General features: G+C 34.9%; 1 protein-coding gene across 5 annotated transcripts; it reads right to left on the minus strand.

Annotated features, from left to right (window-relative positions):
• Nucleotides 1–23,556: 23,556 nt before the first annotated feature.
• Nucleotides 23,557–49,446, minus strand: LOC149822472 (putative chromo domain-containing protein LHP1). Of its 5 annotated transcripts, none has more exons than XM_089981560.1 (9): nucleotides 49,392–49,446; nucleotides 48,689–49,140; nucleotides 48,486–48,511; nucleotides 48,292–48,378; nucleotides 48,045–48,175; nucleotides 47,336–47,957; nucleotides 24,122–24,182; nucleotides 23,916–24,025; nucleotides 23,557–23,783 (listed from the first exon to the last, which is right to left on the minus strand). In XM_089981560.1, the coding sequence occupies exons 2-8, from the start codon at nucleotides 48,971–48,973 to the stop codon at nucleotides 23,981–23,983; spliced, it is 1,257 nt and encodes a 418-aa protein (XP_089837686.1). In that variant the 5' UTR covers nucleotides 48,974–49,140; nucleotides 49,392–49,446; the 3' UTR covers nucleotides 23,557–23,783; nucleotides 23,916–23,980. The 5 variants fall into 5 exon arrangements, with proteins under 5 accessions (XP_089837686.1, XP_089837683.1, XP_089837682.1 ...); XM_089981557.1 differs by having other exon boundaries at nucleotides 23,557–23,803; nucleotides 48,689–49,118; nucleotides 49,392–49,443; XM_089981556.1 differs by having other exon boundaries at nucleotides 48,689–49,118; nucleotides 49,392–49,442.
• Between the last annotated feature and the right edge of the window lie 22,643 nt (nucleotides 49,447–72,089).

Below are 72,089 nucleotides of genomic sequence, written 5' to 3' on the forward strand. Positions count from 1 at the left end.
TCGCATCGTCAAAAGATTCGCCTCACCTTTTCTCTGAAAGGATAACCTTTGTCGTATTTCGCATTGTTGAAGGATTTGCCCCACTTTTTTCTGAAAGGATAGCCTTTGTCGCCTTTCGCATTATTGAAAGATTCACCCCACTTTTCTTTGAAATCATAGCCTTTATCGTCTTTTGCATTATTGAAAGATTCATCCCACTTTCTCCAAAAGGATAGCCTTTATCATCTTTTGTGTTGTCAAAAGATTTGCCTCACCTTTTCTTTGAAAGAATAGCCTTTGTCATCTTTTGCGTTGTTGAAAGATTCGCCTCACTTTTCTCTGAAAGGATAGCCTTTGTCGTCTTTCACATTGTCGAAAGATTTGCCTCATTTTTTCTGTGAAAGGATAGCCTTTGTCATCTTTCGCGTTGTTGAAAGATTCGCCCCACTTTTCTCTGAAAGGATAGCCTTTGTCGTTTTTCACGTTTTTGAAAGATTCACTTCAATTTCTCCAAAAGGATAGCCTTTGTCGTCTTTCACATTGTTGAAAGATTCGCCTCACTTTTCTCTGATAGCCTTTGTTGTCTTTCACATTGTTCAAAGATTCACCCCACTTTTCTCTAAAAGGATAGCCTTTGTCGTCTTTCGCATTGTTGAAAGATTCGCCTCACTTTTCTCTAAAAGCCTTTGTTGACTTTCGCGTTGTCGAAAGATTTGCCTCACCTTTTCTCTGAAAGGATAGTCTTTGTCGTCTTTAGAAATGTCGAAAGATTTGCCTCACTCCTCTCTGAAAGGATAGCCTTAGTCGTCTTTCGCATTGTCAAAAGATTTGTCTCACTTCTCTCCTCTGGATTTCCTTATCCGTCATTCGCGTTGTCAAAAGATTGCCTTATTCATCTTTCGCGTTGTCGAAAGAATTGCCTTATTCATCTTTTGCATTGTCGAAAGAATTGCCTCACATCGTCTTATTCGTCTTTTGTATTTTCAAAATAATCACCCTTGCCCCTCTTTGAGAGAGTTACCTTATTCATCTTTTGCACTAACGAAAAGTTTGCCTTATACTTTTTTGAATAAATTGCCTTATTTGTCTTCCGAATGGCCTCCTGCAATTTCATTTCCTTCCTTTTGCAAACCCCTCCAGATTTATTGTGCAAAATCCGAAGGTTCCATCATGGTTTCTCCTTTCGAGGATTCTATCTTTTTCCGTTCAGGGTAAGGGTTAAACTTGAATTATTTTTGTGAAAGGTCATCTGTTTTAAAAGACATTCAGTCTCAGCAATGAGACGCCCAAGATCAATCTCTTTTCAAGCTATAGGGAACCCCATTTTCTTCCTTTTACAAAACCCTCTTTGATTTATTGTGCAAAATTTGAAGGTTTCATCATGGTTTCTCCTTTCGAGAATTTTGTGTCCCCTTCAGGTTAAGGATCAAACCTACGACTCGTTCTTTAACAAGGTATTTTTCATCTCATCCAGGTTAAGGGCTAAGCCTGAGCCTCATTCCGATGAGGTGAATTTTCTTCTTCATTCTTTATCCCATATCTTCGACTATCATCTAAGCTAATTCTTTCATACCCAGTCAGGTTCTCCAAACTGGGGCATTTTTATAGTCCAAATTTGGTGTGTTTTTTTGTGCCACTAAGCTCTACTTTCAACCGGCTTAATAGCAAAGAGCGGCATCTATAAACACCCCAAATTTTTGTCGTTCATTTCCAGACACCCCCTGCCATATATGTCAAACTTGTAGGTCAATGTAGGAGTCTAACCCTAGGTCTATCCCCTTCTAGGTATCATTTCACCCTTATTCTGTCAATAAATTTTTCATTTTACCCCTAGGTCACCTTAGATCCTTGACAGCCAGAGTTTACCAAGCTCATTTTTAAGTTCAGAACAGTTAGAATGTCAGTCATTTCTAGCTCACTAGAGTTCACGATAGGCAGATAAAATTCATTTCTAACAATTCCTACCAAAATGAGTTCATTTTTAACCTGAATCCCAATCAATTATTCCTGGGTCAGTCAAATCCATTCAACCTTATACCCTTGAGTCTAACCTGAGCTCACCAAGAGTTCAAGTAGCGTAGTTCTAGTTGAAATCCATTTCCCACAGTCTAGAAGTTCATTTTAGCCCATTCCAGCTCATTTCAGCTAAAATTGAACTAAGTCTGGTATGTTGAACTAGTGTTTGAGCTTCAGTTTTAGTGCATCTTGATCCCTTGAAATCGTTGTTGATAGATTCATTATGCTAAACACCCAAAAAAGATCGAGATTCGATTGTTCGATGGTCAAATCCCTCTTTTATTGGCTATATCAAATCTCAACCATGCTTTCCTTGATTTTTTTATTTTATTTCATCATATTAATGCTTATTTCATGTGTTCAAACATCAAATCCAAATTCATGATGTTATTTGCAAGTTTTTTTTATTATTTTCCATGATTAGATTAGGGTTTTCATGCTTTATCGATAAACTGTGTATCTCGATCTTGGGCATGCGGGAACCACATTATTTTATGTCTGTTTTTCTGTCATAAAATTCTGATTTTTTTAGGGTGAAACTGTGAATATATCAGTGATTTCTTATAAAACAATCGGATTATTTTGGGTTCTAAAACCTTGTCAAAAAAAATAGAAAACCAAACTATGCTTTTAAAACTGTGAAATTGCTATGTGGATTCAGGAACGACTTGTCAAGGTGATATCTCCCTCGTTGAAGATTCGATCGATGATCCATAAGTTTCAGTGTCTTTGCTATGATGTCTAGTATTTTATGTAAAAATTTTCAGTTTTTATAAATCTATTTGATATTTTTCCTGTCAAAAACCAGAATCAGTTTTTCAGAGATCATTATGCATTGTCTAAATCCTAGATCGATTTGTGTGGATTGTATCTCAATCACCAGAGATTTGATCGATGATCTTTAAAAAGGAGTATTTTAATCTGTGTATCTACTATCATCTGGGAAAAATTTATAATTTTTAAATATGATTTGCTATATGTAACTATACCTGAAACCGGATGTATTTATTTTAATTCGTTATTTATTTGTTGGAATCAAGCATATATTGTCGAAGCTATATCTTCCTAACCGAAGATGATTTATCCAATCTGTAAAAAAGAAAATCCTTGTTTTTTGTCTAGTTTCTCTTTGTTATTTTTTATAAATTTCTATATTAATTTAAAACCTGATTCTGGTCTGACACTGTGACAGATATGTGCCTGCGGGCAAAATCATGTATTTTAGGGTTTTATTCAATTTTTATATTAAAATAATATCAAAAATATATTTTTTTGAATGCAGTTTAATTTTAAGGTTTTCAAAACAATCCATATTGATTTTTATAGAATTTTGAATTCATTTGATATATTATTTGATTAAATCTTGAAAATAGGGTGCCCAAGGAGTCCCGATTTGAGTAAAACACTGGCGAAAATCACTATTTTTGTGATATTTCAAATTTTTTATAAAAAGTTTTATATTTTTAGGGTTTGATCATATTTATAATCATTTGTAGGCATCACACTCGATTTGGTGTTTATTTGAATCCATTTGAGCCCTAAATCCAAAGTTTAAGAAAAAACTTTTCTGAAAACCCTAATTTCAAGGCCATATTCTTGTTTTTAGGGGCATTTTTACCAAAATTCTAAATTTTAAAGTTGTTTATTTTTATTATTTCTTCATATTTACATCATCTTTTATTATTTTTATTTTAGGAAAATATGAAAAAAGCTTATATCTTATTAAATCCCTCAATTTCAGATATTGTTGGATAAATCCAAGAAAAGCTGACATACTTTCATTAACAAGTTTGCTAATTTTGAAGAGATATTCAAGATTGTATTTCATTCTATTTTTCTTTATTTCAATTCAATTAGTGATGTAAATAAAATATAAATTTGGAATAAGAATTTACTTTTTCTGCTTAGAATAGGACTGCATTGCATATAGTTTATTTCTTTCAATAATGTCAATGTGATGGATGATGATTCATATGCATATTCAAATTCACCATGGTCTACACGAATGGCATGTGCACTAGCTTCTAAGGAGTTGATAAACTTGATGGATTTCGTATTTATGGCCATAGTTAGAATACGAACAAAACCCATATTTATCATCCTTTTCTAAGCCACAAATGGCCTACACTCTTAGGCATCTTAAAAAATCATTGCATATTTTCAAAACTTTTCTAAATATTTTTCCTCTTTAGAATCAAATGAATTATATTCAATACATATTTGTGGCCATAGTCAGGGATATGTAGAGAATGTACTTCATCTAAGTTCTATTCTTTTTATCAATGTTTCTCCTCAAATTCTTCAGAAAAATATTTTTCTCAAATAGCATTCATGCATCACTTAGGTTTAGATTGCATCATGAAAATATTTCATAGGGCCACACGCCCCTTCTTCTAATTTACTTCACCAATTCATCTCAGAGAAATCGATTTTCTCAAAATTTGCCCAGGTTTCCTTCATAAATCAATTTTCACAACATATCAAGATTTCTTCAAAAATCGATTTTTTTTTCTTCAGAAATGTTCTCTCAACATGGTTTACGATTTTCAAGGTGTCCCCTTTTCTAAATATTTTAAAGTATTTCAAGAATACATCATGTTTTTCAAGTCAAAATCTTTCTAAGTCATAGCACATGCCTGATTCTTTGTGCATTTAGGAATAGAACATCAATTTAGACAAGTTGAGAAAAGCAAAGTACATGATTGATCCTTGGTTCGATTATCCCTGGTTATAGTGCCAAGAACGGTTGAACCTCGTACTGGCAGGCGAGTCTCATTCCTCAGAATTTTCTCGCAATTTTAAAACAAATGCGAGTTATTTTCAAAGTCTTTTTCAAAGGTCAGTTTGACTTGCAAAAGTAAAATTTTGCAATGATAACAAGTTTGACGACCGTGATGGAACCTTTCCTCGTTTGATCTGTCTTGTGCTTTGCTCTATTCAACTTATCAAAATCGTGTTTTACAATGTCAGCTTTATATCTTGTGAACCTAGTAGCCTAGAATCGAACTCTGTTGACATGGATTGCATGTAGACTTAGGCATGGTTTGGTAGAACCGATTGAGGAGGCATTATTCATGCTCATTTAGACTTAGGTCTCGTACAATCCTCCTTAATATAGGATCTGATTGAAAACAATGGTTGCTTCTTATAAGTTTTTCAAAACTCTACTTTTTTAGGTCGTTAGAGCCTTCTCTTTTCTTGCATGTTGATCATATTTCAAAAACAACCCCACCTACTTTTACTTGGCCACCACGTTGTTGGGCTTTCTTTCAGAACCATAGTTCGAGACAAAGCCTCACAATTGGGCCACCTATTTGGGTTGATCCCCCCTTACCACATACCGAGGGCCATAGTTTAAAGTATATCGGCAGACGCTCAAGGATGTTGGAAAATATGAGCTTAGAACTGGAGAAAATCTTTTTATGCTACGTACATCGAGCTTCGGCTCGAGTATATCGGCATAGCATGATTGAACACAGATGATCTGAGCCTTAGAGTTTAGGTTAGGATCCTACAGCTATTTCAAAACTTGTGCATCTAGAGTCAGCTTTTTAGGGAATGTTATATGGACATACTTGACTGTGCAGGATGTGATTGAATGCATTTTTAGTTATTTCTCTTTATTCTATTTATTTCCTTATATTTTTTCATAATCTTTCTGAAAATACTAATTTTAAATTACGCTATTTTCCATTTATTTTCATTACCTAACATTCCCTTTTATTTTCACAAAACCCTAAACGATTTTTCAGAAAAATCCTTTGTTTTCCTTCAAAACTCCAGGCAATTTTTCGTCCTTCCTTTCCTTTGCATCTTGAATTTTCAGCTTTATTTTGATCTTGCCTGCTATTTTTCTTACGAAAAATCATATGTTTTTCTCATGGATTTCAATCCTGCTTTTAAAATATCTTCACCTTATTATCTAGTGAATTCCATGATCATGGCAGTGAAAAATTATCCGCCCATCTTCCCTTATGGTTTACCTTAGTTGCGCACTTTCTTCATCGAAGTAACAATGCAATTGTCGTAATTTTAGCGACGACCCAATCCCTAGTAATAGGATATCCTTTCAGAAATGCCAATCTGATCTCCTCAGATTTTCCTCTTCTCATTTTCATTCAAATTATTGCCCTCAAAACTTTTTTCCCCATCCTGATCGAGCTTTTTCTCGATCATTCAAGAAACTGACATTGCCAATGCTTTCTTGTTTCTCATCTTGCTTTTGTCATTTTGAAGGGATGATGTAATCTCTTTTTTCTTTCCTTGATTTATCATTCTTCCTCCAATGCATCAATAAAGTTATCGATTTTCTTCATAACTTGGTGCCATCTTTTATATTTGTCCTTCTTTATAAAATGACTTTTTGTAAGGAGTAACCTCTTTTAGAGTGCCTCCCAAATCAATCAAGAAGTTTGTTACCTTGTTACCTTCAGAGAACATTTGTCAAGTACCAATTATTTATCCTTTTGTTCAATGTTTTACTCCCTAGTCACACTAAGGCATTTTTTGAAAATTTGTCTTTACTTCAAAACATCATGTATGCAGGCAAGACCAAACAAAATCTTTCATCATTCATTTGCATCTATTTACATTCATTTGCATCTATTTGCATTCTTTTGCATCTATTTGTGTTTATTCCAATTCATTTGCATTCATTTGCATCTATTTGCATTCATTTGCATTTTGTATTTATTTGCATTCATGTGCATCCATTTGCATCAAATTTATTACTCATTCAGGATAAAGGATAATCCTGAGACCCTGGCAGTTGTCCAAGTCGTCACAAGGGCGAAGATTGAAAATCTCCCATTACAATCAACAAGCATTTTTCAAAACACTAATCTTTTTCAAACTCGACCTTCGGGTCGAGTCTTTTATCAAAATCATTTCTGTTGGTCTTGCCAAAATCAACCTTTGAGTTAAACCTATTCTCTAAATCCAGTTTTACTGGTCGAATTCTCTAAATCCAATTTTATTGATCAACATTTCTGAACCCAGTCCACACTGGTCTAGTTTTCCTTCGAAGATTCGGGTTTCGACTCAAATTTTCCAATCGCCTCTATGATTCGAGTTCCGACTCAATTTTTTTTTCCTTTAATTGGTCTAGTTTTTCCTTCAGAGATTCGAGTTCTGACTTGAATTTTTTCCCCTTAAAACTTGAATTGGTTTAATTTTTCTTTGGGATTCGAGTTCTGACTCAAATCTTCTTTCCTTAAAACTTGAATTGGTTTAATTTTCCTTTAGGATTCGAGTTCTGACTTGAATTTTCTTTCTTTTAAATTCTAATTGGTATAGTTTTTACTCTAGGATTCGATTACTGACTCAAATTTTCTTTCCTTGAAAACCTAATTGGTTTAGTTATTCCTTCTGGATTCGAGTTCCAACTCAAATTTTCTTTCCTTAAAAATTGAATTGGTTTAATTTTTCCTTCAAAGATTTGAGTTCCGACTCAAACTTTCCAGTTCTTCTTTAGAGATCCAAGTTTTGACTCAAATTTTCTTCTCAAAATTCAACTTTTGAGTTAATCTTTTACCGAGTCTTTTCAGGATTCAATCTTTAGTCATGGACCTGTCAGTCAAACATCAAGTAATTTATTTCACCAAGGATTTCAAGAATATTTTGTCAATTTGTTATAAAAAAAGTTATTGATTTCAAAGCCTTTATAGTACAAAGAATTACCTCATATTGCATTCAATATTCCTTCTAAAAGGACAAAGTTTTTGCAAAGAAAGAAGGAAATTCAAACTCTTTTCTGTTGGTCAACCAAAAGAATGAAGAAAAATCCTTGATATGATCGGCAAAAAAAAAAAATCAACGATGTTGAAAATCCATAAATGAACTGATATTGATCATAGCCATAGCACATTTTTAAAGACTATTCTTCTGGTAATAAGGCAGTGGAAATATCCTGGGCGATAAAAAGAATTCACTCAATCTCAATATCTCTCCAAATTGTTCAAGCTGCAATTAACTATCTGCAAAAGGGATCTCTTAATCATCATCAAGTTGAATATTGGTGGATGAGTCAGACCCCTGGGGCCAAAGGAGACTCGGATCACATCCAAATTGAAGGAGTATGTGATGTGTCCTCCTAGGAAAACTTTAAATCATCGCCAAGTTGAAGGCTGATGCGATGAATCCCCCGCCAATCTCTAAAAGATATTTAATCACTATTATTATAAAGAGATTTTCAATCCAAGGAGACAATTCTATCAATATAATTCGTGGGACTAAAGAAGACATAGATCATCTCTAAGTTGAAGAAGTATGTGACGTGCCCTTTCAAGAAAAATCAAAACATCGCTAAGTTGAAGGTTGATGCGATGAAATTCTCGCCCAATCCCAAGAGAGCTTACTTTTCATGTCTCAAAGAGTTTAAAAGATTACCAAGAGATTTCAATTAAAGAGACAACATTATCAATATAATTCTTGGGACCAAAGAAGATTCAGATCATCTCCGAGTTGAAAGAGCATGTGATGTGTCCTTCCAAAGAAAATCAAAACATTATCGAGTTAAAGGTTGATATGATGAAATTCTTGCCAAATCTCAGGAAAACTCATTTTCTATGTCTCAAAAGAGTGCAAAAAGATCATCATGGGTAAACCCCGGATATCAAACAGCAAAAACTGCCAAGGATCTTCTTTATTTATGTAAAATTCTTTTATTAATATCCTTTTCACAAATTGCTTTTATGAAACTAAGAACAAGTTTCCTTTCTTTTCATATCAAGGAAATGGATAGCATCCATGAACAAACTCAACAAAAATAAATTTGATTTTGATTTTGGATTCTACAGAGTGAGCCCACTTGGAGGTCATACTCTAGGTAGAAGAGGGAATATATTTTAAACAAATGTGCCTACATTTCAATTATGTTGAATCAACTGCAATTTTTATCTTATTGACAATATTTTCATGCTATCTTGATATGAAGCAAAAGCTTGATGTCCATCTTGACACATTCTGGCATCATCTTTCACGTTGTTGAAAGATTCACGTCACTTTTCTCTGAAAGGATAGCCTTTGTCATCTTTCGCGTTGTTGAAAGATTCACCTCACTTTTCTTCAAAAGGATAGTCGTTATCATCTTTCGCGTTGTCGAAAGATTCACCTCATATTTTCTTTGAAAGGATAGCCTTTGTCATCTTTTATGTTGTTGAAAGATTCACCTCACTTTTCTCTGAAAGGATAGCCTTTATCGTCTTTCGCGTTGTCGAAAGATTTGCCTCACATTTTCTTCGAAAGGATAGCCTTTGTCATCTTTCACGTTGTTGAAAGATTTGCCCCACTTTTCTCTAAAAGGATAGCCTTTATTGTCTTTCGCATTGTCAAAAGATTTGCTTTGCCTTTTTCTTCGTAAGGATAACCTTTGTCGTCTTTCACATTGTTGAAAGATTTGTCTCACTTTTCTCTCAAAGGATAGCCTTTGTCGTCTTTCGCATTGTTGAAAGATTCACACTACTTTTCTTTGAAAGGATAGCCTTTATCGTCTTTCGCATTGTTGAAAGATTCACCCCACTTTTCTCCAAAAGGATAGCCTTTATCATCTTTCGTGTTGTTGAAAGATTCACCACAAACTTTTCTCCGAAAGGATAGCCATTGTCATCTTTTGCGTTGTTGAAAGATGCACCTCACTTTTCTCCAAAAGGATAGCCTTTGTAATCTTTCGTGTTGTTGAAAGATTCACCCCACTTTTCTCTGAAAGGATAGCATTTGTCGTCTTTCGCGTTGTTGAAAGATTTACCCGACTTTTCTCTAAAAACATAATCGTCTTTCGCATTGTTAAAAGATTTGCCTCACTTTTCTCTGATAGCTTTTGTCGTCTTTCGCATTGTTGAAAGATTCGCCTCACTTTTATCTGATAGCCTTTATCGTCTTTCACATTGTTGAAAGATTTGCCTCACCTTTTCTCCGAAAGGATAGTCTTTGTCGTCTTTAGCAATGTCGAAAGATTTGCCTCACTCCTCTCTGAAAGGATAGCCTTAGTCGTCTTTCGCATTGTCAAAAGATTTGCCTCACTTCTCTCCTCTGGATTTTCTTATCCGTCATTCGCGTTGTCGAATGAATTGCCTTATTCAACTTTCGCATTGTCGAAAGAATTGCCTTATTCGTCTTTTGCATTATCGAAAAAATTGCCTCACATCGTCTTATTTGTCTTTTGTATTGTAAAAATAATCACCCTTGCCCCTCTTTAAGAGAGTTACCTTATTCATCTTTTGCAGTAACGAAAAGTTTGCCTTATACTTTTTTGAATAAATTGCCTTATTTGTCTTCCGAATGGCCTCCTGCAATTTTATTTCCTTCCTTTTGCAAACCCCTCTCAGATTTATTGTGCAAAATTCGAAGGTTATATCATGGTTTCTCCTTTTGAGGATTCTATCTTTTTCCGTTCAGGGTAAGGGTTAAACTTGAATTATTTTTGTGAAAGGTCATCTCTTTTAAAAGTCATTCAGTCTCAGCAATGAGACGCCCAAGATCAATCTCTTTTCAAGCTTGAGGGAACCTCATTTTCTTCCTTTTGCAAAACCCTCTCAGATTTAATGTGCAAAATTCGAAGGTTTCATCATGGTTTCTCCTTTCGAGAATTTTGTGTTCCCTTCAGATTAACGGTCAAACCTGAGCCTCGTTCTTCCATGAGGTATTTTTCATCCCATTCAGGTTAAGGGCTAAGCCTGAGCCTCATGCTGATGAGGTGAATTTTATTCTTCATTCTTCATCCCATATCATCCACTATCATTCGAGCTAGTTCTTTCATACCCAGTCAGGTTCTCCAAACTGGGGCATTTTTATAGTCCAAATTTGGTGTGTTTTTCTTTGCCACTAAGTTTGAATTTCAACCGACTTAGTAACAAAGAGGGGTATCTGTAAACACCTCAAATTTTTCTCGTTTATTTCCAGACACCCCTGCCATAGATGCCAAACCTGTAGGTCAGTATAGGAGTCTAACCCTAGGTTTGTTCCCTTCTAGGTGTCATTTTACCCTCCATTTTATCAGTAAAATTCCCATTTTACCCCTAGGTCACCTTAGATCCTTGGCAATCAGAGTCGACCAAGCTCATTTTTAAGCTCAGAACAGTTAAAATGCTAGTCATTTCTAACTCACCAGAGCTCACGATGAGCAGATCATGTTCATTTCTGACCATTCCTGCCAAATGGGTTCATTTTTTGAGAAATGAGTTCATGTCTAACCTGAATCTCAGTCAATTATTCTCAAGGCATTCAAATCCAATTGACCCTATTCCTTTGAGTCTAATCTGAGCTCACCAAGAGTTCAAGTAGTGCGGTTCCAGTTCAAATCCATTTCTCACGTCTAGGAGTCCATTTTAACTCATTCCAGCTCATTTCAGCTGAAATTAAGCTAAGTCTCTCAGTTGAGCTAGTGTTTGAGCTTCAGTTTTAGTGCATCTCAGTATACTGATCTTTGTTCTAGCTCAAACTCAGTTCTTGTTTGTAACTCACTTCACTCCAGTGATCATTTCTCACCATTTCTTTAAGAAATGATATCATTTTTTGATTGTTCAGTCTAGGAGTTTAGTTGAGCCAGTGTCTTGTCAGTTCATTTGAGTTCTAAAACCCTAGAACTCAGTTCATTCCAATTCAAACCAGTTAAAACCCCAGTTTTTAGTGTCACTCTTGGCCCTACAGGAACAAAAACCATTTCCTGAATCATTTTGTTCATTTTTATCAATTTTATCACTTTTTAAACTGGTACAACTGTTGATCGGGGTCCAATACCTAAAATCCTTTATCCAGGGTTTGCATTTCACATGACATTCCATGTCATATCTCATCATTTCATATCATTTCATTGCATTTCATCTCAATTTCGAGATCCAACACTCTGGTTATTCTAAACATCTATTTCAGATTCGATTTTAAAACATTTTCTTCGAAAGCATTTTCAAAAATCTAGGTTTTTAAATTGACATTTGTCATTTGGCTAACCCCCAAAGCTTCATTTCAAAAGCATTTCTTCAGAAAAACAATCTGGATCTATTTCAAACCAATTTTCAATCTATTTTAAACCTCAGATGAGACCCATCCAGGTGGTGTCACTCCTGAATTAATGATTTCTTTCAAAATTTACATAATTCTAATTATTTTAGAATTCTAGTTGAACTAGGACTCTGTCATTTTACATTTTAAGCCCTTTCAATCTTTCATTTATTAATTCTGAGTTGGAAGTGGGTCCATACCTTGCTTACTCCCCTTATTTGGTCTTTTTCTCAGAGTTTCAGTCGAATTAGGACTCTGCCCCAGAATCCTAATCGAATCAGGACTCTATCCTAATTTCATTTTTTCACTTATTTTCAAAAGTTTTTTTTAAAATCTCGTCATTTGCTTCTCAGAAAATCAAAAATTCTTGGAGTTCTGGTCGAATTAGGACTCTTCCGTAGAGTTCTAGTCAGATCAGGACTTTGATCCTAACTTCAATTTCTATCTTATTTTCACCTGTTTTCTAAAACACTCATTTGTTTTCTAGAAAACCTTAAATTTTAAGAGTTTTAGTCGAATTAGGATTTTTTTCAAAGTCCCAGTTGGATCAGGACTCTAATTTTAATTTCAGTTTTCACCTTATTTTCATCTGTTTTGCAAAAAAGCTTCTAAAACCTCCTTGTTTGTTCAAAATTCCGAGAGTTTTAGTCGAATTAGGACTCTATTCCAGAGTCTCAGTTCGATCAGGACTCTATTTTTTATTTCAGTTTTCATCTTGTTTTTACCGGTTTTCGCCAAAAGCACTCAAAATCTTCTTGTCTGTTTTTAGAAAAATCAATTTTTTTAGAGCTTTAGTCGAATTAGGACTCTGTCTCAGAGTCCTGATCGAATCAAGACTCAGTTCTGATTTTTGTTTTAACTCCCATTTTTACTTGTTTTTAAAACCTTTTCAAAAAAAATCCAATTTTGTAGAGTTTTAGTCAACTTAGGACTTTATTTCAAGAGTTTCAGTTGGATTAGGACTCTAACCCTGACTTCATTCTTGAGAGAATCTTTCAAAAATTTCTTCATTTACCCTTCAAACAATCAAAATTTAAAATTTCAGGACTTCGTTGTAGAGTTTCAAAATTTTAAGACTCTACCCTAGAGTTTCAATCGGTCCATAACTCTACTATGATTTCCTCCTCTTACTTTTATCTCACTTATTTTTCGAAAACATATTTAGTTCTATGAGTTTTGAAATTTTGGGACTCTATCCTAGTGTCCCAGTTGATTAGGACTCTGACCCTAGTTTCGTATTTTGTTCATTTTAACCAAATTCTAAAAAGATCTTTCAAAACCTCTTTGTTTTCTTTCAAAAAACCTAAATTTCAAGAGTTTCAACATTTTAGGACTCTGTTTCAGAGTTTGAGTCAATCTAGGACTCTGTTTTCGAAACTTATGATTCTCATCCGATGATTTCAACTCTGTTTAAAAAACCCTTTCAGTCTTTATTTTAACTTTTTCAAAACCCTGGTGTGGGGCCCACACAGCTGGCGCCACATCTGGAAGAGTCTCAATCCATTTAGGACTCTGATTGATTTAGAAACTCGGTTTTATTTTCAAATTTTCTTTTAAAAACTCTCCTTCTTAAAACCCTTTATTTCAAAAACTTGATTTTCAAATCAATTTTCAACTTTTTCTTAAGCGGGGCCCACCTTGTAGGGGTGCAAAACCCTAATCTTCAATTTCATTTCATTTTATATCTTTCATATTTCAAAAATACAAAAATATATTAGTTATTTTAGGTGTCCTTTTAAGGTTTTTGAAAAAAATCATTTTAACCCCTTTGTTTTTAAAGTTTTAAAATCGTTTTCTGAAAAAAACAAGTGGGGCCTACTTAAGTGGCACCACATTTGAAGGAATTTTGGTTAGCTTAGGGTTAGCCAGTGTCCTAATTAGGTTAGAAGTTTGAAAGTCTAATTGATTTTAAAATTCCATTTGATTTTAAAACTTTAAATTTGTTTTAACTCTTTTTTTAGGGTTTTAAAAAAACCAAATGTGCGCCCACAGGGGGTGACGCCACATTTGAGATTTATTTTAAAAAACTAGGACTTAATTAGGATAGTAATTAGAGCTTTAATTATGTTAGGAGTCTTTAGAAAAAATCGTTCTCCCCGTGTAGCTTATCAAAAATAATTAAAAAGAGCCCAAAAAATCCAAACTCTTCCTAAACAAATCCAAAAAAATTCTATAAATAGGGGCACCTAAAGGGGGTCAACCCATGTTTTTCACCCTCTCTCCCTCTCCAAAATTCGTGATCCTCTCCTATAGCAGCCTTCCTCTATTGCAGCAGCCCCAAGGCAAGTTTTATTTATTTTATTTTTTTATTATTTTTATTATTTGTTTTTTAGTATTTTCACCATAGCTGCCCCTCTATGCATGATCTTTATCATTTTTTTTCATTCAAGAACCGTGTAAATGATCCAAGAAAGTGATCTACAGATCACCCATGATCATATAAACATTTTTTATCCCTTGAAATTGTTGTTGATAGATTCATTATGCTAAATGCCCAAAAAAGATCGAGATTCGACCGTTCGATGGTCGAATCCCTCTTTTATTGGCTATATCAAATCCCAACCATGCTTTCCCTGATTTTTTTTATTTTATTTCATCATATTAATGCTTATTTCATGTGTTCAAACATCAAATCAAAATTCATGATGTTATTTGCAAGTTTTTTATTATTATTTTCCATGATTAGATTAGGGTTTTCATGCTTTATCGATAAACTGTGTATCTCGATCATGGGCATGCGGGAACCACATTATTTTATGTCTGTTTTTCTGTCATAAAATTCTGATTTTTTTAGGGTGAAACTGTGAATATGTTAGTGATTTATTATAAAACAATCAAATTACTTTGGGTTCTGAAACTCTGTCAAAAAATTAGAAAACCGAACTATGCTTTTAAAACCGTGAAATCGCTATATGGATTCAGAAATGACTTGTCAAGGTGATATCTCCCTCGTCAAATATATGATCGGTGATCTGTAAGTTTTAGTGTCTTTGCTATGATGTCTAGTATTTCTTATAAAATTTTCAAGTTTTTATATATCTGTTTGGTATTTTTCCTCTGTCAGAAACCAAAATCAGTTTTTCAGAGATCATTATGCATTGTCTAAATCCTAGATCGATTTGTGTGGATCGTATCTCCCTCACCAAAGATCTGATCGATGATCTGTAAAAAGGAGTATTTTAATTTGTGTATCTAATATCATCTGAGAAAATTTTATAATTTTTAAATATGATTTTCTATATTTCTCTGTACCCAAAACCAGATGTATTTATTTTAACTTGTTATTTATTTGCCGAAATTAAGCGTATATTGTTGAAGCGATATCTCCCTAACTGGAGATAATTTATCCAATCTGTAAAAAAGAAATCTTTATTTTTTTATCTAGTTTCTCTTTATAAATTTTTATGAATTTCTATATTAATTTAATACCTGATTCTGGTCTGACACTGTGACAGGTATGTGCTTGCGGGCAAAATCATGTATTTTAGGGTTTTATTCAATTTGCATATTAAAATAATGTCAAAAATATTTTTTTAATACAGTTTAATTTTAAGGTTATCAAAACAATTCATGTTGAGTTTTATAGATTTTTGAATTGATTTGATATATTATTTGATTAAATCATGAAAACAGGGTGCCCAAGGAGTCCCGATTCGAGTAAAACACTGGCGAAAATCACTATTTTTGTGATGTTTTGATTTTTTTATAAAATTTTTTTATATTTTTAGGGTTTGATCATGTTTATAATCATTTTTAGGCTTCACACCAGATTTAGTATTTATTTGAATCCATTTGAGCCCTAAATCCAAAGTTTTACAAAAATCTTTTCTGAAAACCCTGATTTCAAGGCCATAGTCTTGTTTTTAGGGACATTTTTATCATTTTTACCAAAATTCTAAATTTCAAAGTTGTTTATTTTTATTATTTCTTCAATTTTACATCATCTTTTATTATTTTTATTTCAGGAAAACATGAAAAAATGCTTATATCTGGTTAAATCCCTCAATTTCAAATATTATTGGATAAATTCATAAAAGTCGACATACTTTCATTAACAAGTTTGCTAATTTTGTAGAGATATTCAAGATTGTATTTCGTTCTATTTTTTTTATTTCAATTCAATTAGTGATATAAATAAAATATAAATTTGGAATAAGAATTTACTTTTCCTGCTTAGAATAGGACTGCATTGCATATAGTTTATTTCTTTCAATAATGTCAATGTGTAATGGATGATGATTCATATGCATATTCAAATTCACCATGGTCTATACGAATGACACATGCACTAGCTTCTAAGGAGTTGATAAACTCGATGAGTTTCATATTTGTAGTCATAGTTAGAATATGAACAAAACCCAGATTTATCATCTTTTTCTAAGCCACAAATGACCTACACTCTTAGGTATCTTAAAAAATCATTGCATATTTTCAAAAGTTTTTTAAATATTTTTTCTTTTTAGAATCAAATGAATTATATTCAATACGTATTTGTGGTCATAGTCAAGGATATGTAGAGAATGTATTTCATCTAAGTTCTATAAGGCACAAAAAGTCTTTTAGCAATGTTTCTCCTAAAATTCTTCAGAAAATATTTTTCGCAAATAGCATTCATGCATCACTTAGGTTTAGATTGCATCATGAAAATATTTCATAGGACCACACGCCCCTTCTTCTGATTTACTTCACCAAATCATCTCAAAGAAATCGATTTTCTCAAAATTTACCCAAGTTTCCTTCATAAATCGATTTTCACAACACATCAATATTTCTTCAGAAATCAATTTTCTTTTCTTCAGAAATATTCTATCAACGTGGTTTACGATTTTCAAGGTGTCCCCTTTTCCAAATATTTCAAAGTATTTCAAGCATACGTCATGTTTTTCAAGTCAAAATCTTTCTAAGTCATAGCACATGCCTGATTCATTGTGCATTTAAGAAATAAAACATCGATTTAGACAAGTTGACCAAATCAAAGTACATGATTGATCTTTGGTTCGATTACCCCTGGTTATAGTGCCAGAAATGGTTGAACCTCGTACCGACAGATGAGTCTCATTCCTTGAAATTTTCTCACATTTTAAAATAGAGGTGAGTTATTTTCAAAATCTTTTTCAAATATCAGTTTAACTTGCAAAAGTAAAATTTTGCAATGATAACAGTAGCATTTAGAAAACAAGGTTTGAATTGGTTTGAACAAGGTTTTAAGGTTCCTGAACTCAAGTGAACTAAAAGAACACTATCTTAACTAGACTCTTAGACCAGATGATTGAAAACATACATAATTCTAAGTGAAATGGTGAGAAATTCACTATAGAGTGAAGTAAGTAACAAGAATGTACTGAGTGTAGTAAACAAAACACTGGGTTTAAACTAAAACTATAATCAACTGAACTAAGATGAACTAATCTAGAGCTTAAACACACTAAATCCTAGCTAGTTTAACTAGGGTTAGCTCAATTCTTGCTAAAATGAGCTTAATTGAGCTAAAATAAACTCCAACAATATGGGAAAACAAATTTGAACTGAAGTTGGACCAGTTGAACTTCTGATGAGCTCAAGTTAGATACAGAGGAATAGGATCTAGTAAAATTGACTAACTCTAGAACAATTGGATTGAATTTGAGCTAGAAATGAGCCCATTTCTCATGAAATGAACCAAATTTAATTGAAATGAACAGGGTCTACTCATTATGAGCTTAAGAGAGCTAAAAATGATTGATAGTCTAACTCTTCTAAGCTTAAAATGAGTTTGGTTGGGTCTAACTGACAAGGGTCTAGGGTTACCTAGGAGTAAAATGGTAAATTTTTTGGTAAAATGCAGTGAAATGACACCTAAATTAAAATGGACCTAGAGGTTAGACTCATACACTGTGCTACATGGGTTGACACCTGTGAAAGAGGGTGTTTAGAAGTGAACTTGGAAAATTTAGGGTGTTTACATGCCTCTGACTGCCGAAAAACATAAAGACAGGGGCATTGTCCGTGCCTGTCGAAAACACAGAGGCTAGGTCTTTGCCTCTGCCAGTCAAAAATAAAGGAGAAGGCAGGGGCCGACTTTGCCCCTACCTACCGAAAAAATAAAGAGGCAGGGGTGAGCTGTCAAGAATAAAAGAGACGGTAGGGGCATTCAACCTGCCTGTCGGGCAGGAAAACCTAGGAAGGCAGGGGCGTTTCCCCTGCCTGTCGATAAAAAAACAAAAGAAGAAGAAGAAGAAGAGAGAGAGAGAGAGAGAGAAAAAAAAGTTACCTGAGGTGACAAGGGGGGGGGGGACATCTCTGGCGTTGGGTGTCGAAACACGAATGGAGGGGAGGGAGAGGGACGCAGGGAGGCTCATCGGGGTTTTAGCGAGGGTTCCAGTGACTGAGGGAGGGAGAGGGTAACAGAGAGAGGGGGGGGGTCAGGCGACGGTCGAACTGGAGAAAGGGCGACAACGTCGAGGGAAGGCAGCGGGGTTACCAGTTGTGGGATCGGGTGAGGGGGGCATTGCCGGTGCACATTAGCTCATACGAGGGTGGGCTCCGACAAGTCAATAGAGGGGAGTGGATTGGGGTGAGGGTTTATCGGAGAGAGAGAGGGTGTCAGGCGAGGCTACTAGCGTCAGTTGAGGATGTCGGCATGGGGGAGGCTGAAACACGAGCGGGGGAGAGAGAAGAGGCATCAAGAGATGGTGTTTTGCTGGCATGGGGCTCTGACGAACAGAAGAGGATGAGGGAGGGAGATGAGCGGCAGTCAGGGGGGAGGTTCTGCTTTTATGAAAGAGGAAACCCTCCCTGCATGTCTATTTAAAGGCATGCAAGGGAGGGGTGACCCAGTTTCGGATCCAGGTTGGATCCGGATCCAACCTGGGTCTGGTAATTTTTTTTTTTGTAAAAACGTGGGTCTTACAATCAACTTTGAAATATTTGTTGTAGTAATCTTCTGATCACTTGCCTTATAAAAAATGCATGTTCATATGAAATCACATTAACCTGCCACTCATTATAAGATCATTTTTTCTTTATCAAAATCAACGTTATAACTATGACATCAATCGCAGACTTTATACCGACGTCGATGGCAATCTATGACAACTACACATAGTTCTTGTGTATTTTTTTAATGCTTTTACATTTTCTTTTATCTCAGACACCAATGTTTGACATTTTTTACTAGATATTCTTTTTTTTCTCAAATAGTGCCATCAACATGATATGAAGCCTTACAAAAAAGGCATTAAAGATTTGTCATATATGAGGAAAATCCATAAATTAAAGTTCTCTACTATATTAGATAAATACCCATATCTTTTTTTTTTTTGAAAAGTGAGATATAGCCCAAAACTTTGGTTGCATGCCAGTGACAATATAATCATATGTTGTTTGATTTTGCTCTCAATTTTTTTTAAGAAAATATGTACATTGTTGTAGCGTGGCTACTCGAACTATGCTCCACCAAAGTGCATTTAGTGATGCACTAAACTTTTTTATAAAGTTCTCTATCAAGTGTTTCATGCAATATTTAGTATGATAATTATATTATATGTAGTGAACAATATACAAGAGCTCTGAGTGCCTATATGAGATAATTGACAATTGTCTTTTCTATCTAAACTTGTTGTAGTGTTTGAGTTCTTGCTTCACATACATCAGAAACCATGCCCATGAGTTCTTGGACTTCTTATCTATAAGTACGAATGTTAAAAAAAATATTTCACTAGAAAAATCACCGACAACAATATACTTATGTATTTTTTCTTTGGAAATATATCATCAATCATAAGAACTGAAGAACACCATTTTAAAAAGCCATTGATGTATAGATGGAAGGATAAAAAGACATACTTAAATTTATCTTTTTTATCAATATTAATGCCCCCAGAGTTCTTGGGTTTGTTTTCATCAAATAATCTAAATAGGCAAGAAACATCTTGGACCCTTCATATGTATTATATAGCACTTCATTTGTGTCTTCTCATCCATGGCATGCTTGTTTGTAACTAATCTTCACACATTTATCTTGATTGATGTCATTAATGATTTCTCTTTGAGTCATCTTCACGTTATCATGTAGGTGTTTATGAATAATATCTATAATCTACGTAAAAGATATTTTTTTACTCGAAAGTTGCATATTGAACCAACATATATATGCTCTCTTTCGTATATTTTTACTTGATGCAACTTTGTTTTATGTACCTTTATGTAATGAATCTTTTAAGACAGTCAACCATAGTCTGTGAGTTCTTTCTCTTGTATATAATAATCATTATATTACTACAGCTTTTTAAGAATTTTGTTTTATAGTTATGCTTGATCACATAATCTTTCAAAAATTCACAAAAATCCTTTAAATCATTAAACCTTTAATCAACAACAATGTTTCTATCATTTGAGTTTATTGTTAGCCACTGAAAAGATTCTCGATCATTCATGTTTTTTGCAACTCATCAATCATTTAAAATGTCTCTACTTCAATGGTTTTCAATTGTTCTTAATTGTATGAGAACATATTCAACTATGTATCATTAGTATAAAAAATCAATTCTAATGCCTAATAAATGCTCATATAGCTTACATAACATATCAAGGTTTTGACTTTTCAATTATCATTTTTGCAACATTTGCATCTGTCATTAATTGTCTAATGTCATATGTGCCTTTGTCATCTCATATCGTTTGAGAGTATCCTTCATCTAACATGTTGTAGTCAACATTATCATTCGATTCTCCGCTATTTAAAAGATAGTTGCTACCACTAATTGGTTGTTCGAATGCACAAACATATTTATCTTTTTATTTGTTTGCATAGATATATCATTCATGCATTTTCAAATTTCATGATTAACCATAAAAATAATACTTACATCTCAAACATAGATTATGAATTTATCCATCTTGGAAGGCTGAATGTTATCTGCATAATTGCACTGAACATCAATAGCACGAGTTTTCTTACATACGTGCACATTCTCTGCACAAATCATCTGATAATGTATAACATTAATTGTTTGTGCAAGTTGATCATTGCTTGCATGTACGACATTTATATCGTTAATTGATTGGGACAACTGCATGCCCTCCACGTGCATTTACGAACATCCATATTGCTAATTGTTTGAAAGAGTTGGATGTTCAATGCATGATTGCCCTCATCAGATATAGCCGTAGATAAATGCATTTTTCACACATTTTCCATCATCGTTTGAAACAGTGCTTTAGTGACTATTTTCAGTGTTAACGGTTTGGTGAAAATGATTTTCAACTGCTTTTTGTTTAACCTTATCATGTAGTATGATGAAAACAATTAAGTAAACATCACTACTACATAATATAGAGTCTACATCGTCATAATCCAAAACGAGTATCAATCTTATGGCTTTCTATGTCTGCATAATAATTATATCAAAAGCTCAGATATTCTTCAACATTTTGATATAAATTTCTTAAAGCTATTATTTTTAGACACTATTATAAATCTCAATTGAGGGTCATGAATGAGATGGTAGTGTACTTTAACTCCTTTTGAAGTCATCATTAACTGCCTACACTAATCACACAACATATTATACATAAAAAAATAACATATAACAAAAGCCCATCCATATAGCCTCATATATTCAATCAATACAACTACCTACACCAACCATTGTTGTTGTGTCACACTGAAAACAAGTCAGTTCAACCCTAGCTCATTACCCCAATTAAATGCTTGTTCACAATCAACCTTAAAACAAAACAACTATAAACTTACAATCCAATGTTAGATATTAAATAAAACATAATCAAGCAAACATAAATCATTTACCGCAACAACCAAACACAAATAAGGCCAACAAATATATATCTGTAAAAAAAATCCTTACGAATGTAAGATAACATATACAACTCACTTTTCGTCCTAAGTTTTGGGGGCTAAAAGACAGAAAAAAATGACCAAAAAGTTGTCACAACCTCACTGAAATGCTACAAGATGAAATATCCATGAATCACCGCAATGAGAAAAAAAATAGTTAAGGTTTAAAGGAAATAGGGTTAGGGTTCTGGTGAAAAATAGAAAACAAAAAAGAACCGTTAATGACTTTCTATATGAATTATAAAGGATGCGAAAGTAGGGACATTTGCAAAATAATATTTGCATGTTAAAATAGATTCACATACAATATTTGTGAAAGTCGCACCATATATTTGCAGACATTCTGATTTTATGTGTTTTTAGTTAAAAGAGGTTTGCATGGTATCCGCGTGAAAGTCGGCCTCAAATAAAAAAAATATGTGAAGTTAAAGACATTCACATGTATTTGTGAAGGTCACGACATATATTTTCGAACGTATGTCCTGACTTTATGAGTTTTTAGTTAAAAAATGTTTGCATGACGTCTGCGCGAAAGTCAGGACTTTCATAAACATGCCAAGCTCAAACTTTTAAATTTTAAATGGTTCGCATTGAATTTGCAAATCTCAGAAGATCCACATATTTCATATGTGAATCTCTTGTGTTGGGATTCAAGTTAGTATGTTTGCAAATATTTTGTGAATTTGACCAGGTTCGCAAAATGTTCATGCAATCTCCTTGTTATTAAGATGTTACAACCTTCGAACGTCGCAGATATTTATTGTGCGGACATCAACAGGTTTGTTTGTTCAAAGGATAAAAATATTCTAAAAATAATCGAGAATCAAAAATTTTGGACATGAAGAGGATTTCAGCAAATTGTGAGGCATTTTCGAAATTACACCATTTTATAAGGACAATACAATTATTTTCGGTACTTTATTTGCATAAATCTAAGCTCCAAATGCAAGATCTAACCTTTGGATCATGTTTAACATGTTCTATTTATTATTTATATATATTAAAGTTGACTGAAATATGATATTTTATACCATTTCTAGACCAATTTTCACTGACTCAAAAATAAGATCTCATGATGTGTTAAACATGATGCTAAACACATTTTAGGGGTTGAATCTACCAACATTACAAACAAGAGTGTGTACCAATGTAAGGAATCATGGTACAAAATCACCTTTTATATATATATATATATATATATATATATATATATATATATATATATTGCATTTTTTGTCTCAATAAAATTTTTAACGTGACATTTTTTACGAATGCCCAAACCTACGGACTAGCCAGTAGACTGGTATTTGTAAAAAAGAGACGAACTATCAAGGTGCAGCTCCAGCATCAGTAACGAGTCATCTATACAATTTTGATAAGTGTACAGTTCACTTTTTGCCAAAATTCTGTAATGGAATGGCTTATCAACTGGCCAATTTGGCCTTGATGTACGAGGAGCGCCAGTGGAAGGATAAACCTCCTGACTGGCATCCTTACACTCACTGATGTTATTTTTGTATAGTGAATATACTGGTAGGGGTCCCCCTAACCCCAGCTTGACTAGCGAAAAGAACAAAAAAGGGGCGAAATATAGAAAGCATCAAATAAACCTTCAGAGGATGCATAAAAGGAACCAGAACCAATATTCACAGTCTACTGAATCCTTTTTTCTTTTTTATCTTTCCTTTTTTATTTCATTGAAATAATAGCCAAAATGAACAACGGAATGCAGAGAGACCAAAGTAGAATTGAAATGATCAAAATAGCCAAGGCCAAAGTAAACAAGGTCAAGCACTAGGTTCCATTCACAGTTTTTCTATCTGTAAGTTTTACACACATTTGAAGCCTCATTTTCCAATCCTACATACATCTGAAAAACAGAATTCTTAGCAAAGACACAGGGCAGCCTGACAGCAACATATCTTGTCCAAAAAGCTGAGATGATTCACCAGTATTCCTGCAACAATACAACAGGGACTACAAGAATATTCATGATGATTCAATGAGCTACAGAGCACTACCAAAGCATGACATAGGAATTGAATTAAACAAGCAACTTAACTACAATGTTTTAAATTAAATAGCCTACCGGTAGGAGCGGTGAACATTATCATCACTAAACTGCATTCACATATTTAGAAATTTCTTTGATGTTCATACAGGACTATAACGAAGATGCTGCTCATAAAAGCTAATCAACTGTCAAAACAAACACCGCAACAAGTTTCAGAAGAATGTTTTGTGCTAGCCCGAGCATAAGGAAGCAGACATAATAATACGAGATTTTGAGCTCACCAGCAGTGGATTGTTGGCCTTGAGAAACTCGTTATCCACCACCACTACTTTTCCATCGGATCTATCAATCAAGATCCATAACAATGACAGGACATAATAACACACTCAGAAACTTATCAAATGAGATAAGGTAGATATCCAAGGGGAAATTTTGAATTATTATAAAAGAAAATCATTTAGTTTGTCCAAAATGAAAATCAAAATGCAAGAATGTTTCTGAAAACATTTACAAGTCAATCGGTTAACCGATGACCCAACTGTCAATGGCAGCATGATACAAAGTTCAGTGCAATCCCTTGTAGAAAGTGCAACTAAAACATGAATAGATGAAAGATTTTAACTCTCAAATATTGCCACAATGCAATGAGTTTTGGTAATTAAGCTTCATTAAACAAGAAGCGGTTGTTTTGAGCATGACACCAGTACAATTCTTGATAGATAGATGGCATTGAAACAAGATACTAACGATCAGATATGAGATAAGCAAATGCTCGCCAATTGAAGATGCATTTCATAATATGATGGTAAGAACAACACTATCATATGGTGCTAATTGACAAGGAAAAACAAGAGATAAGGCAAGAGCAGGCATGTCAATGACAGTACATAATTACACAAGCAGATAACTTGTCAAATGAAACAAGACATATCCAAGAAGAAAAAATGAATTATTATAAAATAAAATAATTTAGTACATCTAAAGTCAAAATAAAAATGCATGAATGGTTCTAAAACATTTATAAAAATCAGACAACTAATAGCCACAACTGCCAATGCAGCATGATACAAAGTTCAGTGCAATCACTTGTAGAAAGCACAAAAGCAAGTACAGTACAACAACAACAACTACGCCTTCATCCCAAAACAATTGGGGTCGGCGATATGAACCAACAAAGAAAATCATTCTGGGTCTTCCACATGAATCCTTCTCCTCCAATCATTTTTATCCAATGCCATGTCTTCGGTGAGGTTCAAAGCATTCATATCCTTTCCTATCATCTCCATCCAAGTCTTCCTAGGCCTACCCCGACCTCTTTTAACTAATATATTTTCCCATTTCTCCATCCTACTAACTGGAGCATCATTAGGCCTTCGCCGAATATGTCCACACCACCGTAAGTGATTCTCTCTCATCTTATTTTCAATGGGTGCAACGCCTACCTTCTTACGTATCTCCTCGTTCCGAATCTTATCTTTTATTGTATTTCCACACATCCATCTAAACAAAAAGCAAGCAGAGTACAGATGAAAATTTTAAACTTTTAACATTTGCACCATTGAGATTAACAAAAGCAATTAATTATTCCTAGACCACATGGATACCCTTTCTGCAACTTGTGCTAGATAGAATGTGAAGCCAATCCGGCCTGGACACAGACATGAACTCGTATTTTTGAGCCAGATCTGGAACAAACTGAATTGGAAGCAGTACCAGGATATATTCATTAGGGTTGGGAATGGCATCAGCATGAGCCAGATCTAAATCTAGAGGATCCCTGAAAGCCAAACCCTGGTCCAGACTCTCACAAATGCAATTCATTTACATCTGACTCTGAGCGGGAGTAGTAGAAGAGAAAAGCATATGAAGAAAACAATAAAAAACAAGTAGATAATGAGTGGTATAAGATTCAAGAAACTAGAAATGGTCTGTGGAAAACATAGTGAATTGATTACTGTAAACCTTGTTCTTGAATTTAAATATTTTTCACTCACTCAAGTTCCCCACACCTATCATGAAACGTTAAAAACATGAAATTAGACTAGAATATAGCAAGGATGACACCAAAAGAAAATGTCAATTTTTTAGCTTTTAGCCTTTTTTACTTTTCAAGCCTGAAGTCCTGGTGTGCTCATCTTGATATCTGAATCACAGACCGATTTGGATTGAACAAAGTCCAACTAACACTGTACTAAGTAATACATTCTTAAGCTCTCATCTCCTTTCACAACTTCATTCCAGCTAGAACCTTATTTGGCAACACCAAGATTAATTACTTCTTGATCCGACTGAATTGTTCTAAGACAACTTATTATAGCAGAAAAAACTTCTCATAGATCGACCAACGATCAGTAACATGCTTGATATGTAGAAGTATGTTGCGATGATGATGTCAGCAAGTTCCGTTCCCAAAACTTTTTTTGTTGATATTAACAAAATTTACATTTTTAATAAACTTCCCCTTTGTAGAGGAACTAATTGTGCTTTTTGCAGTAGAAGGTGATAACATGATTAACATCTTCATGTTTGTGAATAGGCACCCTAGAACTGCACATGATTACAGTAGGGACATTGATCTGCTCTCTGTCCCTGTAGTTCAAATTCTAGCATGAAGAACGTCCTCCTGCAAAGATCAAAAAAGTAGTGCCAAAAAGCTTACTACCAACATCTTAGAACCAAGCTCACACTCACCACCAGTGAGCAGCGCTTGCGGGGGGTGTTAGACAAGGTCCAGATGGTTCAGATCCACATGAAGAGACAATAATGATAAAGATTCTTATGAAGTCTACTCCAAGGGCTCTACGAAGGATAATGACAAAGATTCGTGTGATAAAGATTCCAATAGGGCAAAGAGATATGAGTATTAGAGACTACTATAGCAATCTATCTCTTCTTGCTATCCTTAAACCCCAATGGAAAGGAAGTGCTATTGCTATGAAGCAAGAACAAATAAAGAGAGAGATTCTTTCAATTTATTCATGAGCTTAAGCCCGAATTTGAACAACTACGAGGATCCCTACCTCATAGGGCTTCAACTCCTCTTAGTGAAATTCTTGTCAACCTATGCCAAGAAAAAACACACTTGGCTCTAAAAAGGATATTAATGAAGTACATGCAGTATCTAAACCGAGTAATAATATGAGAACATATAAGCCTCCTCATTTTTAAAAAATAAAAATGGTAGTGGAAGAAAAAATGTGTGTCGTCGTTGTAATGAACCAGGGCATCTTAGACCCGATTGTCCTAAGAGAAAAGTGGCTTCCATTGGAGAGAACTCAAGCAACTCAAATGGAGATAAAAAAAGGGATGGAAATATCAAGGACTCCATTACACAACCTACAGAAGCATTTCAACAATTTGTGAGAAACAACTCTTCCACACCTTCTACTTCTGGTGTCGCGCTATCATTAACTCCCCGTATGTCTTCTTGGATTTTTTATTCGGGTGTTTCATTTCATATGACGCCAAATGCATCACTTTTAAACAAACCAAGTACTAATTATTTCAAATCTTTTGTTTCTACGGCCGATGGTACATCTTTGGATATTAAGGGAATAGGAACTCTTGAAACCACTTTAAGAAATAACAAAAAATTCTTTGTTCCAAAAATTAGAATTATTTCAAAACTTAATTTAAACTTTTTTTTCGGTTTCTCAAATATCCGATCTTTGTTGTAGTGTCTCTTTTTCATCGTAAAATTGTATGTGCAGGATATCCGGACTAAGAATCGGATTGGGCAAAGTCATAGAAGAGGAGACCTATACCATATGGATTTTTTGTCATTAGTATCTAAGTCTTTTTACAATCATGTTCAAACAAAAGATGTCACTTGGCACAAAAGACTTGGTCATCTTAGTCTCTCTAAGATGTATCTCTTTCCTCTTTTTGAGAAATTTTATAATGAAAAGGAGTTTATATGCAATGATTGCATCATTGAAAAAAAGCATTATCTCCCTTTTCAACATAGCAACTTCATTTCGAAAAGACCCTTTGAGTTAGTACATTCGGATGTACTGGGACCGGCACCCATCATATCTAAAGGAGGATATTCATATTATGTTGTCTTTATTGATGATTTCACTAGATATACTTGGGTTTACTTTCTCAAAAACAAATCTGACATTTTTTCTACTTTCAAAGAATTCCTTATTCTTATTCAAAATCAATTTCAACATAATATAGCTATCTTTAGATCCAACTCCGGAGAAAAATACATGTCAAAAGAATTTCAAAAATTTCTTAAATCAAATGGCATTATTTATCAAAGATCTTGTCCCAAAACTCCACAACAAAATGGCCTTGTCAAAAAAAACATAGACATCTTATTGAAACTACAATAACTCTTCTCATTTCTAAAAATGTTCCAAAAAAATTTTGGGCCGAAGTTGCTCTTTGCATAATATATCTTATAAATAAGATGCCATCCTCATCTTTAAAAAATGTTTCTCACTTTGAAAAATTATTTAAAATATCTTCGGATTTCAAAAGATTAAGAATCTTTGGTTGTAAATGTTTTGTTCTCTTTCATGGACAAGACAAACTCTCACCAAAGGCCCATGAATGTGCTTTTATTGGTTATGGTGAAAATAAAAAATATATAGGTGTTATGATGTTAAAAACAATAAACTTTATGTTTCAATAAATGTGACCTTTCTTAAAGATCAAAATGGATTTGAACATCAAAAACCCAAGGAAGATGTTGATTATTCGTTTTTATTTGACTTACTCCCTAGAGATGCCTCTAAAAAATCTAATGATACAATTTGGGATATTAAGATTTGTGATAATGAGAAAGTTTTTGATAACCATTCTCATCAAAGAGATGATTCTCCTAGTGAGAATCCTAATGATATTCATGTATATACTCGACGTGAGGGAAATGAGCATCAAAATGCTTTTGGCATATATTCACAAAAATCTCCCTTTAAATGATCAAGTTGAGGAATCCTTACCTCGACGATCCTCTAGAAGCATTAGACCTCCTCAAAAATTTGTATCATATGACTCCTTTTGCCCAAATTATAGATCTTGTCTAATAATGATCCATTCCGATCATGGGCCTTCCAACTTTAAAGAAGCCAAGCAATACTTTCATTAGATAGATGCCATGCACCTAAAATTAAAAACACTCCACATGGCCGACACTTGTAAAATTGTAACTATCCCTTTAAGAAAAAAAACTATTGGTTGTAGGTGGGTCTATAAAGTAAAGACTAAAAGTGATGGGTTATTAGAAAGGTATAAGGCTAGGTTAATTGCTAAGGGATATGCACAAGAATATGAAATTGATTACGAAGAAACATTTGCTCTAGTTGCAAGAATGACGAGTGTTAGAACTCTAATAGCCTTAGCATCAGTCAAATCATGGCCTATCTACCAACTAAATGTCAAGAATGTGTTTTTAAATGGAGATCTTTGTGAAAAAGTCTATATGGATCCTCCACCGGGTCTTGAAATTGAAAAAGGAAAAATACTTAAGCTTAATAAAGCTCTTTATGGTCTTAAACAAGACCTAAAAGCTAAGTATGACCGCTTCAGTAAAGTTGCTTTTGATAGTGAATTTACTTTACTGCACTTTTTGTTAAGATTGCAAGAGATCACATAGCTATCTTACTTTTGTATGTTGATGATATGACCATCACTGAGAATGATAAAAGCGACACTGAGTCCATTAAAACATTCTTAAAACAATTTTGATATGTCTAACCTTCGATTTTTAAAATATTTGTAGCTTAACACATAATTTGTATTTTATTACTGGGTTTCACACTTGTTCCTCGATCGATACTAGGAATCAACACCATCCATCGAAACATTAGAAATTAATATCTAATTTCGGGACATCAGAAAAATCAACATCCACTAACACCACTTTCTTGCTATATCAATAACTACAGTAGAATCAACACCACCACCCCAAGGCAAAGTGGTTGATTCTCCTTAAAACCGTGGCTGAGAGGTGAACCACCATATCAGGTTCAGGGGTACAATCGCACACGAAGTTTTAGTATCCTTATGGTCCCACATAATCGTCATGCAAGATTCTCATACTGTGAAAAAAACATCAAGGAAGAAATTAATTACATTGTTTGGTCTCTTTTACTTTTTAAATAATTTTAAGTTCCTTACACAAGAACCGTTTTGCAAATCAACATGCAAAACCAATTTCAGGCCCTGGCCCTTACAATTTAACAGTGCAATTAATTTTGGAAAACCATTAAATTTTCATAAATAAATTTTGTAATGCATAAATAAAATCAACAACAATTGAAGCAACACATGCCCCTGACCAAAACGGCCTGCAGTGGTTCATATCTGACCACCAACACATCTCAAAAGTGATTTATACATCTTTGCAAAATTTCATAACATGCAACAGACTCACGGATTCCAAACATGTTCACAATGCATGTTCAAAACATAAAATGAATGTACATTAAGCCAAGCACATATACATGCAAATAGATGCTTGCAGAACACATTATCATACAGTTATGCAAACATCAAATAAAATTTTACACAATTACAAGTTGATCAAATCAAAATTAGGTTTATGTATCATCTAAAAAAGAATGCATATATCAACCTTATTAACATAACCCATTTCATGTATTCAAACAACTATGCAAAAAATTTTACAAATCCAACAATTGGGGTTGATCCATGTACATGATCAAATCCATGTACATGATTAAATTCATGTACATGGGTCAACCAATGTTGTAAATACGCATTTTCAGCATGCTGGCTGATCCATGTAGATGATCATAATCATGTACATGGGTCGGTGAGACCATAAAAACCCCTGTACCAACTTGCTGGTTGATCCATGTACATGATGTACATGGGTCGGCCAAACCCAAAATTATGATCATCCTGTACCATGTGTCGGTTGATCCATGTACATGATTATGATCATCTACATGGGTCGGCCAGACCATCAAGCATGCACAACATGTTGGCTGCATATATACATCAATAAAACTAAAAACCTATAATAATATGCAGTGCATGAGCATGTAATTCAAAACATTGCATTCAGATGCATGAGCACATAATCGACTAAATCTGAATCAAGACCAAAAGAAATAGTTAGATGTATAGGCATATAGCTGGACAGGTCTGAACAAAAAACTGAAAAGACATGTACTCGGCAGATCTGGACCAGATCTGCCCGAGTATCCACTTGGAAGATCTGAACCAGATCTGCATGTTCAAATGCACAGCAGATCTAACCAGATATGCATGCATATACCCAACAGATCTGGACCAGATCTGCCAGAGTATCCACTCGGTAGATCCGAACAACATATCTGAACCAGATCTGCGCGAGCATATATACTTGGCAGATCTGAATAAAAACATATATTTCAAATGTCTAATTTCAGATATATGTGTATGCAGCTTATATAATCTGAAAATAGTAAAACCCATGATCGGATCTGAACATATATATATATATATGAGCAAAACAAATCTGAACCATATGATATTTTTATAAACATGATAAAAAAAATTCATCACATGGACTGAATGACAGGACTTTATATATATATATATATATATATATATATATATATATATATATATATATTCAGCATGTATGGCCCTAAAAAAATCGACAACATATATTCTGATATATGAATAGCAAGCTTGTCAAATCCAAAACTTTATGCATGCTTTTAGATGCAAATCTAATAAAATCAATACACCGAAATACATGTGCCTTTTTGCATGACCAAAAATCTGATGTACATATTCACAAATATATTCAATGGCATGAACAATAAAAATTACTAAATCTGATTATATGCATCATATGTATTTTTGCTATGCAAAAGACATGAAACAGAAAATCGATATGCCTATTTTGGGATGAAAACTCATCAAATCTGAATATGTATATGCATATACATATTTAGATGCATGAATCAATGAATCGATATTTATATTTTAAAATTTTTGATGCATAAAGGGAAATCATCATCCATAAAAAGGATAAATCTGCATATATATTTGACATTATGTATATATACACATAAAATCAGATTTCCTTCTTTATTTCCTCTAATACCTATACATAAATTGAGTTATACGTATTTCTTCCCGTAAGAACTTAGAGAGAAACCCGTACCTTGATCAAAGTTCGGAAAAAGATCGGAGAAATCAATGGATGTATGAAAAACTATTTTTTTTCTTCGTTTCTTCTCTCTCTCTCTCTCTCTCTCTCTCTCTCTCTCTCTCTCTCTCTCTCTAACACGAGTTCTAGAGAGAGGGAGAGACTAACCCTCTTTTATAATATTTTTATTATTTTATTTTATTTATTTAAGTAGTTTTAATCTAGAAGTTCTACTTCATGTAGAACTCAACGCTACCTTATAGATATTATCCCTTAAATTAATTATTTGATTTAATTATTTTATTTAATATTCTAAAGAATATTCCAAAGGGTGTCGCCTCCCTCTGGAAGACCTTTATGAGGTAGAGTTCTACCCCAGGTAGAACTCTGCTTCACTCAAATTAAATTTAAAGTTGATTTTAAAGTTTTAAATTGGCCATGGATAGATTTTGAATCCAGATCCACATAGATCCTACCTGGACCAGATCCTAGTCAATATGGATCTTGGATTGGGTCTAGATCCATATTAACTTGGATCAAACGGAGTAGATCCAATCCAGAAAAAGTCAAAAATAGAGGTGGGTCATTTTTGAAAAATGCAATTTTCAGGTCAACCGTAATCCGATTTCAAAAAAACAAGTCACCAACGTGATCATTATTCCGAGGCGGATCTAACGATGTTCATACCTGAATTTCGCTCAATTTTTGCTCGAATTTAAAAGTAAAAAGCCAAAAAAAAATTCTCAAATCATAATTAGCTCAACTAAGTCTTGTCAGTACTGATGTCTCCTATAAATTAACATAATCTTCCATTATTTTATCAATTTTAAATAAATATATAATTTAAAAATTATATCGATTTTAAAAATCATGAAAAAATACACGATATTACATTTATTGCTAAGTCTGGTTTGACTAACGAAAAGAAAGTGGAGACTCTAGAAGTAATCAATGCTAAAAGTCAATGATGGACCTCCTTTAGAAGATCTCACTCCTTATCGTCAATTAATCGGATCTCTAACATATTTGTCCATTACCAAGCCAGACATTGCTCATGCGGTACACAATGCAAGTCAGTTCTAGAATGTTCCTACTGCTATTCACATGATAGCTATCATGCAAATTATCATATATCTGAAGAACACTATAACAAAATGACTATTTTTGTCCTTTTCTTCATCTCCAAATTTAATTGCTTATATTGACACTGATTGGTGCAGAAACCCTAATGATCGTATTTCTACCACAGGTTATTATGTTTTTCTTGGAGAATCATTAATTTCTTAGAGACGTAAGAAGCAACAGAAGGTTTTTCTATTTTATACAGAAGCTAAGTGCAAGGCAATGGCCACTACTACAACTAAATTGGTTTGGTTAAGAAGTTTACTCAAAGATATAGGAGTTCTCATTTCTATTCCCTCGAAGCTATGTCGCGACAACAAAAGTGTCATCTACATTACTAGCAATCATACATTTCATGAACGAACAAAATACATTGAGATGGATTGTCATTATGTTCGAAATGAGTTTTTACAGGGCACTATTGAACTTCCATATGTCACTCCAGAATACCAGCTTCCGGATTTCTTTACCAAAGCTTTACCAATTCCTAGGTTTTTTTTTCTAAGCAAACTATCGATGGTCTCACCGTCAGTTTGAGGGAGGGTGTTAAAATATATGTATACCATATATATATTCACTATTTCTTTGTTACCTTTTGTAATGCCCACTAGGGGCAATTTAGTCTTTTTTATTATGTAAATATATTTTGCCTTTTTTATTTTTTATTTTTTTCTGTTTTTATTTTGTCATTTATGAAGGGGCAAGAGGGTCCAACCCATAGAGTCGTTGGGACCCTCCCTAGCGGTAGGCTCCCAACGACTCTATGGGAGCCCCCCTTGTCCCATAAAGTGTATAAAAAGGGGCCTTTTGTCCCCATCTCTTTAATGCTTTTTATATCATTTCAATACATTATTTTTTTATTTCAAGCTCTCTCTCACACATTGTGTGAGTTTGGTGCTTAGCTCTTTGTGGCTTATTGTATTTTTCCCATTAGAGGCTTACTGTTTTTGTGCTAGTGCATTCCTTGTAGTCACTTTGTGACATTGTTATTTGCACTAGTACTTCATTACACATGTAGCATAGTCTATATCATTATATAAGTAGGGCATAGCTAGCCTCTCATCATTGTACAGACATCTTCAAAAATATATTGCACTCCTGGCAAAACTCTGAAAAGAACAATTCTCTAACTATATCCCAATTCTTTTTTTTAAATATATCTGATGCAAACATCTACTTCAATGCATTTTGATGCAACACCATGCTCTGAACTATCAAAACATTTGTCGCAAACCTTGCCAATGCAAGACATATGACTTAACTTCATCGGAGAACCTCCTCATCATCTTTAGTATCCATGTACGATTGTAGATGAGTTTTGTGAACTTCTTGCATGTCTCAATCACATAAGAAATTTCATCCATCTCTTTGATGTCTCCAAGCATGATATCAGTATAATGTGTTACACATAAGCACCAAACAGAATTCTTATAGTGATCTTGGACAATCCTCTCAACAACCTTGGAGTTTGCTACATTCTCAATGGTGAACATTGGAGGGCCCAATGTAATATCTCACAATTTTTGCCTCTTATTTTAAATTTAATAATATAATATTTATTTAAATAATTATATTTTCGATGTCTGAAATTAAAACAATATATAATACATATATATTAATAAATAGTGGCTGACGTTAAAGTGGATCCTAATATGGATCTTGGACCCATTGCCAAGATCCATGATCCAGTTATGATATGGATCTTGGACCCGTTACCAAGATTCATGATCCAGTTGTGATATGGATCTTAGACCCATTGCCAAGATCCATGATCCAGTTATGATATGGATCTTGGACCTGCTGCCAAGATCCATAATCCATTTATGATAAGGTAAATTAATTTTAACTAAATCATATTAGTGATAATATAATAACAAAATAATATATATATATACATATAATAGATATAGACTATGTCACGGGGATTCGGCTAGCAGGGTGTCGCACCCGCGTCAACGCGACTCGACGCGGGTGCGGGTGCGGCACCGGGTGCGGTCAACCCGACCCTGGGTGCGTTGACCGCACCCAGGGTCATTTTTGTCCATTGTTTTTTGGATTTTTTTTTTTAAATTGCCCTATGAAATGGGTTGCGGAATTTAAAAAAAAAAATTGGGGTTGCTCAGCCCCCTATCGACCAACTCCTCACAAAGGAGAAGAAAAGGAGGGGAGGGTTTTTCACCTCGAAAGGCCACAGCAACGGGGCCGTCGGGGTTGCTCGCTGACGGCGGCGATCATCGGGAACCATGGCAACCATAGCAGAGAGGGGACAGCGACGGTGCTGTCGCCGGCAGCTGTAAACGTCAGGTGGCTGGAAGAAACGAGACCGCCGATGTAACAAGGAGAGAGGCTGAGTGGAAGGGGCGCCGACTTTCCCGGCGTAGGGGTTCTGGCGCAGCCGATCGCCAGTTAGGAGGTCGCCGCTGATGTCGCAGGTGGCCGCCGAGAGGTCTGCCGAACTCGGAGAGGGGGAGGCGAAGAGGCTCGGAGGTCGGCAATGACGAGGGACACAGGCGGCGAAGGTGGGGGATCACCGGAGCTTGGAGGTTGTCGTCGGCTTCGATCGCACAGGGGACGGAGAAGGGGGGTGCTTGCATCGTCGGGGGGTCTACCGGACTGAGAGAGGAGGCAAACAGGTGGCCGGCGGCGAGTCGCCGGCGCTCAGTGGCCGCAGGGAGGAGCGAGAGGAGAACAGGCGAGGAGAGAGAAGGGGCGAGGGTTTTTGCCCCTCGTTCGAGACACCTGCGTCTTTTAAAAGACGCAGGTTCTCGAGGCTTCGAGAACCCGGGTCCAGGTTAGGCTCGGGTCTGGTTCGGACCTGGATCCGGGCCCGACACAGTGGACCAACCCCCCCCCCCCCCGGAGTCTGACACTTTTTTTTTACGGGCATTACACATGGACCTTAACATACACATGGACCTTAACAGCTACCATACATTCATACATATACACTATACATGATATATAAATATTTTGCATTTTTGCCCCTGCCGCACCCCCGCACCCGGGTTTTTTGGAAGTGCCGAATCCCCGCACCCATGTGACATAGGATATAGATATAAGAGTCTTGGTCTAGATAGACTTCTATTTTCATAAGGAAATAGAAAGCTTTCTATTTCCAAAACAAAAGGGATGTCCCCTCTACGACATATGAGCCCTCTCTCTCAATACTGATTTTGAGAGAGAGAGAGAGAGGGCTGAACTGAGAAAATAAGGAGGGGGGCAGAATCATGAGAGAGAGAGACCTTCTCCAACGTCTCCTATTTTCGTGAATCAGCAAAAGCAATGTATGGGTTCTTTTTTCAGTAGGTAAGGGCCTAGCATGGGTTGAATCACATGGAGTTAAGAAGCAAACCTACCTCAATAGGGTTTTCGGTTTCAGCTGGCCTGGGAAGAATCGCAGACTATTTTGGATTTGGGTTTCACGGCAGTCTCCTATACTATGACCAGAACAAATCTTTTCAGCATATGAATATATGCTGTTAAGTTTTATGTTGCTGATAATGTTTTTCTACCTATGTAGGCTGTTGATGAGTGTGCTATTGATTAATTTGATTATTTCTCGGGTGAATGGGAAATCTTTATGGGTGATGTTAGGCCTAAAAACAGTATATATCTGATGTTGGTTGTTATTGAATCAGAATTCTGTACAGGTTACTGCTGTCATTAAAATATGTTTACATATAAGTTTGTGTATTATTGGATTGGTTTCACGTGAGATTTGATCAAGGTTGATTCTTGATCAAAGATTATGTTTGGATTAAAAGACTGGTGCTTATATGTATATGGACTGTGTGTTTCTTGGTAATGAATCCACGCTGGCTCAGAATCGAGACTAGTTGGATTGGATTCTATAGGATGTATAACTAAGCCTGCATCTTTTTCTGAATGGAGGTCAGCCTGTCTGATTAAGTGTAAGTTTTAGAAGCAATATTCTGAACAGTTTTAGCTCCCCTGATCAGCACATGTCTATGGACTGTTGATGGTACAGAAGTGGCAGATGATGATTCCTGGTTACTTTAGGCTGTTTATTTGTTTTAGTCTGGTCGGACTCAGGTATTAGTAACTATAAGGTAACTGACCTGCGTGAAGCATGACCCCACTATGTGTGTGGGTCTCAATCGCGAAAAACCGTTAATGGTTGCGATTTTTATTAGGTGCATGCCCAGTTTATGTGCCTGTCCAGACTTTAGTTTTTTTTTTGCAAGGATTAATGAATAAACCTCATTTTTAGTCTTTCCTAAAGAAGTGATGATGTTTAATATATGTTCCTAACAAATAACAGACCCTGATTTTTTTTTTATTGAATTCAATGATTGTGGTGCAAGATAAACCCGAAATTGTGATAACCATGTTAAAAACACAAATATACTTGTAACACATGTATATGTTACACGAATAAGAGGCCTAAATACAGGTCAAATCTGAGTTTACATTTTGTAGCCACAGTCTAAACCTAACCTAAACAATCTTGATTTTATAACACATGTAAATCTGGGATTTTAATAAACGAAAATCAAAGTTGTGGTGAATGGTTAAAACGGTTTTCAAACTAGTTATTGACTCGTTTCTGTTAAAATGTATCTCCGAAAATCCTTGTTGTAAATATAAATATATATATTTATATACTCAGAAATACATATACATATAATGTATTAAATGTATATGTATCTCTATATATATATATAAATATATATATTTATATACTTTTTAAATTTCTTATCCAAAAGGGGTATTATTGTAATCTTGTGCATATTCCATTTGGAATATGTTGTATTTTTCTTTTTATTTTCATTTTGTAATTCTTTTTATTTTTTCATTTTTATTTTTACTTTTTATTAAAGGTGCATTGGGGGTCCCCCAATAGAGTCGTTGGGGGGGGGGGGGGGGGCAACGGTCACAAATGTGACCGTTGGGGGCTCCCCAACGACTCCTTTGGAGCCCCCCTTTTTGCACCTCTTGGCTCTTGTATAAATAGGGGTGTTCCCCCTTGTAATTCTTAAGCTTGAGAGTCTCAAGCATTTGCTCTTTTTTATGAAACACATGCATTATTGCATGTTTATTATTTTTACGCTTTTTGCGTATTTTGTTCAAGTGTTGTGAGAGTGTCTTCGTGCACTTCTTTTATAAAGTATTTGTACTTGTATGCATATCGTCTCTTCATAGACAATTTCACATGGTATCAGAGCAAGGTTGGTGATAGAGGATTGTGGGATTCTCTTCTTTTCAAGTGCCTCGAAAAGCGTGCCTTCGGATTTTTGAAGGTTGGAGTGGTGGATCTTGCTTCTCAAATATTTTAGAAGGATCTTGCTCAAACTTGCATTTGAAATTTAGTATTGGTACGCCATTTCTCTCTTTCTCTTTACTTCATAATGGGCGAAAAGGAGTCTCATTTTACTCTTGGCTTCAAATTAAATGGATCCAACTATCATATTTGGGCCGAAAACATGGAGGCTCACATAAAAGGAAAGGAGCTATGGGGTTATGTGCAAGGTACAATTCCGGAACCGGAACCCAAGATAACGGTGGTAAAAGGAAGTGAAATCAAGATTCTTGAAGGAGAAGAAAGGGTTAAAGCTCTTGAAGAGTACTCTAAGAAGCACGATGAATAAAAAATGAAGAATTTCAAGATTCTTTCTTGGTTCTTTTCATCTGTTGAGACTAAGATTAATGTCAACATCATTAAGTTCAAAAAAGCATCGGAAGCTTGGCATTATCTTGAGAAAATGTATACATCGAGGGATCTATCTCATAAGTATTATCTTCAAAAGAAGGCTCTCTCTCTCACTCAAGGCGAAATGACTATTAGGGAATATTTTGCCGATCTCTCCTCAATTTGGGATGAGTTTGCCATGCTTGAACCAAAATGGAGTGGAGAGGCAATTGAACTACGCCACAAGCAACTTGAAAAAGATCGATTCTTCAATTTTTTGAATGGGCTAAGGCCCGAATTTGAGCAAATAAGGTCTTCTCTTCTATCCTCATTTACTCCTCCCTCTCTTGAAGATGTACTCACCAAATTAAGTGGTGAGGAGACTCGTATGAGTTTATGTAAACAAAGATCAAGTGTTCTTGTGGTTCCTTGTAATCATGAAGAAAGCAATGAGGTCAATGTCGTATCAAGACCCGGGAACAATGTTAAAACCTATCGTCCCTCTCATTTTAAACCACAAAATCAAGGTGAGAATGGTGGCCAAAGAGGAAAAAGGGACTATAGCAAAGTTATTTGTCATTTTTATAAAGAACCCAGACATATCAAACCCATATGTCCCAAATGGAAAAAACTTCTCGCTATGGCTACCACCGGTGTACCACAAAAGGAGGAGGCATCATCAAGTGGGTCACTCTCTTTAAATCAAATAGTGGAAGCCCTTCAACCTCTCCTCAAAGGAGCTACCTCCGGTGCCGCCATGTCTACTTCATCTTTTCTAGGTAAAGTCTCTTGGCTTTTGGACTCTGGTGCATCTTTCATATGTCCCCAAACATGTTTTCACATTCCGATTACTCAAAAAATGTTTCTCCCTCTTTTGTTTCCACTGCGGATGGAACCTCCCTTGAAATTAAAGGAATAGGTAATTTTGAAACTCAAGATTTTTTTATTCCAAAAATTAGATTTATACCTAAACTAAACTTAAACCTTCTCTCTGTTTCTCAACTCTGGGACCATGGTTGCGATATTAAATTCTCTTGTGATAAATGTTTTATACAGGATCGCCGGTCCGGGAAATTGATTGGGAAAAGCTTTAGAAAAGGAGACTTATACTATATGAAATCTCTTCAAGTTCCAAAATCTTTTTGTAATGTGGCCCAAAACAAAGATATAAATGTATGGCACAAGAGACTTGGTCATCCTAATATCACCAAGTTGTCTTATTTACATTTTGCAAAAGACCTATGTAAAAGTTTTTTTTCTTGTAATGATTGTATTCTCGGAAAAATGCAAAGTTTACCTTTTGATCAAAGAACTATGTTCTCTTCTAAAACTTTCGAAATTGTTCATTCGGATGTTTGGGGACCCGCACATGTTGCTTCAAAAGGAGGTTTTTCTTATTATGTCATTTTTGTGGATGATTTTTCCAGATATTCATGGATTTATTTCCTTAAGTTCAAACATGAAGTTTTTTCGTGTTTTAAAACCTTTCATTCAATGATCAAAAATCAATTCAACAGTAATATAAAGATTTTTAGAAGTGATTCTGGAGGGGAATATTTTTCCAATCAATTTAAAGTATATCTTGAGGATCATGGAATTGTTCACCAAAGGTGTTGTCCTAAAACTCCTCAACAGAATGGGTTGGCCGAAAGAAAACATAGGCACATCATTGAGACCACTAGGACCCTTCTTATTTCTCAAAACATTCCTAAAAAACTTTTGGGCAGAAACAACTCTTGCTTCTGTTTATCTGATTAATCGGTTACCATCTAGAATATTAGGAAAAATATCCCCTTTTGAGATTTTATATAAGATTGAACCTGATTATAGTAGGTTACGTGTTTTTGGGTGTAAGTGTTTTATTCTTACGGATAAGAATGACAAACTCTCTCCCAAAGCTATCTCTTGTGCCTTTCTTGGATATTCCGAAACTCAGAAAGGGTTTCGTTGTTATGATCTTCGAGATGATAAGTTATATGTCTCTAGAAATGTAACTTTTTTAGAAAATGAAAGTGACTTTGAAAAAAATGTGCCTCAACAAGAAAATTTTGATTATTCATTCCTTTTTGACTTATTGTCTGGCAATGATGATATACCTAGTGATGATGATGTATCATCAAACCATGATGAGGAAAATGATGGTGATGTTGGTGAACATAACTCATTCAATGAACAAGAAAGTAGAATTTCAAGTGATCCCATAACCTACTCCCGTAGAAATCAAGACACCTTTAGAAGTGCTATGGACCAATATAGTGAGCTTGTTCCTACCCTCGATCACCGAAGATCTGAAAGGAATAGGAGACCTCCAACTCGTTTTGTTTCTTTTGATTCTTTCTCACCCCGATATAGGGCTTGTCTTAGTGCCATTCACTCTTATTTTGAACCAAGGAATTTTGAAGAAGCTAAAAAATGTATAGAATGGCAAGAAGCTATGCAAAATGAACTTAATGCCCTTAAAAGGGCTGAAACTTGGGATTTCCAAACTCTACCCATAGGAAAGAAAACTATAGGTTGTCGATGGGTTTTTAAGGTTAAAACTAAGAGCGACGGATCCTTGGAAAGGTATAAAGCTCGCTTAGTTGCGAAAGGGTATGGCCAAGAGTATGGAATTGATTATGAAGAAACTTTTGCTCCTGTAGCCCGAATGGTTACAGTCAGATGTCTTATTACTATTGCATCTATTAAAAATTGGAATATCTTTCAAATGGATGTGAAAAATGCTTTTTTAAATGGTAATCTTAACGAAGAAGTATATATGGATGCTCCACCAAGCATGGAGATCCCTAAAGATAAAGCTCTTCGTCTTCAAAAGGCCCTCTATGGTTTGAAACAGGCCCCCAAAGCCTGGTATGACAGATTTACTAGTGTAATGCTGGAAAATGGTTTCTCCTCATGTTATACTGACACTTCTCTATTTACTAGAAAATCTAATGCAGGGATTGTGATATTATTACTCTATGTTGATGACATGTTAATTACAGGTGATGATGTTCAAGGAATCAAGGGTATTAAGTCCGTCTTGACTTCAAAATTTGAGATGTCAGACTTGGGTTTTCTAACATATTTTCTTGGAATTGAGGTTGCCTATTCGCAACGTGGTTATTTTCTATCATAGTCTAAACTTGCTTGCAAGATTATTGACAGGTCAGAAATTTCTGATGACAAAGTATGCAAAACTCCTGAAGTTGTGGGAGCAAAAATGAAGATTGACGACGGTGTTCCTCTAACCGATCCTACTCCTTACAGGCAGTTGGTAGGTTCTTTAATGTATCTTAGCATTACTCGACCTGACTTGTCACATGCTATACACATCGCCAGTCAGTTTCAGCACGCTCCTACAACCGTTCATATGAGTGTTGTGCTTCGCATCATCAGATATTTGAAGGGTATTGTGAATAAGGGAGTATTTTTATCTTTTTCTTCTTAATTGAAATTACTTGCTTATACTGACTCAGATTGGGGAGGTGACCCTAGTAACCGTCACTCCACCACTGGTTTTTGTGTTTTCTTAGGTGAGTCTTTGATCTCATGGCGATGTAAGAAGCAACAGAAGGTCTCTCTATCATCTACTGAAGCCGAATATAGAGCCATGGCATCTACCACCATGGAAATTGTATGGATTCGACGCCTTTTGGAAGATATGGGAGTGTTTATCAGAGAACCAACAAAGCTATGTTGTGACAATAAAAGTGCAATTTATATTGCCAAGAACCACACTTTTCACGAGCGAACAAAGCATATAGAGATGGACTGCCATTATGTCAGAGAAGAATACTTGAAGAAGGTCATTGATCTACCATACATGACGTCTGAGTATCAACTTGCAAACTTCTTCACAAAAGCTCTATGTTCGCCTAGATTTTATTTCCTTCTTGACAAACTTGTGGTTATCGCACCGTAAGTTTGAGGGGGGGTGTTAAAATGTATCTCCGAAAATCCTTGTTGTAAATATAAATATATATATTTATATACTTAGAAATACATATACATATAATGTATTATATGTATATGTATCTCTATATATATAAATATACATATTTATATACTTTTTTAATTTCTTATCCAAAAAGGGTATTATTGTAATCTTGCACATATTCCATTTGGAATATGTTGTATTTTTCTTTTTATTTTCATTTTTATTTTTACTTTTTATTAAAGGTGCATTGGGGGTCCCCCAATAGAGTCGTTGGGGGGGGGGGGCAATGGTCACAAAAGTGACCGTTGGGGGCTCCCCAACGACTCCTTTGGAGCCCCCCTTTTTGCACCTCTTGGCTCTTGTATAAATAGGGGTGTTCCCCCTTGTAATTCTTAAGCTTGAGAGTCTCAAGCATTTGCTCTTTTTTATGAAACACATGCATTATTGCATGTTTATTATTTTTACGCTTTTTGCGTATTTTGTTCAAGTGTTATGAGAGTGTCTTCGTACACTTCTTTTATAAAGTATTTGTGCTTGTATGCATATTGTCTCTTCATAGACAATTTCACAGTTTCAATATTTGTTTCTCTTATGCACATCTGATTCTTGTGAATTAAGTTGGATAGGTATTTTTAAAATCTGATTTCTATTGAAGTTGTGAAATCTGGTCAGTTATAGATATTTAATTGAATCTGAACTTAATAAGTGCTGAATTTGGTCGGTCACAAAAAAGTTTGAATTTTAGGCTAATGTGATAAATATGATGGGTTTAATAAAATTTGCATTCATTCACTAGCCATGAATATACTTTGATGTCATGTCTTGTACACTATGAATACTAAATTGTATTCGTCTATGAGTGATGGATTTTCACTGAAAAAATTTGTAATGCTATTTAAATTACATTAAATTATGTAGTGGTTATGTGTGAACCACAAATGACCCTTTGGAGGCTAGAAGCATGTGTTGTTCATGAAGTAGTAAGTTGTAAATGTATTGCAAAATTTGGTTGTATTGTTTTTTAATTAATTACACTATTGAAATTGATAGGGCAAGGGCTCGAATTTGTTATTGCATGTTGATTTGCATAACTGTTATTGTGTAAAGAACTCTTAATTAATTAAGAATGGTAAAAGAAACCACACAGTGTAATAATTTTTCTCTTTTACCGACTCTCTAAAATGGTGAGAACTTTAGATGGCGATCATGGAAGACTGAGAAGATACTAAACGTCGTGTGCTTTATTTTTCTTAAGAACTCGATGTGTGGTTCATGTTTTCGGCTACGGTTTTGTAGGAAACTCTGGCCACTTTGCCTGAGGGTGATGTTGTTAGATTCAGTTGCAGATATTGGTATACCGAGAAAGTGGTGTGAATGGATGTTGATTTTTTTGTCGCCTCAGTATTAGGTGATGATTTCTGACGTCGGTCGAGGAACATGTGTAGAACTCAGTAAATAAAATACAAATTGTATGTTAAGATATTACTAAGAAATACCTTGAACCTCAAAAATTTGACCCATTTTGAGTATTTGTGGCTTTTATATAAGTGAGAACTTAATTGTGTGCATTAAGTAATGACATGCATGCAAAAGCAATACTGATAATTAAAGTTAAAAAGTCATGCATTCTTAAATGTTCAATTTAACATAAGATGATTGATTGTTTTAATTGAACTGCTTATATTGCAAGTCTGTTATGAAAATGTGATGTTTGTAGAGCTCTCTTAAACTTGTGTTTGATTTGATTTATGTTAATTTTCTTCCTGTTGGATTTCGAGAAGGTCTCGTACGAAAACTTTGGTTATTACCTTGTTTTTAAAACTTTTTTTAGGTACTGAGGCACAATGATGGAAGGATCAGCTTGTTGGAGGGAGCGAGGCTTATGTTTTTGGTAGCCCGGAGTCTGACAGAGTTGAGAGTTTTGTTTTGAAAACTTGTTAAACCCTAAATAGGGATTATTCTATTAAATTCAATTCAATATAAATTCATTATTTTATTTATTCTATGTGTAGAATTATTGTTAGGTTGCGTATATTAAATTTGTAATATGTCTCAGATCCTTAAGATATCTTTCCACAATGTTTTCAAATTATTTATTCATTTGAAAAAAAAAATCTGCAAAATTTTCGAGAGTCAGTTTAGGGTTGTTACACCCAACTTCCGAAAATATATGGGCCAAATCATCTGTTGTCTTTTGTCCAACATATAGATAGACTTTCAAACTTAATTTCCTTTGGGCAAAAGACTGAAAACTTTACCAAATTTCTTTCTTTGTTGTTTGTCCATCCATCTGCCACAATGGCGCAGTGTTTGTAGTCTTCTAAGACTCTCTGAACTCACCATACTAGTGCTTCATTTGTGCAACTACTTGCTTCAGAATTTTGCCCCTCAATGTGTGATTAAGAAGACATCTTACAACCAAACCCTATGTTGGTAATGGCACAAGCCATGGCCAGAAAGCGAAAAGAATTTGCTGCATTGAATAGCGTGCAAGCATCATAAAATAAGTACCCAACTATTAAGTATGTTTGTCCGGTCATTTGTTTATAAGCCATCACAAATATATGTATTACATCTCAGGTACATGAGGTCGTCTTAAGCTGAAAATAACTATCAATCCCATGCCCTCGCTTATAAATCCTCTTTCTGAAGTTACTCCTCCCCTCCTCTCCCTAGTGGTAATTGGTGGTACACTACTGGTGCCATCATTAATGGTTACAACCATGTCTTTGCCCCTAGTGCTGAAGAATTTGCACATCTTCCTCTTCAAGGCACTGACACTTGCTCCAACATGATCGTTCGCCTCAAAGGTCCCATACTCGTCAAGAAGCAGTTCATCTATGGTTGTGATATGTTCCAACCTCCAATTTCTGTTGCTTCCTTTTGTTTTTTTGCTTTTTTATTTTCTTTCTCTGATTCTCCTGAAGCAGCTCATTCAACCGTCACTTCACAACTTTTAAGAACCTTCTAGAGATCATGACGCAACATTTAGTCTAGTGCCAACCAAATGGTGCTTCATTAAAAAAAAAAACCTCCAAGAATCTCATTCTCACAATGCTTGCATCAGTTAACCAACCAATTCCTGTCATACATTGGAATACAATGCTCCCAAGCTAGTTCTCTTCAAGGAAAATCATTTCCCCAATATGTATATAGCAAAAGCCCCTTTAGAAAAGGTAGATTCAACCCTTTATCTCATATTTTTTAGCTTTAAGACCCTTGTTCACCCTCAAAATTGAAGATCCTTGCATAAAACTTCGAGCTCAAACCATGCAGATCTCTCACAAAACACGTCCTTAGGGCTCGATTTGAGGAAAATTGTATGCAAAAACATTTTCTCAATGTCTATTTTGAGTAGATCTCACAAGAAAACAATCTCTAGGACTTGATTTTAGGCAAATCCACAAAATTTTTGGGTGATTTGATCCATAAACATTAAGAAAAAGTGTATTTCAAGTTTTGAATGTGAAAATGGGGTCAAAATGACCTTTAACTCCCCCCAAACCAAAAAAAAGTCAGTTGTCATATGATACAGTACGATACAAACTTGTATCATGCAATACAAGTTGATACGACCTGATAAACCTTTTAAAGTGACTTTTTACTAAATCATATCGGTTAATGAATATACAATACAATTTTTACAACATTGGACCATAGTTGTGTTGTTGTTCGCAATGTAAAACTTCATGAGTTTTACATTGGCTATGGTGCAGCAAGGGGCACACAGACTGGATATCAACTTCTCAAGTCTTGAAAACCTTTAACTTGAATGCCTTAAGCCAGCCCACCTAATCAAGTGTTTTTTAGGTTTAAGACCCTTGTTCACCCTCAAAATTGAAGATCCTTGCATAAAACTTCGAGCTCAAACCATGCAGATCTCTCACAAAACACGTCCTTAGGGCTCGATTTGAGGAAAAATTTATGCAAAAACACTTTTTCAATGTCTATTTTGAGTAGATCTCGCAAGAAAACAATCTCTAGGACTTGATTTTAGGCAAATCTACAAAATGTTTGGGTGATTTGATCCATAAACATTAAGAAAGTGCATTTCAAGTTTTGAATGTGAAAATGGGATCAAAATGACCTTTACCTTCCCCCCAACCAAAAAAAGGTCAGTTGTAGTGTGACACAGTACGATACAAACTCGTATTATGTGATACAAGTTGATACGACCCGATAAACCTTTTAAAGTGACTTTTTTACTAAATTGTATCGGTTAATGAATATACAATACGATTTTTACAACATTCGACCATAGTTGTGTTGTTTGCAATGTACAACTCCATGAGTTTCACATTGGCTTTGGTGCAGCAAGGGGCAAACACACCGGATATCAACTTCTCAAGTCTTGACATCCTTTAACTTGAATGCCTTAAGCCAGCCCACCTAATCAAGTGTGTGGAGCACTTGTCGGCTGCGAATTTGGCAACTTTCAATGCAATAAACCATAAGCCAAGTAATTGCATCTCAGACCTAGGACACCTCAGATAAACCTTTCATGATAGAACCGATTTCACAAACACAGTCAATGAGTCAACCCATGAATATGAAGCATTTGGTTATGCTTAACTGAAGTATATGCATCACAGTGTAGCATAATGCCACTACAAGACATGACACAGTAGAATATCTGGGCAATGCAAGGGAACAAAGGAAAGAAATTAAGTATATCCTATCCATACCTCAATGCCCTGAATGATACAGCAACTTCCTGGATGTTGTTGGTCGTTGAAGTGGTGTAACTAATGGCCTTAATAATTTGAGTGATTGAACTCGAGAGCTCTATATCCTTCATAGTGTCGATTCCTTCATCTTCCATGGATTCAGTAGGTGGAACGCCATCTTTATCCACGCAAGGATCAGCCACATGTCTCCAGTTGGATTCTTTCTGTTCAACACAAGGAGGATCTTGTTTGAACCTCCTAACATTGCTTGACTTTCGCCTTTTAGCACCTGTGAATCGATTGTTTTGTCCATCTTGCAAGTTGAGCCTATTGGTGGAACCATCATCCAGATTGATCAGAGGCAGAGAGCTACCAATATCTTGGAAGTGGATTGAAATACCAGCAGCACTTCCCTCTTCCTTAGAATTTTCAGTACCCTTAACGACCTGCTCTCCACCGGTCTCTCGCTTCTCGTCACCCTTCTTAACAGTACTATTATCAGTATCAACCCCGCAGAAAGGATTGCCAGAATCGCCATCAGCATCGGTGATTCTCGTCGAAGTAGACACGGGCTCCTCGCCTTCCTCCTCTTTCGCCGTAACATCCGATTGTGCCTCCTCGTCCTCTTCCTCCTGTACCCCTGAGTCACGAGCAAGACCATCAACAACATCAGCAGACAATGCCGGAGGATTATTACCCTCTGTAGCAGATTCAGCGTGGTCGTCACCTTCAACTGATTCTTCATCGTTTTCCACAGACCTGCCACTGGCAGGGGAATGAAAGGCAAAAGGCACTGTTCTTCTTTTCTTGGAGGAAAAGTGAGTTTTCCTTCTGCGCTTCCGGCTGGATTGGGAAGACCTAACAATTGACAACATCCCCAAAAACAGGACATGATTGGCTCATAACTTAAGCCATGAAAAACACCCCCACACGCACACGCACACACGCACACGCGCACAGGGAGTAAAACGAACCGCTCTTCGAAAGCCTCGAGTACGTCACGGCAATTCTGAAGGTTCTCGACTGGTTCCCACGTATTCGCCGCCTCCGGCCATCCCCGCCTTGAGAAAGAGGAGCAAAACGGCAAAACATAGAGAACCCACTTATTTGCCAAAGAAGAAGAAACCAACAGAGCAAAATTCACACAAGAATAAGAAGGAACTTGTACCATTTTATGAGGTACTGGACCTGACCCTGTAAAAATAAATAAGCAAACCCGCAAAAAAAGGAAAAGCTGATTCAGCCAAAGGAAAATCAACCCAACAAAACAAGGTAAAACCAACCCAACAAAACAAGGTAACTCTCTCTCTCTCTCTCTCTCTCTCTCTCTCTCTCTCTCTCTCTCTACTTTGATTTGTTGATACCCAATACCTTTCGCGTCCGCTTCTTCCGAACGTCTTCGATTTCGTAGAACCCATCGTCGAGTTTGGGTCGCTCCAAGGGGCGCTGGGCCTCCTGCACTTCCTCATCAGCATCGGCGTAGTCCTCTTCCTCGGGAGGGTTCTCCTCTTCTTCTTCTTCTTCTTCTTCTTCTTCTTCTTCTTCTTCTTCTTTTCCGTTCTCCTCCACCATCTTCTCCTTACCTTTGTCTTGCTTCTTCGATTGCGTCGATTCCGGAGTGGTCGCTGTTGAGGCCTTCTTCTTCGACTGCTTCATGGCTGCTCTCTCTCTCTCTCTCTCAAACTGCAAGAACCTGACCGACGAATGCACACAGATCGAAGCAGATGGCGTGGCACCTTCCGAATTTTTTTCTTTCTTCGCTATTTCACCCCAAATTGACGCCCAGCTTTTCCTACTGTTCCTGTGTCACAAAGACAACGAAACTGACACGGAATGTTGTTCATATTGCATAGAAGAAGACACACCTAAACGAAGGAGAGTATCTTGCGAGATAATTTTCGCTCATGTTTGCAATTTCCCGTGATTCTTAGATTTTCTCAAGATCTTTATTGTAAATCTCAATTAGTGAAACATGAAAAAAGCACAATTTTTTTTTGGATAGAGAATGTTGGGGTTGATCAGTCCCTACCAGTTATACAACCATATACCATTGGAATTTGAACTTGCAACTTACCAACACATGGTGACCTGCACTAACTTCTCTTCCCAAACAAACAAAGCCCCGTTTGTAGAAAAGCTCTTGTGATTATGATTGTCATAATTTAAGGACAAAACCCCTATCACCGAACCCACATTGACTGAGCTTCAGTTGGCAAAACTCTTGAGGTACCCCTGCCCCCCTAAGAATACATCAACTTTGACCTTACCACAAGATGTCATCCATGGGTTTTGAATTAGTGATGTCCCATCAATTTAGTAACATTAGCCCTTTGGTCATTATGCTGGCCATATGTGATTGTTCTAAATCTTGTGAAAGTTAGTTACAAGGTTGACCTTGTGACCAACCATGACAACTTCTACTTTCTATGATCAAACCAATTTTGTCTCTCCTACGTTCATGACAAGTTTCAGCTTTTTAGTTCTAAATTGCCTGGTCATAGGTTCGACCATATAAAGAACAAAATGTGTCTGACTTGGTTTCAATCTAGGCATTACTATTAGGCATAATTAGATCTTGCTTGATCATAATCAGAAAAAAACTGATACTAAATTTGGGTTCAATTAGTAAATCGAACATGTCTTGGCATATAAACGGGTCAGATTATCCTATCAAATTCAAATTTGTATGCATACCAAATAGAAACCAAATTACCAGGTAGATGACAACTACTTTATTTAATCTGACTAATTGGATTTGGATTTGGATAGATATAAAACCTAAATCCAATAACATTCTTAAAGGTTTATATGTGTGATTAAAAGATATTAAAGCACAAAAAATGCCTTTTTATATTGCTTGTAGTTGAGCAAAGAAAGTGTAGTAAGAGAATTTTTTGAAAAAGGAAAAAGTAATTTCAATATAATTTCCATGATCAAAGTGTGTAAAAGGAAAATAACATCTAGAATTTGGGTTTTAGCAACTTGCGACATAAATATAAGAGAGAAGGGTGTGTGAAAATTGTAGGAGATTGGCATGTCTTTTGGTAGGGTAATGCAACTTTTATCAAGGGGTAACATCATTTTTGACAAAATAAACAAAATGTTAATTGAGAAATTTCAAGAGGGTGTGTCTTTTTTTATATTAAAATAAATTATAATAAGTATATTTAAACAACTATTGAGAAAGTGTATATTTTTAATGCTTTTTTACTATAATGGTAACAATAAAACAATTTTTAAATTCTTTCAAATATCTGGTGAACTATTATGTCATTCAAAGAGAAGTTATAAAAAGTAGTAATTTTTTTTAACTACTATGTTTTATCTTTTCTTAAATATTATAAAAGTAGAAGTGAGGGTAATTGTAACACCCCAGATTTGCAGACACTTTATTCATATGATTATTTAATTATTTATGAGCCTTTACATTGAGATTGGTGTTTTATATTGATGAATAAGGGTTCCTCGTTGAAATTGGATCGTAAAATAGTCAAAATTGGGTTTGGATCAAACCCGTTTGGATTTGGTGATAAAGTGTTCATTTCTAAGAAAGATGATGGCTTTGGGGGGCAAGGGACATACCCAGTATTTTGGAGGAAGACCATAGACATTTTTGGCAGGGAGATATATTTAGAATTTATTAAAAAGGGGTTGTTTTTTTAGGGAGAATAGCATATTTGTAATTTGGTTTTAGCCTAAAGGCAAAATGGGTATGGATAGGATATGTTGGGTATTGTTTTTGGCTGCAAGGGTGTCATGGTCTTTTTCACCATGACACTTGTCTTAGATGTTGTCAAGTGGCCCTTCTCTCTATCACTATTAGCCACGTAACACCCCCCCCCCATGCATATTACCCCCACTCTTCTCTCTCAACTGAACCCCTCTCTCTCTCTTGTTCTCCCCTTTATTCCCTATATGTCTCGACCCTCATCCTTAGTGGGAGAGGTTTGTACCTGCATGTGGTTCATTTTGGAAGGAGTCCATATCGGTGGAGTTGCTGTGGTGGAGCGTTTTTTTGTGTGTTGGAGTTGTCTGACATGGAAGGGACACATTCATGGTGGATTTGGAGTTGAGGCATGTTGTGAACCCCAGATTAGCGTGAATTGTTTGTTGTTGTTGGGCGATTTTGTGAGGTATGATCATGTACTCCATGTTTTGTTTGCTAGTGTGCAACATGCACGTAGGAAAGTGAGTGTTTGGAATAGGAAATCATGTTATGTTTTTATGATTCTAGCATGACTAAGAAATTTGTAAATTCTTACTTAGTTTGAAATTTTAGCATGTTAAATAATGTTTAGATGATTTTGATCTTCACGGTTATGACCTATTTTGAATGAGTCCATATTTAGATATCTGAGTACAACATACTTATTATTGTTTCATGCTTAGAATTACGTTGGTTTGGGAGATGCCATGTAATAGGTGAATTCAAGCTTAAATTATGTAGATTATGGAAATAGCATGTTTAGGATCATTGTTCTAGAAGAAGGCATGTTAAATCCATGAAAAAATGAAAAAGTTGTATAGATTGATTTGGGACACCCCTAGAAATGTTAGAGAAGAATTTCAGCCATTTTTGGTGCATAGATCCCTGAGTTTCCAATGTTTCAGATATGAGAAACCAAATTTTGTATTGTTAGGCGTCAATGCTTGTAGTTCAGGAGTCAACGCCTGCTATTGTTTTGTTTTGGTTGGCCTCGAGAGTTGACTCCTATGTGTTTCTTTTGTTTTTGTTGACCCCCAAGAGTTGACTCCAATTTTTGGAGAGTCGACTCCTGCTGAGGAGAGTTGACTCTTGCTAAGGGAGAGTTGACTCTTGCTGAGAAAAGTTAACTCATGCTGAGGGAGAGTTGACTCCAAGCTTGAGAGAGTCAACTCCTATGTTACCAGAATGTACTTTTTTGGTGGTTTGGGCTCGAGTAAGGGTTGTTAAGTTTGGGATTCAAGGAAATCAGCCTGAGAACAGGTTGGAGGACCCGCGATTGTTGAGATTTTGAGTTTTATGCATGAGTTTCACTTTTGTAATAGGTGTTTGGGCTGAAGGTCGACTCCTGCATATCAAGAATTGTCTCCTCTGTGCTAAGGGTCGACTCCTGCTAAGAAGTTGATTCCCCAAGGCAAGGATTGACTCTTGTAATGATAGAGTTGTCTTCTGGAGATGCAAGCTTGATTTTCTTGTGTCGAAACTTGGGTGTTTGGTTGTTTTATCTAGGATTCTAGTTAGAGCCTTGTATTGTGCTTGGTCCGATGGACCGGCTTGTGTTGTTGAACACGTAATTCATGGTGTGTCTGTGGTGGTGGATTATTATGAGTTCGTTGATCCAAGTAGGGACCCGATTCATGTTAAGAGTCACGGGTGATACATAAGCATGTATGTGTTGTGTGATGCATATGGATGTACTTATGTTCTTTTATTTCAATTAACATATTTGTAATATGGCAATACGTAGATGTGAATGTGTGTGATGTAGTTGTTGCGCGTATTGCAAGTGGGGTAGTACATATTCATAGAAAATTGTTGTTATGTTTATAGTGCAAGTATGACATTACATAGTTTGAGTATACATAGAAATTGGTTTGTTTGAGGTTCATATTTTAAGTGTGACAAGACGTAACTGTGGTGCCTTTGTGAGTGCGGATTTTTGAGATTGTATTGCAAGGTTGGCAATACGCAGAGAATTGCATTAGATATGAGCATGATTGAATGTGGTGTTTCGCATATGTGATGCTTGGATCTCAGCTACTATATTGATAGATATTATAAGAGTGACAATATGAAATTAAGATGAATGATGCATGGGGATGTTGAAATGGATGAGCATGAGCTCGATTTGTCGGATGTTGACCCATATGTGTATATGATCTGTGTTGGGTGTTAATCTGTGGTACTGAGTGGGTATCTTGAGTTGGCCTTTATGTTGAGTGTCATTATGTGTATCGAGTCTTGGCCCAGATCCAAATACCGAGATGATACTTTATGGTACTTTGTTGTTTGTACTTGAGTGTATGTAGACGTTAGACGTTTTGTTCTTGTGACTCGTATATGAGGAGTACTGTGAGCTTTGGCCTAGGGTGTCAGTACTTAGAGGATACATTGTTTTGTTGGTTGGTTGTTATTTTTTGTAGCGGTAGTTGTATCTTAGCCAAGATATTGGTATCGTGATGGTACAATACGTGAAGCGTTAGCTCAGGTTGCCTTAACCACGAGAATATAATACATGGATGTATGTTATACTATAGTTATGAAATTATGGTGATTGAATTGCTCTAGCAGATACTAGTGAGCCTTTGTTGGTTTATCTTCCCCTGGATTGGGATGATTTGTACTCGCCTATATATGGCTTAAGTTTGGAAGTCTGTATTGAGATTATCCTGGAGTTTATCTTTTAAATTTGATATTGTTAGATCTAGGGTTGACACCCAGCTTGTGTTGTGTAGCCTGTGGGTCAACCCCTATGTTGGGAGGGTTGGCTATTCTGTGTTGCCATTTATGGTTTAGACTTGAAGGTTGACTCTTGAGAGTGAAGGTCGGCTCTTCAAATGTTAGGATTTGAGTTTTGGCTATGATGTGCTTTCTAACTATAGATGCTTGTTATGCTAGTCTTGTGATTCATGTTGAGTGTCGGATTATGCTGAGACTTATGGTTTGTCTCACCTCACTACTTGAATTATTTTTCATGAGCTCAATAGCAGGCAGACAGATGGTTCAACATGGTGGACTCGATGGTTTCTGTGGTACTGGACCTGGGACAACTTCTGGGAGTTTTAGTGTTTTTGAACTTTGTCAAAATGGTTTGGTTGAAATCTGTAACTTGTTTATTCTTAAAATGAGTGATAAGTATTTTTGTGTCAAAACCTTATGCATGAGATTTGAAATGTTTTGGGTGTTTACCTAGTGCTAGAATGATACATTAGGATTGGCTTAAGGTTGTTGCTATAATGGTACATAAAGAAAATGATGATGTATTTTATGAAAATGTTTTGGGTTTTGACTCGGTTCCAGAATGGTATGTTATGATTGGCTTAAGGTTAGTGCCGAAATAGTACGTATGAACATGGTAATATTGACCTATAGTTGCCATAATGGTACATAAATAAAATGATGATTTTGCAAAGATGTGCAATGTATTTAAATAATTGAGGTCCTTATTTGAAACCCGTGTTTCAAAAAAGGGTTTTAAATAAAAAAAATTTGTTGAGCTTTCTTTTGAAAAAAGAATTTTGGAGTAAGAGTTCAAAAGAAAAAAATTTGGGCATCACAGTAACATAAATAAAATTTTGTTTGACATTTCCATGTCTTTTAAAAAACCCAAGTGTTACTTGCATGGAATTATTTTAGCATTTTCAAGTTTTCATGTATAACTCCACTCCGTATTTCACAACAAAATTGCATAGACGGATGTAACGCCCTCTCCCTCTCTCTCTCTTTCCAAAATTATTCTCTCAACCACCCCTTCTCTCTCATCGACTTTCTTTAAAAAAATTTATTTTAATCTTCTTAGTTACCTTCTAAATGAAACTATTCAATCACTTGCTTGGCTATTTGCAATTAGGAATGGGTAGCAGATTGGGCGACCAGTGGTGCAGCCGAACGGGTTGACCTTGGGCCTAGTTTTTAGAAGAAGGCTCGACCCAACAAAATTTTGGGTCGTGTTGGACCAACCTATGGGCGTTATATATATATATGTGTGTGTGTGTGTGTGTGTGTGTGTGTGTGTGTGTGTGTGTGTGTGTGTGTAAACCGGGTCAAGTATGTAATTCAAAAAATGAATCAATCTTAGGTTTCTTCTTTTGTATTATTTAAATTTTCATTAAAAGAACCTATGAATCCAAGAAAACAAATGAGAAATTTTGTGAATACACGATGATTGACAATCCGGCCTGACCTGATCCGAATTAAGCTCATGAGTCCAACGGGTGGGTTGTGGACTTTGTATTAGACTCGGGCCTAACCTGAATCCCGATTGGTCAATGGGTCATGCTTGATCAGGCCTAACCTGTTAACGACCTGGTCAAGCCCATCCACTAAACGGGCCAGGCCAGCCTAGCTAGTTGTCCATTGTCCAACTTATTTGCAATTGTTTGTGTGATTGATCCTAGTCCAAATGGTGCATCCTTCGTGTCAAGGTTCAGGTTTGCTTGTGGGTTAATGTTGCGAGTGAAGGATCATTATTTCTTTGTCTTTTTTTGGATTTTTGTTGTCGGTGTTTACACATCTTTCTTCTCTACCTCAAAGCACATGGGGGTTGTTGTTAATATGGTAGAATGAAGTGAAGCTTCTACCGATTTAGCCCTAGGTGTTCTCCAAATAGGTCAGATTGAGGTGGGCCTGTGTGGGTGTCTAATCAATGACTTGGTACCACATGGGTTATGTTTTGTGTTCTTCTGCAGGCTATATGTTTCTTTTTTTATTACTGTATTCACTGTCTCACTCTATTTAGAGTTTTTCAAGTTTGAATTGTTGTCTACATTGGTTTTTATCATTAGAGTTGTGGAGATTTCCATGTTTTGCTTCTTTTTCTTTCTCAGCTTGGGATGTTTTGCTTCTTCATATATTTTCCTTTTTCAGGTTTGCATACTTCTATGCATTTAATTCTGCATTGCCTGAAGGTGTCTAAAACTTCTGAGTTAAAATCAATTTATCTTATATGTAGAATTACTTTTATATATTTATTAATGTTATTTGTTCTCATAATAAAATTTTGACATAAGATTTACTTATAGATATGGCTGGGTTACTTACTCTTCTAGTTTATATAATTTGTGAATTACTAGGGGTTTTCTTCTATAGTGGTTATGCTTTATATGTAAAAGCCAAATCAAACCATCCCTTGCTAGTTTTTTCAAACTCATCATGATTTTGTAATTAACCCTTTAAAAATATTTTGGCAACTAGTTAACAACAAAGTTTGTCATCAAAACAACGCTTTCAGTTAAACTATATATTTAACTTGAATGATAGATTTCTAAAGTCTAATAGTGCATGCTGACATTAAAAAAACAATAGAAATGTCCAAATAAATTGAATAAGACAACAAAAAAACATATAACAACTTGCAGCTTTAATGGGTTAAACTCATATAAAAACCATTTTTTAAGTAACCCCTACACAAAATTTTGGGTTTAAATCAACCCAATTTGCTATTTAATTAAAAAATAGAATGCTAATTTTAAGATCTTTGGTTCAAATTAAGTCCAAAGCAATGTTCAACAAAAAATTATTAATCCAAACTAAGTTTTAAAGTCCAAATCAAATCCAAATAACAATTAAACTAAAAATAGAATACCACGTAAACGTTTCTTGTTGCAAATCAATATTCAACAAAAACCAATTTCATATGAAAGGATTTCAGGTTTGTGCAAGATCTAAATAACTATTCAACCAAAAATAAAAAACCAAGGGTTCATATCAAATCCCAATCAACAGAAACCAAATGACCAACTTAAGATTTTAGATGTAATATAGATCCAATCTCTATAAGTTTAGTTTAAGAATAAAAAACTTTTGTGTAAATCCATTCTAAAAGTGTTTTCAATGATATGTGAATGGTGTGAAAGAAAAAATGGTGGTTTACTATTATTGAACTTCCAAAATGATAATTACATCAATCAAATTTTGATATTTTCTGGAGGGCAAATATAAAAATATTGGTGGTTGAACTAAATAAAATGATGGACATTATAAAGCTGATGGATCCAAATCCAGACCTGGGTCCACATCCTTGACCAAGCTCCACCATAGCTAAAGAGAACCCATGTGAAGTGAAGCTCCTTGTGCACTCACGTTGACAAGGACTCTAATATGAAGGACTCCAATGTAGAGAAGTTAGTTGTCACTAGAACTCTTAATGTGAATTGTAATGTAAATAAGCATACCATTAGAAGGACTCTCCTTAGCCATAATCATCAAGATTGTGTGGACTATATGGTGATTAGAAATTTGTAGAGTCATAATCAAGTTTGTATCTCTTATGTAAATAACTATTTAAATCAAGAGAGATCAGCCCCGCCTCTCACCGTGAATTAAAGAGAGAGAGCTTTGTCATGGATGTAGGTCAAGCTTGATTGAACCACGTCAACCCTATGCGACATTGTGACTGTGTGTGTGTGTGCACTCATACCCAAGTGGTTCACTTTCATGGTATCAGAGCCAAACTGCCTATATTGTTCCTGCGTGTGTCAAGCTCTCTCATTTTTTGTTGTGATCCTCATGGCATTAGCCTTAGTTTTGTCTTCATCAAGTCAATATACCCTCATGCCTGATTCGACCATCCAATGAAACACATTCTCATCATTGGTGTCTACTAAACTTGATCAACACAACTATCTCTTATGGAGATCGCAAATAAAGCATGACATATTGTCTCATAATCTCATCAAATATACTGATGGATCCTTTCCTCCTCCCGATCAGTATATTAGAGTAGGGGAAGAGTTAAAACTGAATATGTAATTCATAGTGCGGAAACAAGCCAATCAACTTGCTCTTAGTTGGATTCGTGCTACTGTTACTGAACCTATTATGGGACAATCATTCAAATTTCTTCCATGCGTGAAGCTTGGGCCATATTGGAAAAGGCCTATTCATCCTAGTCTAGTGTTTGAATCCTGTAGTTAAAGAAGGATCTTCAAGATGTCCGCAAAGAAGAGAAATGCATGGTAGAGTACCTCAATCACATTAAATTTCTTGTCAATTCCTTATGTGCTATCAATGAACATGTATCTTATGAAAATCTGGTTCACTATACGTTAAATGGTCTCTTGAGAGACTATGAAAGTTTTGTTACCTCTATCACTACTCGAAATTGTTTACCCACCTTTGTGAAAATTTATGAGCTTTTGTTGAATAAAAAAAAGAGGTTGAACATGATGAAGCATTCTCCTTAAGGAGAGTTGTCCACCACAATCTTTTTTTCGCAAAAAGGGTGTGGAAGAGGTGGTCCTCCTGGTAGAGGGAGATGATGCACCAGACGAGGTGGCTGATTTTTTGGAAACTTTTAGAATAAAGACAGTCAGAGGGGTCAGTCTCAAGCCTCACGACCTCCTCAGAGAGAGGGTCAGGTTACTTGTCAATTTTGTGGGCATCGTAATCATACAACTCACATATGCAATGATATTCTGTAAACACCCCAATTTTTTCTCGTTCACTTCCAGACACTCCCTGCCATAGATGCCAACCATGTAGGTTAGTGTAGGGAGTAAACAAGGTATGAACACCCTTTTAGGTGTCATTCCACCCCCATTATGTCAGTAAAATTCCCATTTTACCCCTAGGTCACCTTAGATCCTTGCTAGTCAGAATCAACCAAGCTCATTCTTAAGCTTAGAATAATTAGACTGTTAGTCATTTCTAGCTCACCTGAGCTCACGATTAGCAAATCATGTTCATTTCTCACCATTCCTGCCAAAACGGGTTCATTTTCTGAGAAATGAGCTCATTTCTAACATGAATCCCAGTCAATTGTTCCTGGGTCAGTCAAATCCAGTCAACCCTATTATCTTGAGTCTAACTTGAGCTCACCAGGAGTTCAAGTAGCGCAGTTTCAGTTCAAATCCATTTCCCACAGTCTAGGAGTCCATTTTAACCCATTTTAGCTCATTGCAGCTGAAATTCAGCTAAGTCCAGTTAGTTGAGCTAATGTTTGAGCTTCAGTTTTAGTTTACCTCAGTATTACTGATCTTTGTTCTAGCTCAAATCCAGTTCTTGTTCGTAACTCATTTCACTCTAGTGATCATTTCTCGCCATTTCTCTAAGAAATGATATCATTTCTCGATCATTCAATCTAGGAGTTTAGTTGAGTCAGTGTCTTGTTAGTTCATTTGAGTTTTGAAACCCTAGAACTCAGTTCATTCCAATTCAAACCAGTTAAAACCCCAATTTTCAGTGTCACTCTTGGCCCTGCGAGGACAAAAACCATTTCTTAAATCATTTTGTTCATTTTTACCAATTTTATCGCTTTTTAAACTGGTACAACTATCGATCGGGGTCCAATACCTGAAATCCTTTATCCAGGGTTTGCATTTCACATGACATTCCATGTCATATCTCATCATTTCATTGCATTTCATCTCATTTTTGAGATCCAGCACTCTGGTTTTTCTAAAACATCTAATCCAGATTCGATTTTAAAACCTTTCTTTTGAAAGCAATGTCAAAATTTGGGTTTTTAAACTGACATTTGCCATTTGGCTAACCCTCAAAGTTTCATTTCAAATGTATTTTTTCATAAAAACAATTTGGATTCATTTCAAACCAATTTTTAATCGATTTTAAACCTTAGATGAGACCCATCCAGGTGGTGTCACTTCTGAATCAATGATTTCTTTCAAAATTTTCACAATTCCAATTATTTCAGAATTCTAGTTGAACTAGGACTCTGTCATTTTACATTTTTTTAGCCCTTTCAATCTCCCATTTAGTGATTCTGAGTTAGAAGTGTGTTCATACCTTGTTTACTCCCCTTATTTGGTCTTTTTCCCTAGAGTCCTAATCGAATCAGAACTCTATCCTGATTTCATTTTCACTTATTTTCAAAAGTTCTTTTTAAAATCTTGTCATTTGCTTCTTAGAAAACTAAAAAATTCTCAGAGTTCTAGTCGAATTAGGACTCTTCCCCAGAATCCCAGTTTGATCACGACTCTGACCCTAACTTCATTTTTCACCTCATTTTATCAAATTCTGAGAAAATCTTTTAAAACTCCTTTATTTATCTTTCAAAAATGCCAAAAGTCTAGAGTTTTAGTCGAATTAAGACTCTGTCCTCAGAGTTTCGGTCGAGTCAAAACTCTATTCTGATTTCACTGCTTGTTGCTATTTTTGCTTGCTTTCGAAAATCCTTTCATCTGTTTGTCAAAAAAAGCAAAATTCTAGAGTTTCAGTTGAATTAGGACTCTGTCCCAGAGTCTCAATCGGTTCAGAACTCTACTATGATTTCATTTGTTACCTTTATTTTACTTGTTTTTCGAAAACAAACCCAAATTTTTAGAGTTTCAGTCAAACTAGGACTCGGTCTTAGAGTTTCAGTTGGATTAGAACTCTAATCCTGATTTCAAATTTCATCATATTTCCACATGTTTTCTAAAAACTCTCTCAATTATTGTCAGAAAAATAAAAAAATCTAGAGTTTCAGTCCAATCATGACTCTGTCCCAGAGTCTTAATCTGGTTAGGACTCCATTCTGATTTATGTTTCTACTTCTATTTTCATTCTCTTCACTTGTTTTTCAAAAATTAGTCCATTTCGTAGAGTTTCAGTTGATTTAGGGCTCTATTTCAGAGTTTCGGTTAAGTTAGGACTCTAACCCTGACTGCTTTTTCTGACTTATTTTCACTTATTTTGAGAAAATCTTTCAAAAACCTCTTTATTTGGCTTTCAAAAACCTAAATTTTAGAGTTTTAGTTGGTTTAGGACTCTAGTCTAGAATTTCAGTTCGCTTAGGACTCTATTTTTAAAACTTCTAATTTTCATTCAGTGATTTTTACTCTATTTTGAAACCATTTTTAGTCTTTATTTTAACTTTTTCAAAACTTTGATATGGGACCCACTCAGTTGATGCCACATCTGGAAGAGTTCTGATCCAGTTAGAACTCTATTTGGTTCAAAAAACTGTCAATTTCAATTCCAAATTCTAAACCTCTTTTTGAAAACTTTCATTTTCAAGTTTTAAAAATCACTTTTGAAAAATCAAGTAGGGCCCACTCTGGGTGGCGCCACATTTGAAAGAGTCAGAGTTAGATTAAGGTTAGTCAGTGTCCTAATTAGGTTATGAGTTTGAAAAGGTCCAAATTAATTTTAAAACTTCATTTTACTTTAATATTTTCAAAACACATTTTTAACTTTTAAATTTAAGCCTTTAAAAACCAAATGTGGGCCCAGAGGGGTTGGTGCCACATTTGGATTGGTTTTAGGGTTTTATTAGGTCTTAGGTAGATTAGTTAGAGTTAGGATTAGGTTAGGAGTCTTAAAAAATTTGCCCCATATGGCTTATCCAAACCCATTTAGGAAGTGTTTTTTTCTTTCTAAAAATAACACCTTCAAAATCTATAAAAGGGGCCAAAAGAGGGGGTTGACCCCTATGCTCTCTCTCTCTCTTTCTTGCTGCTTCTCTCTCCTCTCAGCATCCTCTTCTTCATCCATTGAAGCTGCAAAACACAAGGTAAGTTTTATTTATTTATTTTTGTTATTTTATTAAGTTTATTACAAGTTTTTCATGTATTTCACCATTATCACCCCTTATTTGTTGGATTCAAGTTTAGCTTTTGTTCAAGAACCTTAAAATCGATTCAAGAAAGTGATCTAACGTTGTTTGAGGGCATTTTTCATGATTCCAATCTGTTGAGATCATTAGAAATATCATTTTTTATATTTAAGTCAAATAAAAGATGAGATTCGCCCGTTCAATGGGTCAAATCCCTCATTTTGAAGGCTAAAACAAATTCTAACTGTGTATTCCCTGATTTTTTTTATCATATTAATGTTTATTTTACTCATTCAAGCATCAACTCCAAATTCGTGATATTATTTGCATATTTTTCTTATTATTTTTCATGTTTAGATTAGGGTTTTTCAAGTTTTATCGATAATATGCGATCTTCAATCCTAGGCATGCAGAAATAGTATTATTTCATGTACGTTTTTCTATAAAAAAAATTATGATTTTTTTAGGGTTGAACCATGAATATGTCAGTGATTTCCTGTAAAAAAAATTGAATTATTTTGGGTTTTGTAACCTTGTCGAAAACATAGAAAACCAAACCTTACTTTTTAAACTGTGAAATCACTATGTGGATTCAAGAATGACTTGCTGAGGCAATATCGACATTATCAGAGATTTGATCAATGATTCATAAGTTGTAGTATCTTTGTTATCATGTCTAGTATTTTCTATAAAATTTTCAGATTTTTATGTATCTGTTTTCTATTTTTCCTCTATCAGAAAGTAGAATCGGTTTTATAGAGCCTGTTATACCTTGTTTAAACCCTAGATCGACTTATGTCAATTGTATCTCCCTCACCAAAGATCTGATCGGTGATCTATAAAATGAAAAACTTTACTCTGTGTGTCTACTTTCATATTTTAAAATTTTATAATTTTTAAACATGATTTGCTATATTTCTTTGTACCCGAAACCGGAGGTATTTATTTCAACCCGTTACATATAAGCCATAGTCAAGCATTTATTGGCAGAGAGATATCTCCCTAACTGAAGATGATTTTTCTAATCTGTAAATGGGTAAATCTCTGTTTTTTTGTCTAGTATCTCTCTGTAATTTTTTATAAATTTTTATAGTGACTTGATACCTGATTTGGGTCTGACACTGTGACAGGTATGTGCTCGCAAGCAAAATCATATATTTTAGAGTTTTATTCAATTTTCATACTAAAATAATGTCAAAAATATATTTTTTTAAATACAATTTAATTTTAGAGTTATCAGAACTATCTATGTTGATTTTTACAGTTTTTTAAATTCATTTGATATATTATTTGATTAAATCATGAAAATAGGGTGCCCACAGAGTCCCGATTCGAGTAAAACACTGGCGAAAATCACTATTTTTATGATATTTTGATTTTTTTATAAAACTTTTCATGTTTTTAATGTTTGATCATGTTTATAATCATGCTAGGGAGTTTCACACCTGATTTGGTGTTTATTCGAATCCATTTGAGCCTTAAATCCAAAGTTTTACCAAAATCTTTTCTGAAAACCCTAATTTCAAAGCCATAGTGTTGTTTTCAAGGGTATTTTTGTTATTTTCTCAAAATTTTAAATTTCAAAATTATTTATTTTTATTATTCATTCAATTTTACATCATATTTTATTATGTTTATCTAAGAGAAACATGGAAAAAAGCTTATATCCGAATAAATCTAGTAATTTCTAGATATTATTGGATAAATCCAGAAAAGCTGACATATTTTCACTAACAAGCTTTTTAGTTTTGTAGGGACATTCAAGAGTGTATTTTATTTTATTTCCTTTTTCCTTTTTCCTTTTTATGTAAATTATAATTGTAAACATTGGAATAAGAATTGATGATGCATAAATTATACATTTTATTAACACATTTTCACTGCATAAATGCATCATCTATAGGTTAAGGGCATACACTTAGGTGCATAATGATATTATAGAGCTTTGGTTCAAATTTCAACAAAATCAGACTTAAATTAAGGAAATTAATGCATTTACAGTATAGCGGGTCAAACCTCAGAGCAGAATTGAAAGATTTGGATCCAAATGTCCAATTGGACCTTGGATCTGGACCAAAAGCATGTAGATCCAACCCATCTCCAGCCCATTTAAGTTTTATAAAACCATTTTCTAAAAACCCCCTCCTACATGAGGCTCCCAACAATTATTTTGTTTTTAACATCTTTTCTGAAAAAATGCCCAAACTATGAAAATCGTGTATAGAGGAGATGACGCCCATGAAGAACTTGTCTTTGCTTTGGTTTTCATGCCCTAGGGGCACGAATTTTGGTCCAGCCCTCTTCTCATCCTTCACCCCACACCATTGCCATTGAAGCATGAAGATTTGCTTGGAAATCCAAGCTTTCCTTCTTGTCTCTCTTCCATATCTTCCAGTTCTTCTTCCTCCCTGTTGGTTAATCTCATGGTGGCTGTGTTTTGCAGGTGCAACAAAGGTGGAAAACACTTTTCTTGCGTGGAAGTGAGAGACACTCCAACAAGAAGAACCGGCTCTACCTCCATCCGGTTTTCTAAGCCCTCCGATCGCGAATCGGCTCATTTCCCATCTTCGGTGGATTTTCAACGTGTTGCAGCTGTACAATATTGTTCCATGATGTATTTCCAGCATCAATGAGGTCCCTCGCGGTGCGAATCCAATCAAAGTCCGCTCTCTTATTCCCCTCAGTCGTCGGATCACCCTAGAGGTGGGTCTTCTCATCCCTCTCTTCTAGTTAGAACCCATATTGTGCGCGAGTCATATGCTGTGATTTTCTGTTTTTCGTCAGCCTTAGAACAGATTTTTTGTGCATAGAACAACACGTAGAGGTGTTTAGGTTTTGTGTTATTTAAACAATAGTTTTATTCCAACGTTGGATCTTGTTGGGTGTGTGCGTGTACTTTGATTTTTCGGATCTGTAGGTCTGTATGTTCCTCGTATTTTCCTAGCATTAGTTAGGTCTGAATCTGTTTTATTAGCAGTAGATTATGTAGATCTTGTCATAGTTGATGTCGCTTTTAATTTCTTGGTCGTTTGATTGAGTTTTGTAAATAGCGAGTTCTATAGGATGCATTAGTTGATTAATTTCATTCTGTGGTAGCGTAATTTCTGTAGCATTTTCTGTAGATAGATTATATGCTTAGTTAATTTAGATTATCATTTTAATTCATGTTTTAGTTTAATTAGTTGTTCATAGTAAAAATTTTGTTTCACCGTTTTTATGTTTTATGTAATTCTCTCATAGCATGATTAGGTAGTTTAGTTTGTATATTCTTAGTTTAAATAAATAGTTATTATCACGTGTTAGGTTAATTTAATTTAGAATTATAATTGGCATTGTGCTATTAGCTTAAAATTAGATATTTCATTTTTGTGTGTGAGTGTAGCCATCTTCTCCAAAGGTAGGGCGGCCATTAGAGGTCCAGCAAGGTTGTAGAGTTGTTTGGTAAGTTATTAAGTTTTAGGTAATTAGTATTAAGTCTAGGTTCATTGCATTAGTTTTAATTATTTTTGGAATTAAATTGTGAAAGTCGATCTTGGTGTAGTGTTAAATTAGTAGTTATTTCAATTTCATGTGTTAGTTATTTTTATACCCTTAGAATTGTTTGTGCATAGGTTAATGTAGTTAGTTTAACCTAGAGTAGATTTACTAATAAATTTAGATTAGGGGCATTGAGGTCTTTGTGATTGAAGAGGCGTTTTTGGTATGAAGACACACCTCCAATTTCGTGAATTTCATTAAAGGAAAGCTTTTGATAAATGTTATCCAGTCCATTTGAAAAGGAGTTACATTTGAAAAGGTGGAAACCCATTTGAACTTCAAAAGAGTTTCTAAAATTTGTTTACACGATTTTGGCAAGAGTTGACATTTTTAAATTACTTTTAAAGTTAACTAAAATCGTGTATTGTGCTTTAGGAAAGGTTTTCAAATTGGCTCTATTGCTTTTAATGAGAAATAAAAAATGCATGAGCCAATGGGCTGGACGGTTTTTAGATATTGCAAACTTTTCTAAGGTGCTATTAAGGCAAGAATGAGAGAGGAAGTCCCCTACCAAATTCGTGTTTTACCGTTTAAAAGCCTTAATTCCTAATTGCCTAGCTTGACTTAGCATTAATTAGATATTAGTTAATTTAGCAAGTGTAGTAATAGTCGAGATTATAGAAGTCGTGTATGACTAATTAGGTATGTATTTCATTTAGAAATTAACTTAGGTTTTATTATTGTTGTATTAAGTAATATAGTATTAGGATAATAGTCAACCTAGGGTGGCGTGAAGTTTAAAGCACTATTCTAAAACCGCCCCCTACTAACCCTAACCGACCCCTATCTAACCTTAGTTAATTAGCTAACCCTAGGTCGTTAGTTATTAACCTTAGTTAGTTATTAAATTTAATTAGAAGATAACCTTACTAAGTAACCGACCCTAGTTAGTTAAAAGCTTAGTTAACCCTATTAACCCTCACCGTATCCTAGAACCTTAGTTAGTCTTAACCTTAGTTGATTAATTACTTAGTAACTGACCCTAGTTAACATCTAACCTTAGTTAGTGGTCAACAATAGTTAGTATTTAATCATACTTAGTTACTAACCCTAATTAGTACTAACCGTAGTTAACCTAGGGGGGCGTGTAACTCAAGACCTATCCCTAACCGTACCCTAGACCCCTAGTTAGCATTTAGCCTTAGTCGATTAACCCTAGGTAGTTAGCTATTAACCTTAGATTAGTTAATTTTAATAGTAGTTACATTAACATTAGGATGTTTGATTTAATTAGGTTTTAGAATTAACAATAGTTTAGTTAGTTAGTTAGTGAGTTTAGGCTAGATTAGAATTAACGAGTGGTTTAGATTAGAACTAATCTTAGTTGTGTAGGTTATTTCTTAGAATTTATTTAATTAGCTTAATTGTTGCCTTTTTCCTATAGTTTAACAGTAGGTTAAATTAAGTTTAGGACTGTCTTTGTTTGTAGTTTAATGTAGAAATGTGATTGGTGGATTTAAATAAGTGAATAGTGCACTGAATTTTAAAACTGATTTTTACTCTGTCATGCACTCATCATTTCATGTGAATTTTTCTCGAGTTTTCTAGAAATTATTTTTCTATTCTCCACATCTGCGTGTTAACTGTCTGCAGACCAAATTTCAACTCAATCCGAGTTGATTTGGTCTGGTTTTTAAGCGTTTTATGAAAACAACTTTTTCGGGTTTTCAAATTTCGGGTCTAGCGATTTCCAAGATTATCCTGATTTTGAAACGCTTATATCTAGAGATCCAGAATGTATTTTTCAAATCTGTAAAATGTGTCAGATTCTTGTATCTGTCAGTTACATAACAGAAGTGATTTCGGAAAAAGTGGAATTCGTTGATCTCTCAAATATGTGATTTGCAAAAAGCTGTCAGAGTCCACTTTTGCATTCTTTAGGGACAGAACAGTTATTTAGTGAATTGTTTGATTTAGTGTAGTTTTCGTATTTTCTAGTATTGTAGTTAGTGAATTAACAGTATTTAGACTAATTATGAGTGATTTTCTTAGTTAGTTTAGTTAGACAGTGTAATTCTAGTTTTCCATGTTTATTTAATTATAGTTTAATTGTAAAATTAGTTTAGAACTAATTGTAAATGTAATTTAGGTTTAATTATGAATTTGTTTACTGACTTTGTGTTTTTATTTTTGTAGGTTGATAAGTTATAACAGGTTTACATGTGTAATTCAGATATGAAGTGCAACTGCACAAGTGATGAAAAGACAATTTTGCCCCTGGAGACCTGCAGAAGACTTAGCTTCCTGTTTAGTTTAATTTCATAGTTTAGCTTGTTATTTAGTTTAATTTGTAATATTAACATAAGTGTAAACTTGGTTATATTAATAAAGTGTTATTTTAGAATTATTTCAGAATGTATCCCGTTCCCTGTGGATTCGACCCGTACTCGCCACTTCTGTGGAAAGTCGGTTTTTATATCTTTGGTTGACGATTTTCCCTTGATTTCATTGAAAAATATTGTTTAAAAATATGCATTCCAAAAGTCAAACCAAGAATTTAATTTCTTTCTTAGAATAGGATTGCATTGCATATAGTTTATTTTTACAATAATGTTAATGTGTGATGGATGATGATTCATGCATATTCAAATTCACCATGGTCTACACGAATGGCCCGTGCACTAGCTTCTAAGGAGTTGATAAACTCAGTGGGTTTCATATTTGTGGCCATAGTCAGAATACGAACGAAACCCAAATTTATCATCTTTTTCTAAGTCATAAATGACCTACACTCTTAGGCATTTTAAAAAACCATTACATATTTTCAAAGTTTTCTAAATATTTTCTCCTTTTAGAATTAAATGGATTAGATTCAATCCGTATTTGTGGCCATAGTTAGGGATATGAGGCAAATTTGTTTTGTTGAAATTCCATAAGGCACATAAACTTTCCTTTTCAAATATTTTTCTCAAAAGTTCTTTAGAAAATATTTTTTTTTTCAAAATTGCATTCATTCATTTAAATTAGACTACATCATGAAAGGACTTTTATAAAGCCACACACCCATCTCTTTTTCCAATTCCATTTCAAAAAAAATCAATTTTCTCAAAATCTCCAAAGTTTTCTTCAGAATTTGATTTTCTTAAAACATAAGGATTTTCTCAAAAATCGATTTTCCTTTTCTTCAAAATGTTTTCTCAATGTGATTCACGATTTTCCAATCATCCTCTTTTTCAAGTATTTTCCAATTATTTCAAGCATACATCATGTTTTCAATTTGCATTTTTCTGAAATTCATAGCACATGCCTAATTATTTGTGCATTTAGGAATAGATCGATTTAGACAAGTTGAGCAAAGCAAAGTACATGATTGATCTTTGGTTCGATTACCCCTGGTTATGGTGCCAAAAATGGTTGAACCTCGTACCGACAGGCGAGTCCCATTCCTCAGAATTATCCTGTATTTTAAAATGGAGGCGAATTATTTTCAAAATCTTTTTCAAAGGTCAGTTTGACTTGCAAAAGTAAAATTTTGCAATGATAACATATCCCCAAGGTATTTACAACCATGACACTTAATAGCATGTCTGACTTTGCATGGTATCCGAATACAGGAGTCACTCATTACGTCACTTTAGAAGATTAAGGTATGACCAACAAAAATGACTATTAGAGCCCAAATGACATTATGGTTGGTAGTGTGATGCACCTCCCTATCTCCAGGTAACCTTTTAATACCACTTGGTAACAAATTTTTTTTGTTAAATGGAGTTCTACATGTGCCTTCTATCAAACGAAATCTCTTGTCAGTATCTAAGTTTACAAGAGATAATCATTATTTGTTTCAATTCGATGCTAATGAATTTTGTGTGAAGGATCTATGGAGCGGGATTACTCTCCTAAAATGACTGAGTAAGGAAGGACTCTACTAATAGATAGTTGGACAACATAAAAAAGAGAATCAGTTTCTTACGGTTAGCTTTGCTAAAGTTAATAATAATAAGTTTAGATTTTCTGATGAAGTTTGACATTGTCATTTGGGTCATCCTGGTTTCAAAGTTTTGAAAAAACTTGAGAAAAATAAGTCCATTTTATTTATGAATAATAAGGTTGAATTATGCTCATTGTGTGCCATAAGCAAGTCTCATAGGCTACCTTTTGGTAAGGCCGATTTTTTTGCACAAGCCTCATTAGAGCAGATTCATGTGGATCTTTAGGGTCCCACTCCTATCCCGTCTCATGAAGGGTACAAATTTTATCTGTTGCTTATTGATGATTTTTCAAAGTTTTTGTGCTTGTTTCCTCTAGTCAAGAAATTTGATGCTTTCTCATGTTTCATAAATTTCAACAATATTGTTGAGAAGCAAATCAATGGCCAAATCAAGATTGGTGGAGAGGTCATTAATGCTATTTTTACCAATTTCTTAAATGATTGTAGCATCAAACGGTGGTTGCTATGTCCTCATACTCCTAAAAAAAACATTATGGTAGAAAGGAAACACCAACATATTGTTGAACTGGGTTTGGCTCTACCATTCCATGCCTCTTTGGATCATAAATTCTAGGTAGATGAATTCAAAATTGCTATATATCTCATTAATCAACTTCCTATACCAAATCTTAGTAAAAAAATCCTCGCATAAACTCCTCCTTAAATGGCTTCCAAGTTATGAGCATCTAAAGTTTTTTGGGTGCACATGTTATCCTACCTGGTACCCTATGCTAAGTTTAAACTAGATCCAAGATCCAAACCCTGTGTTTTCCTAGGCTGACTCTAGTTATAAGGGTTACCTATGTTATGATCCTATAACCAAGAAAATATTTATTTCAAGACATGCCTTTGATGGACACTTCCTTTAGACCAGAAAAGGGAACCTCATACATCTCAAGTGTCTGTGTGGATTCATAATCAAAGAGCCCTTTGCTTAAGTGTCCTCTCATCAGTGAAACTGCAAGACATATCAATTTCTCTATTCCTATTATGTTACCAAACTCTGTGCTCCTACCTAATCGTGTTAGTCATTATAAACACCTCATACATTCAGTGTTTGCATTTTATGTGTCATTGCATATCACTACATGCATTTGACATGTCATTTCATTGCATTGCATAGCCTTGCATGTATTTGCATCTCATCATCGATATCCAAAATTCCTGTTTTCAAAATATTGAATCCAAATTCGAGTTTTTAAAACTTTTCTTTCGAAATCAATTTCAAAACATGGGTTTTAAATCGACATTCTTGCCATCTGCCGACCCCCAGGATCTTATATTTCAAAGTGTTTTTCTCAGAAAACAATTTGAATTCATTTTAAACTCAATTTCAATCTATTTCAATTCTCAGATGAGATGCATTTAGGTGGTGTCACTTCTGGATCCCTTTATTTATCAAAAATCTCAAAAATTTTAGAGTCCTAGTCGGATAAGGACTCTGTATTTTCATCTTTTTAAATCTTTTCAAAACTCCATTTTGATTTTAACCCAGATGTAGTCATATCCCTTACCCATTCTTGTCATTTTTGGCCAAAATCTTAGAATCCCAGTTCGATCAAGACTTTTTTTCCAGAGTCCTAGTGGGATCAAAACTCTTTTTTCAGAGTCCTAGTCGGATCAGAACTCTACCTTTTACTACCCTTTTTACCTATTTTTGAGAAAACTGATCAAAATCCTTTGTTTTTGGCCAAAATTCTAGAGTCCCAGTCGAATTAGGAATCTTTCTCAGAGTCCTAATCGAACCAGGACTCTATTCCGATTTCATCCTTTATACATGTTTTTCACTTGTTTTCAAAACCTTCTCATCTGATTTTCAAAATCTTCCATTTTAGCAAAAATTCTAGAGTTCTAACCGGATCAGAACTCTTTTTCCAGAGTTTCAGTCGAATTAGAACACTATCATTCATCGCTATTCTGCCTGTTTTAAACCAAATATTTCAAAATCTTTCAAAGAAAAGTAAAAAACTCAGAGTTTTAGTCAAACCAGGACTCTGTCTGAAGAGTCCCAGTTGGATCAGGACTCTGACCCTAATTTCAATTTTGAGAGAATCTTTCAAAATCCTTCTATTTATCTCTTCAGGAATCAAAATGGTTGTATCTTTATCAAGGAGTTTCAAAATTCTAGGATTTTATCCTAGAGTCCTGGTCAAATCAGGACTCTGTCTCAGAGTCCTGATCGAATCAGGACTCTATCCAAAGTCTATTTTCTCACTTCATTTTCACTGGTTTTCAAAAGCTTTGTTCAAATCTCACCATTTACTTATTAGAAAACAAAAAAATTTCAAAGTTTTAGTCGAATTAGGACTTCTCTTCAGAGCCCTAATCAGATCAGGACTTTGAACTAGACTTCAATTTTATCTTATTTTCAGCTATTTTTCAAGATCCTCTCATTTGTTTTCTCAGAAAATTTAAAATTCTGAGAGTCCTAGTTCAATTAGGACTCTGTCCTCAGAGTCCTAGTTGGATCGAAACTCTATTTGATTTCAATAATTGTCATTATTTTCACTATTTTTGCAAGTTCTTTCATCTATTTTTCAGAAAATACAAAAAAAAATCTAGAGTTTCAGTCCGATCAGGACTCTATCCCAGAGTCCCAATCCAGTTAGGAGTCTATTCAAAAATTTGTTTTACTTCCATTTTCATTCTTTTCTATCCGTTTTTCCAAAATTAGTCCATTTTGTAGAGTTCCAGTTGATTCAGAACTCTATTTCAGAGTTTCGATTGAGTTAGGACTCTAACCCTGACTGTATTTTCTGACTTATTTTACCAATTCTGACAAAATCTTTCAAAAACTCATTCATTTGGCTTTTAAAATCTAAAATCTCAAAGTTGTAATTGGTTAAGGACTCTGGTTCAGAGTTTTAGTTCGCTTAGAACTCCGTTTTCAATCCTTTAAATTCCATTTGTTGATTTTAACCCCTTTTTAAAGCTATTTTTAGTCTTTATTTCAAAATTTTCAGAACCCTGATGTGGTGCCCACTTAGTTGGCACCATATCTGAAAGAGTTTTGGCCTAGTCAGAACTCTGTGCCATTTCAAAATTTCCAATTTCAAAATCTACTTTTGAATATCTTTTGAAAAACCTCTCATTTTCAAGTTTTAAA

Source organism: Nuphar pumila, chromosome 11 (assembly GCF_984573655.1).
Source record: "Nuphar pumila chromosome 11, dmNupPumi1.hap1.1, whole genome shotgun sequence".
Lineage (NCBI taxonomy): Eukaryota > Viridiplantae > Streptophyta > Magnoliopsida > Nymphaeales > Nymphaeaceae > Nuphar > Nuphar pumila.

Coding starts and splice junctions, on each gene's coding strand:
- LOC149822472 (XM_089981557.1), bottom strand. Junction 47,958..48,044: donor CGATGAAGAATCAGTTGAAG/GTGACGACCACG, acceptor CTCGTGACTCAG/GGGTACAGGAGGAAGAGGAC. Junction 24,026..24,121: donor AGGCCAACAATCCACTGCTG/GTGAGCTCAAAA, acceptor TTGTTTTGACAG/TTGATTAGCTTTTATGAGCA.